The 71,652-nt window shown below is 47.9% G+C and overlaps 2 protein-coding genes and 4 pseudogenes across 10 annotated transcripts; 2 read left to right on the top strand and 4 right to left on the bottom strand.

Annotated features, from left to right (window-relative positions):
• The first annotated feature begins 17,370 nt into the window (after positions 1–17,370).
• Positions 17,371–18,101, top strand: LOC123038785 (serine/threonine-protein kinase-like protein CCR4; annotated as a pseudogene).
• A 1,295-nt stretch (positions 18,102–19,396) lies between these two features.
• LOC123043156 (probable amidase At4g34880) lies at positions 19,397–52,298 on the bottom strand (annotated as a pseudogene).
• LOC123043157 (uncharacterized) lies at positions 45,563–49,387 on the top strand. 9 transcript variants are annotated; one of them, XR_006419046.1, is made up of 7 exons: positions 45,563–45,828; positions 45,897–46,189; positions 46,302–47,464; positions 47,849–48,190; positions 48,686–48,792; positions 48,949–49,059; positions 49,149–49,387. XR_006419046.1 is itself a non-coding variant. In XM_044465514.1 (4 exons), exons 1-4 carry the CDS (start codon positions 48,002–48,004, stop codon positions 49,189–49,191), a joined length of 450 nt encoding a protein of 149 aa, XP_044321449.1. In that variant the 5' UTR covers positions 46,197–48,001; the 3' UTR covers positions 49,192–49,387. The 9 variants fall into 9 exon arrangements, 1 of the variants encoding a protein (XP_044321449.1); XR_006419043.1 differs by having other exon boundaries at positions 47,268–48,190; XR_006419040.1 differs by having other exon boundaries at positions 46,302–48,190.
• A 5,427-nt stretch (positions 52,299–57,725) lies between the features above and the next one.
• Positions 57,726–60,050, bottom strand: LOC123040032 (probable amidase At4g34880). Its single transcript, XM_044462988.1, has 4 exons — positions 59,236–60,050; positions 58,777–59,019; positions 58,476–58,665; positions 57,726–58,292 (listed from the first exon to the last, which is right to left on the bottom strand). Exons 1-4 carry the CDS (start codon positions 59,955–59,957, stop codon positions 57,936–57,938), a joined length of 1,512 nt encoding a protein of 503 aa, XP_044318923.1. The 5' UTR covers positions 59,958–60,050; the 3' UTR covers positions 57,726–57,935.
• A 248-nt stretch (positions 60,051–60,298) lies between these two features.
• On the bottom strand, positions 60,299–68,933 carry LOC123040033 (probable amidase At4g34880; annotated as a pseudogene).
• Positions 68,934–71,351: 2,418 nt separating this feature from the next.
• The window catches only part of LOC123040031 (cytochrome P450 89A2-like), a 6,644-nt pseudogene continuing 6,343 nt past the window's right edge, over positions 71,352–71,652 (bottom strand).

The raw sequence follows: 71,652 nt of genomic DNA, 5'->3' as shown, positions 1-71,652 counted from the left end.
GGATGGCGTGTGTAGGAGACGTCTACGACGTGGACACCGGCGACGATGAGGACGTCGAAGGGGCTATCATGCCGGCCAACCACGGAAACCCTGGTGCGCTCCTGCACCCGCTGACGTTGTCCATGGGGTCCGGGTCCCTGTCCAGCTGCGTCAGCGTGTTATAGGCACCCGCACATGCCCATGCCTACACCGCTGTCGGCGGCGAGTATATCCGACAGGAACAGTAGGATGCATACACCCATGCCCACGCCGCTGCCGGCGGCGAGTAGATCCGACAGAAACAGAAGGATGCATACAACTTCAATGCATTGACTGTATATAACCTCTTCTCTTCGTACACGTCTGCGCGCACGCACATGCATTGACTGTACAACCACAAGACCGCACACGCCCATGCCTACGGCGCCGCTGGTGGCGAGTACATCGGACGTGGATAGAGCATGCAGGAGATTTGGGTTTTTATTGTATACGATAATTAAGTGTCAGTGCTCTATGCATACGATGATTCATTTAAATGATATGTTGATTTGTAATTTTTTTATTGTTATTAGAATGTCTTTTCTATGGAAATTCTTATTTTTGACGGTGACCAAGGTGGGCAAAAGCTGACCTGTATTATTTTCATTAACATTTATTTTAAAAACAGAAGGTGAAACAATCCAGCATCATCGTCAACCAGAGTGGAGACCTGAGTCTGACCACCGCCTGCCTACCTCCGCCAAACCACCACTTCTAGACACACCAATGTTGCCTCACCCGCCAGACGCAGATCCAAACTGCGCGAGAAGAAGCTGGGCGCCACCAATGGGCATCCCGACCGGCACCATTGGAGCTAGGCCTGCTCGGGACTGCGCCCCCACAGACAACATAGGTGCTCCACGACCAGGACCCAAAATGCGTGCTCCATGGCTCAGATTTGACCTTCCCACACGGAGCCACACAGATCACTACCACCACCCATCATCGTCTAGGGGTGCCACTGTTGCTGAGAGGGATGCTTTCCCATGAGCAGCAAGGAGGGTTACGTGAATATAATATGGGCACCGATAGGCGCCGGTGCGCCGGCCGAATCGTTCGGCCGGTCCAGCCCCAGCCGTTGGATGTGAGCCGCGCAGCCTTTGGATCTGGTTAAAAAAAACGCCCCAACAGCTTCTTCCTCGCGTGGTCAGGCCAGATCCGCATCTCTCGCTCGGGGGAGCACGGCGCGGCGCCTCCTGCCCCCTTCTGCGGCCATCCTCGTCGCCGAGCCCCACCCCTCGCCGGCCTTCCTCATCGCCGGTCCCCCGCCCTCGCCGGCCGTCCTCGTCGCCAGTCCCCACCATCCCCGGCCGTCCTCGTCGTCGCCTCGACCCATGCAACAACTCTACCTGCGACTGCAGCTCTCGACTGCGATGGTTGTAGCTCCGCCGCCGCCCTCGCCGTGGATGCTGGCTGCAGGGGATTGCATCGACGACGGCCGCCAGTTAATCAGCGCAGTTTGAACGGATGTAGCAAAAACTTCACCGGTAGTAGCAAAAAACAACTGCGGTTGCAGCAAAAACACACCGTCGTCATCGTCGCAGGGGCGCAGCGGTTGTAGCAAAAAACTTCGATGATAGTAACAAAAACCTATTATGGTTGCAGCAAATCGCCATTGCCGCCGTCACGAGGTCGCAGCTCCGGCTTGATCGGTGTAGCACAAAACTTCGTCGGTAGTAGCAAAAATTAACTACGGTTGCAGCTTTTCCTTGTTATGCCGTGTCGTCCGCCGTCACTGATGTAGCAAAAAAGGTCGCTAGTAGTAGCAAAAACCAATAACGGTTGTAGCAAAAATCTCGTCGCCCGTCGTCTCGCCGTGACTGTTTGTAGCAAAAACCGATGCAGGTTGTAGCACCGAGGCTCGTCGGTTGTAGCAAAAAATGACCATGGTTGTAACCTCGATCCAGCAAACTTGTGCCGCGGGTGTAGTCCGGCGTGGCCGGTTGCAGCTCCGGCGTGGCCGGGTCTGACGAGGTAGGCAGAGCTCCGGTGGCGCGGAACCAAGCGGATCTGGCCGAGGACAGCCGGATCGGCTGATTCCCATGGCGGCGACGGCCTGGGAGGCCTCCGGGCGACGACGATTGACCAAGGCAGCGGGGCCTGAGAAGGAGCAGAGAAAGAGAGAGAGACGAGCGACGAGCGACGGGGAGAAGAGAAAAAGGTGGAAGAAGACCCACGTGGGCAGGGGCCCATCCTACGTGCCGTTAGCCGAGTGGCTGGGAGGAGGCGCGCGTGGATTGGACCGGCGCAACGGTTCGGCCGGTGCCCCGGCCACAAACAGTTCCCATATAATATTAGCCGAGACGTGTGTTGCACGTGCATGCTTACTATATATATATATATATATATATATATATATATATATATACTAGTATTATACTAGTAATAAAGAAAATTGGGTTTCTGTCGTCCGTCGTCGGCGTTTTTGCACAAAAACCCCTCTGTTCCTGAGAAATCAACCCGCACTCCTATTCTATCTGAGAAAACGCTTCGTTTTTTACGTGAACCCCCCTGCAATCCTTAATTAGACTGGTTCACCACCGCGCCTTATCCATTTGAGTTGTCCTCCGCCATGCACGCACCGCCCGCTTGCCGCCGGCGTCTACGCCGCAGGAGCGAAGGACGGGGTGATGCGTCCCGGCGGCCGTCCGCGCTGCCTGATACCAGGAATGGGGCGAGCCGTCGCGGCGGACGTGCGTTCGCGGCCATATCCCCAAGACCAGGAATGGGGAATGGGCCGAGGCGTTGCCACGGAGGCCGGTAAGGCGGCCGGCGTGCTCTCTAGAGGCGCCGGACCAAGAACGGCAACACCGAGAGCGTCGGCGTGGGGTTCTTCAAGATGTTCATGGTGGTGCCGATGCTCAACACTAGCACGGGCTGCAAGACGGCCTTGCCTGTGCGCCCCCGCTGCCGCAGTCTGTTGGTCGCGGTTTCTGGGGGGCTGGGCGAGGCGGGGATGGAGGAGTACGGAGTGGGGTGGATGGGGGAGGGGGGACCTGCTGGGCGAGGCCATGTGCGCCGGCGCGCGGGTGGTCGTGGTGGAGGCGGCCGCCGCCTTCGTCCTCCACCTCCTCCTAACGCGCACGCTCGCTGCGGGGTGGCGGTGGGGCCATGCTCCTTGCCCTCGCGCACCCGTACTCGCACTCGGCAGCGGGCCATCCTTGCGGAGCACGCGCCGGCGGTGACGCTCTTCGGGCACCCCCGCAGCCGACTGAGCCTGGCCATCCATGAGGACACGCGGGCGCCGACAGCGTTCCTCATCGAGATGCCCATGCTGGCGGCGGCGCTGCACAGGGGATGGCCACGGGACCTTGAAGCTGGCGCCGGAGAGCGACAGCCGCAGCGTGCGGCGACGGCTCCTGTCCAACGACGAGTGGCACGTGCTGCGGCTGCTGCGCGGCGTCTTCATGGGCGCCGGGGTGCTGCTGCCGCCGCTTGCTGACGGCTCCAACTGCCCGACGGCGTCCTACTAATCCCGCTGGCTGCAGCGTTGAAGCAATGATATCAGTGTGCGCATATGGAGCGAGAGAGGGAGTGAGATGCAGATGCATCGCTGGAGACGAATGGATAATAAACTAGCGGTGGAGGACCCGTTTTCTTTTTGAGGCAAAGCGGTGGAGGACACGTGATGGCCTGATGGGTGTACGTGCCACCCGCTCAGCCCCAACTTTGTTTTTAACGTGTACGTGCCGCTGGCTCAGCCCCAACTTTGTTTTTAACGTACACGGGAGTTATAATATTTTCTTGCGTTTGGGCCAGTGAAAAAAAACATTGGAAATGTAATATAATCTTTCAAATAAAAGAAACCTTCCATTAAAAAGCTACGTAATAAAAATCATTAGAGTTTGAATCTTTTGATAATAAACTCTCAAAGAGTATCCAACGCCAACCCTTGAAATGCTTGCAACCGTCTGGGCCGCATGGCCGAACATGTTTACCATCTAACGCCGGCATGTATTGTTCCGTCGATCGGTCCGGACTTCTTATTTCCCGCAATCTGAAAACAAACTGGGGGCTTTGCAGGCGTACGGATTGCTGCCATGCTCAATTATGACTGCCATGGCCCCACCCTTGTCAATTCCACCAGAAGTGGTCAGCGCCGCTCCAAAGCACCATGCAGGCTCAGATCAACGACTCTCACTGGCACTCTAGCATTGAAGCGGCGCCGACCGCACTGACATCCCAATAGAGGACGCAACCGATGACGAGTCGATGCCACCCTACTCGCTGGTCCATGTGGATATCATCATGGGCTAGGCCTATGCTCACTACACCGAAACGGTATTGGCCGAGTGGGAGGCGGCTAGCAGTCTGGCAGGCAGGCGGAGGTCGACGTTACGAACATCCCAATAGAGGATGCGACCGATAACGAGTCAATGCCACCCTCCTCTCCGGTCCATGTGGGTTTCACCATGGACTAGGCCCATGCCCACTTCACCGAAACGGTGTTGGCTGAGCGGGAGGCCTTGTTCCGACAGGCGCAAGCCAACTAGGAGTACAACCTCTGCCTCCTCAATGAGCACCAACGCATGCTGGAGCAACTCGCTGCCGACACGGCGATCACTCTGCACATGGACCGGGCGGAGCATGAGGCGTTGGTCGACTCCTATCGCACCGCGTGCGAAATCTGCCGTGACTGCAGGTGGCACCGCCAGCGTCAGGCGGAGTTAGAAGGGGCCTTCAAGGAGAACAACAAGGCGGCCGACGAAGTCTACGACAAGAGAGACGACAAGGACGACATTGCCAGATCTGCCACGCCCGCGCCTCGCCGCCACGACCACCAAGTCAGCACGTCCCCAAGGGCGCCGCCGACAGTGACAAAGAGTAGAGCATGGGGGTTCGCTGACACTCGGGCCCCAGTAAGGCCACCACCCTTTCGCTCACGCTGAAGCCAAGCTTGGCGGGCTCAAAATCGTCGATCGATTAGCCGCTTGTAGGATGTGGAGGCGGAGACTATGAAGGCAGAGCTGGAGCTTCAATTTCCGGGTCTACGGTCGACCAAAAACAGCCGAAGGGGCGTTGGGGCCATATAGAGTAGGTTTATAGTATGATTAGTTCAAATATGTCGAAATGTAATTAATTTGCTCCGGTCTATATGAAAAGCACCTGATTTTGTCTAAAAATCGGTTTGTTTAAACATCCATCAAATTTGTTCACTTTCATTAAATTTCTTCCGAAATGCAGATAGACATATGCGGAAAGTATTGGATGGCCGTCTCCCACACCAATGTCCGTGGACTGCCCTGTCTGCGGACGAATGTGGTGTCTATTTTGCGGTTCGGTGTTGGAGATGCCCTAAGAATCACATTGTATGTTTCTTCCCCTAAAAGACTATTCCATGCATATGTAAGAATTATATTCTATGTATCACTACTCTTTCATTTGATAGAAGTGCGAAGCGTAAGTATGCACCAGTGAAGGACGTTAGGGTGGCTTCTCACGTGAACACTTCATGATCCAAACAAGAATAATTCAACCCATGGCAACACACCTGCATATGGACCTTATAGAGATAATGGTAACCTAATTCAACATTTTCGAGATGGTAACCTAATTCAACATTTTCGAGACTTGAATATAAGTGAAGCGTACTAGCACGTAAAGCAGGTTTTGTCAATATTTTGCCCGTTGCAACGCACGGGCATATGTACTAGTAGAAAATAAACAAAGGATAAAAAGGCCCCCCTGCTGGGTCATGGCCCAGCTGGCCACCAGGCCAGGCCCAACCGGCCACCCACTCCCCCCATAACCCCCCGCTAGCCCGAACCCTAACCTAACCGCACCCCATCCCCCCCCAACGAATTCCTCTCCTCCCTCCGTTCCTCCCGATCTAGATCGGGGGAACTGCCCCCGACGCTGCCGGTTGCCACCCCGCCGCGCCTCCGTCCTCCCCCGCGGAGTCACCTCGCTGGCGCCACCCCTCCGGGCCTCCTTCCTCTTCCTCCTGCACCGCGTCGTCTCCCACGACCTCCACGCGCCCCACGCCGCAGTTCTCTCCGCCGTCCCCCGTCGTCACCGCCACCTCGTCGGATCTCCTCCACACCGCACGTCGTCCCCGTCCTCCTCCTCGACACCCGCTGCCTCGCCCCTACACCGTACGGTGAGGCCCTCGGCCTCCTCTTCTCCTCTCCGCCGCTCGCTGATGCCCGCGACCACCGCACCGAACGGATCCGGCCGCGCTCACCCTCGCCCGTGGCCGCATCTCGCGCCTCGTTCCCGACCGGCCAGTGTGTGTCCACGGCCCCGCGCTCGCCTGCTTGCTGCACTCGCTGCCCGCTCCTGCCCTGTTGCCCTACCGCTGTCCCCAGCGACTGCTGCCACCGTCCGCGGCTTGGCTCCATCGCGCCACCCCCCTAACCGCCGCCCCACCGCACTCGGCAGCCACGCCGCTGGTCTTGCCGAGGCCAGCGCCCGGGCTCGCCCCATCGGGCGCCCGTGGCTGGGCCCGATCGGCCTCCCGGCTTCGCCCCCGTTAACCCGCGCCCGATAAGGCCGCTTGGCCTATGACATGTGGGGCCGCCACCTGAGAACGTTAAATATATATATATATATATATATAATAGAAAATTAATTAATTAATTAACTTAATTAACCTGTGTTAGTTATTCTATTAACCTAATTAGTCTATTTAGTGTGTTAGGTTAGTAAAACAGTGTATGACAAGGGGGCCCCACCCCCTGCTTGACTGGTCAACAGGGACCCCTTGGACCCACATGTCAGCCCCTCTGGTACACTTATGCGTACCCAGAGCTGGGTGCACCTAGGAATTCACATTTATTTTGAATTAAATTAAATTCAAAAAATGATTAAATCTTTTAAAATTAATATAAAATAAACCGTAGCTTGGATGGAAAAACTATGTACACAAAAGTTGCTCAGAACGACGAGACGAATCCGGATACGCAGCCCATTCGTTCGCCACGCGTCCCTAGCATAGTGAACCTGCAACATTTCACCTCCGGTTCATCTGTCCGAAAACGCGAAACACCGGGGATACTTTCCCGAATGTTTCTCCCTTTCGCTGGTATCACCTACTACCGCATTAGGGCACGCCTAACACCTCTCATTTTCATGTCATGCATCGTCATGCTTATGTTTGCACTATATTTACTGTTTTTCCCCCTCTTCTCTCCGGTAGACTACGAGACCGATGCTACTGCTGCCCAGTTCGACTACAGAGTTGACGACCCCTCCTTGCCAGAGCAACCAGGCAAGCCCCCCCTGATCACCAGATATTGCCTATTCTTCTCCCTACTGCTTGCATTAGAGTAGTATAGCATGTTACTGTTTCGATTGATCTTATTCTGTTGCATAGCCTGTCATTGTTGCTACAGTTGTTGATACCTTACCTGCAATCCTAAATGCTTAGTATAGGATGCTAGTTTATCATCATTGACCCTACATTCTTGTCAGTGTGCCTTGCTATACTATCGGGCCGTGATCACTCGGGAGGTGATCACGGGTATATACAATACATACCTACATACTATACATATGGTGACTAAAGTTGGGTTGGCTCGTTGAGTACCCGCAAGTGATTCCGATGTGGGGGCTGGAAGGACAGGTGGCTCCATCCCGGTAGAGGTGGGCCTGGATTCCTGACGGCCCTCGGCCGTTACTTTGTGGCAGAGCGACAGGGCAGGTTGAGACCACCTAGGCGAGAGCTGGGCCTGGCCCTGGTCAGCGTCCGCGGTTACTTCAAAATAACACGCTTAACGAGATCTTGGTATTTGATCTGAGTCTGGCCACTGGCCTATACGAACTAACCAACTACGCGGGAAAGATATGGGCACTCGACTTCGTGGTATCAACCGAAGCCTTCGTGACGTCAGCGACTGAGCGGCACGCGCCGGATTGGACCGTAAGCCTACTCTTGTATTAAGGGGCTAGGTCTGCTTCCGGCCGCCCACGCAACGTGCAGGTGTGCAATGGGCGATGGGCCCAGACCCATGCGCGCATAGGATTTAGATCGGTGTGTTGACCTCTCTGTTGTGCCTAGGTGGGGCTGCGACGTGTTGATCTTCCGAGGCCGGGCATGACCCAGGAAAGTGTGTCCTGCCAAATGAGATCGAGCGTGTTGGGGTATGTGGTGCACCTCTGCAGGGAAGTTTATCTATTCGAATAGCCGTGTCCCTCGGTAAAAGGACGACCTGGAGTTGTACCTTGACCTTATGACAACTAGAACCGGATACTTAATAAAACACACCCAGACAAGTTCCACAGACAACACGATGATCGCTTTCCCACAGGGCGACGAGGGGAGGACAGCCGGGTTGGATTATGCTATGCAATGCTACTTGGAGGACTTTGATCTACTCTCTTCTACATGCTGCAAGACGGAGGTTGTCAGAAGCATAGTCTTCGATAGGACTAGCTATCCCACTCTTATTCTGGCATTCTATAGTTCAGTCCACCGATATTGCCCCTTTACACAGATACCCATGCATATGTAGTGTAGATCCTTGCTTGCGAGTACTTTGGATGAGTACTCATGGTTGCTTTCTCCCTCTTTTCCCCCCTTCGTTTTTACCTAGTTGTCGCAACCAGAGGTTGGAGCCCCGGAGCCAGACGCCACCGTCGATGAAGACTCCTACTACACCGGAGGTGCCTACTATTACGTCCAGGCCGCTGACGACAACTAGGAGTAGTTTAGGAGGATCCCAGGCAGGAGGCCCGCGCCTCTTTCGATCTGTATCCCAGTTTGTGCTAGCCATCTTATGGCAACTTGTTTAACTTATGTCTGTGCTCAGATATTGTTGCTTCCGCTGACTTGTTTGTATCGAGCTTATGTATTCGAGCCCTCGAGGCCCCTGGCTTGGAATATAAGCTTGTATTATTTTAATCTGTGTCTAGAGTTGTGTTGTGATATCTTCCCGTGAGTCCCTGATCTTGATCGTACACGTTTGCGTGTATGGTTAGTGTACGATTGAATCGGGGGCGTCACAGATTTCCTCTCGGAAATTGAGGCGGCCGCCCCCGGCCAAAATATGCCCTGGATGATCTGCGGAGACTTCAATCTAATGAGATATGCCTCGGACAAAAACAATGACTCCTTCCGACAAAGTGAGGCTGATCTGTTCAACCAATGGATTCATAACTTGGCCCTCATTGAGCTACCTCTCCTTGATAGGAGATACACTTGGTCCAATAAAGGGATAAGCAGACCTTAGAACTCCTAGACCGTGTCTTTGTAAATGACACTTGGGATCAGACCTTTCCCGAGTCCTCACTCTCGAGCCTCACACGCTACGTCTCCGACCACGTGCCCCTGATCATCTCGATTAGCACCTGCTGCCCCCGTCTCGCTTTCTTTAAATTTGAACTTGGATGGGCCGAAAACCCGGCATGTAGGCCGGTTATCGCTTCTTCCTGGGCATCGGCTCCACGTCGCCCATCGGCCCCCCTCACGATCGCACGGGCCCTAAAACAATGTTGCCTTGCCCTCCGGGTATGGCGTAAAAGTGTAATCCCTCTGAATACCCGCGAGAAAAATTGCAGGTTAACGATAAATCTCCTCGATTGGACGGAGGAATCCCGCTTCCTCTCGCCTTCGGAGCTTGCTCTTAGGCGAGTGGTTATTAAAGTGCTGCACCGAACGATACGTGAAAAGATGATTTACTGGAGCCTTAGAGCAAAAATCAAGAAAGCTATCAACAGGGACGAAAACTCAAGGTTTTCCCATGCCTCGGCGTCCCACCACCGCCGCCACAACAAAATTCTCTCTATCTCTCTTCATAATCAGGATTACACTGTCCATGAGGACAAGTGTCAAATCCTAACATCCTACTACACCTCCCTTTTGGGGACTCCCTTCTCCCCAACATGGAACTTCTCACTAGAATCTCTCTACCCTCAACAAACCCCTCAACTTCTCCAACTGGAGGCTCCTTTTACGGGTCAGGAAATCTACGACGCTTTCGCGGAAATGAACATGTTTGCCAGCCCCGGCCCGGACGGCTTTGGACCTGGTTTCTACCGTAAATTCTGGCCCATCCTGAAGCAAAAAATAACGGACCACCTTCACTGCTTCTATAACCAGTCCACAGACATATCTTGCTTGAACAGAGCATTCATCATCCTTCTCCCAAAAGCTCCAGGCTCCACTTCCCGGACGCGTTCCGCCCCATATCGCTCCAAAGCTGCCCTTTCAAGGCCATTGCAAAACTTCTCACCAACCGCCTTAAACCTATCATGCCGCTGCTGGTCCACCAGGATCAAACAGGGTTTCTGTCTGGTCGCACTATCTCCGAGAACTTCTTATATGCGGCCGACGTCCTACATGTGTGCGCTAGAAGAAAACCCCCCACTATGGTGATCAAACTTGACTTCTCAAAAGCTTTCGACTCCGTCTGTTGGCCCTCGCTATTCGCCATCCTTGGCGCCCGTGGCTTCCCTAACAAATGGATTAAATGGATCAAATCACTGCTTACCTCTGGCAAAACGGCCATCCTCCTAAACGGAACACCCGGCCCATGGATTCAATGAAAAAATGGGTTAAGGCAGGGGGGCCCCTATCCCCGTTTCTCTTCATAATAATTTCCGATGTGCTCCAAAGAATGATCATAAAGGCATGTGAGCAAAACCTGCTAGCACATCCCATCTCCCCAAGTCTCTCTTGCCCGGTCCTTCAGTACGCCAACGACACCCTAATCATTATTAGGGCAGACACTTCCGCAGCCACCAACCTAAAGCGTATCCTCGATGACTTCTCTAACGCAACCGGGCTGACCATAAACTACACAAAAACCACTTTTGTCCCCCTAAATATTGAGCCAGAAATGGCCACAGAGATGGCGGCCACACTTGGCACCTCTGTCGCTGCCTTCCCGCAAGAGTACCTTGGGCTTCCCCTTTCTCCCCAGAAGCTGCCCCCCTCCGTGTTCCAACCCGTCGTAGACCGTTGCGATATGTACTTGGCGGGATGGTGCGCCCGCCTGCTCTCTCGCGGAGGACGCCTCATCTTGCTCTCCGCCGTCCTCGACAGCCTCCCCACATACTTCATGATGTGCTTCTCCCTCCCTGTAAGTGTCCTAGAGGAAATCGATAAGCGTAGACGCATTTTCTTTTGGTCAAACGGTGACACCTTCTCGGGGGCAAAATGCTTAGTTGCGTGGGATCGGGTGTGTATGCCAAAGCAGGCAGGTGGTCTAGGTGTTAAAAACTTACGAGCACAAATTTTTTTCCTTATGTTGAAATTTGCTTTCAAATTCCTACACTCTCCCCCTCTGCCTTGCAAAACCTGGATTATACATCACTCTCCTTTGCATATAGGTCTAGGTAAAAATGCCTCCTTCATAGGCAGGGCTATTTTCAAACACCTCCATGCTCTACGTGAGATCTCTCAGGTTAGGATTGGAGATGGCTCCTCCATGTTCTTTTGGTTAGATAGATGGTTACTCTCAGAGCCTCTTGCCACCACCTTCCCAGCTTTATTTTCCCACCACACACAGCCAAATGCGATGGTCGCAAATATTTTGATGGATGGGATTGATCTGGGCTTGCGTAGCCGGCTCACCTTAACTGCTACCAATGAACTTGCTTCCTTGAGATTGTTGTTGTAGGATGTGCACCTTACGGGAGCTCCGGATGAAAGATCGCTGCTCAGCGGGGCTGCCTTCTCTACCAAGGGTGCATACGACGCCCTTGCCTCTCAGTTGGCTGACCCTAACCTCGTCCACATATGGGACTCGAGGGTCCCTAGACGGGTGAGGGTGTTTGGATGGTTGTTCTACCTCAACAGGCTTAACACTCGAACCAATCTACGCCATAAGTCCATCATCGAGACATCATCCTGTCCCCGTTGCGACGGTGCGCCGGAGGATCGTGCTCACCTCTTCTTCACTTTCCCCGCTGCTGTTTCCATATGGAATGCTCTCGGACTACATCCAGTCTCCTCACCGCTTACGGAGCTGTGGAGCACGCCATGTCACCCCACCCTGCCGCAGTCCGTGTGACCATTCATCCTACTGCTTCCACTCTAGAAAATATGGGATTCACGGAATGCAATGTCCTTTAGAGGGGTTAACCAAACCCCACATGATGTAATTAGAGCAGTAATCTCCGACCTCACACTCTGGTCACACCGCCTCTCCAAGGCGGACCAAAGAATCCAGGCCGGTCTGTGGCGGGATTTCTTATTCTCTCGTCTTGCCTAAACTTTGTTGATTACACTTATTGAAATATATTCAGGTGGGGAGTCTCCCCCCCCCCCAACCCCCCGCGTGACAGTTTCAAAAAAAAAAAATTCCACCATTTTGAAAAAAACTATCACTTCTTGATTCCCATCCACCTTGCACTATACTCCGACTCCGGTCATATCCTTGAACAATGCGTCGTTGGACACCAGCAGGCTTTGGTGTTTCGTCCCGTTAGAGAGCGGCTCTCCTTGCTCAAGGGACGAGTCTATACTCTTTTCCTTTTCGTATTAGTTGTTGTTGTATGGCCTGTAATGAACACTAGCTTCTGGTAAATGCAATCAGAGGGTAAACTCTCTTAAAAAAAGAGCAAGAGTAAGACCTGCCATTTACTGCACCTATATATGCATGGCTGCAAGGCGCCAAAGATTCCTTCAATTAGCCGAACTCATCTGTCTTAGATTCATTGGTTGCAATTGGCAATGACAAAGTTTTACGCTCCACGTCTTTGTTGAAGGCATAGATTTCTCGGACCTGTTCCGGACTTCAGCAACCGAACCCGACCATGGTGGCACTTGGGTGTCGTTCCCATCTTAGAGGCATTGCTTTTGTAGAACCTTGCACATGGTTTGTGTGTTGTCTAGCTATTTTGTTGCGCATCATTAGTTTTATCTCTCTCTCTCTCTCTCTCTCTCTCTCTCTCTCTCTCTCTCTCTCTTTTATCTTCTTGACTATGTGCATCCTCAACGAACAAGAGGGTGGACAAGTTAGATGGCAGCCCTTCCTGAATTTTTTCAATAGCTTTTATATCATAGAAAAGGTTTAAAAATAAAAACAAATATATTTATTTGAATTTTTCATTGCTGGCCTAACCTGACCCATTGAACTGCATCCGCCAATGTCCTCAATGTCTCAACTACTTCTAGATATTACCCCGCAAAAAAAAAAACACTTCTAGATATTGTGTCATTGCAGAGGCCAAGCGTAATTGCTATCATCTTGATATTAATGCAATACATTATGATTATTGAAAAAGCTAGACCCCTCTGTCTAACTGCTAGGTGTTGCTTAAAATGCTTTCTAGCTAGCCAAATGCCGATTATATATCACAGATTACTTATTAGTGTCAGCTCCTTGGGGCGGCGAGGTTAGGATATCTCGCCGTGTGTATGTATGCAACGGCGATATTTGGTGTCAGGTTCTTAAGATTGATTCAAGGATTCAATGACGATGACTGCAGCTCTTGGGCGTTAGTACTTGGGGGCACGTGCACGAAGACTTCTCGACTGTATCCACAAGGCCAGGCCTGCTCTGGCATGGGAGCGGCAACATCGGTGCATTAGCGGCTCGTTCTGGTTGCGGCAATAGTCGATCGGTGGTCCATGGACCTCAATGTAACTTTTATTATGTTTGAGGTGTTTTGTACTTCCGGTGAATCTGTATAATAGATCTAATCCTTTCCGCAAAAAAAAAAGAAAAGATTCAGAGTATTATTAGTCAAGCAACCTTGTTGTCTCTAGTATAGTACACCTATATGCTATATGTTGTCAGCAAGATGCATCATTACATTGTAAAGTAAACAAGTTGCAAATGGTGAAAAAGTTACGCCTAACTAATGCGGTGCGATGGGGATGGCCTGAACAATAACATTGTTTTTTTTCCTTGAAAGTCAGGACAATAATGTTTGCTCTACATTTCAACAGAAGACTTTGCTCATATAAATAGCGACCAAGTACGTCTTCTAGTATAGTATTCCAGAAAACATTTAAAACTTCAACTTGCCCTTTCGTCCTCATCTGATTGGGATCAGAATACCACTGATTCTCTTCATGACATGTGAAAACGTTCTCTAGTGGCCGGCTGCATGTGGGGTTCTAACATAATCTAGTTGCCGGCTGCAAGTGGGTGTATGATTTAACATTGCAAGTCGATCGATGTCTCTGACTCTCTATTAAGCAATATGTGTGTGCGGCAATACATATGCACACAGTACATACCATGCAAAGATACACAGTATAAGCCATATGAGAGATGCCATAAAAAATTAGGGTAAAAAAAGTTAAAAAAACATAATTTCAATTATTTATGAAGAAACAAAGAAAAATTGGCAAATCGGTTGTCAGTTTCTGGGGCCTTCTACGATTTGTACGATTTCAAATATCACATAGGAATAGGAATAGAAAAAACACTGGAATAAAATCGGATTGCATGTGCAAAACAGATTGTTGTGAAAACACAGTAATCCGCAGAATTATCTGTTTGATTTACTGGAATAATAAAAAAAAGCAGGAATCCTGAAAACCACGGTCAAACTAAGATAAAGCATATCTAAAAGTAATATGAAGTTTATGTTATACTCCCTCCGTCTCAAAATAAGTGTCTCAACTTTGTGCTAGGTTTAGTACAAAATTGTACTAAGCTTGAGACAGTTATTTTGGGACGGAGGGAGTACTACTTATGGCCTTTGCTTTGTTCATTGTGTGCGCATAGCAATGCAAAATATATTGAGTGCATTGTAGACTTATTTTGTTTTTCGGATGAAACTCAATCCAAAGAAAAGATCCGCCATCTTACCTATGGTCAATTCATTAGAATCAAATGGATGAATAGTGCACCATATAAAAAAATATACGCCTGTCGCTTCCCTCTACTTTTCATATGAATCAAGGAGCCATACATGATTTAAAGATGCACAAGTCTTTCAATGCCAGTAGAATCATGGATATACTTGACATATGTATAATTAAACCAATAGCACCACACAAGTGGGAATCCTTTTCTAAAGACATTTTCATGATTTTAGGCTTGGCCAAGTTTCTTCCTTAGAGACCTATATGACTACATTTGTCCACGCCGCTACACCAGCACCTTGGTATAGACAGAAAAGGCCAGATTTAATGGGAAATTGACGTAGACTACTCAAGTTTCGCTCAATGCCGTCCGCTCCTAGACTCGATTTTGGAATAAAAATGTATTTGCAGATGTTAATAAATTCCTCTTAAACTTGGTCAAACATAGATATTTTTTTTTACTTTAAAATAAATACACCATGAATTTGAAATGGAGAGAGTAATGCCTAAGCTTTCATTAAGAAATATTTGGTACCCTATTTTTCTCATATTAATTCATGTAAGTGGACCGTATTTATTATTTCTGTTGATTATATTCTGTAACTTAAAATTTGTGAACATATTAGTATTACTTTGTTACGAGATGGACACACAAAAAACTTTATTCATCCTTTGCCACAGTTTTGCAGCCCCACACCTACTGTTCTACACTAGTGTTTCTTTTTTGAAAAAACCAAAGGTCATATATTAACTAGTAGGAACCCTTATAAGCACCTTAAAAATTGATAAATAGATTAAATTTAAAGCCTTGGGGATGCCACAGTCTTCTTCCTCAGTGGTAGGCATGGCTCGTTCACTGGGTTCTCTCATGGTCCAATATTTGGTTTACTACAAAAGGGAAATGGATATGTCTCACACATCAGTGAATGACTACAACAATGATTGCATCCAGTTGTTGATGAAAGACAACCATGGCTGTTGCACACACCAATATTGTATACCTCATTCGTGAGTGCAGATTTATTTGAAAATGGTGGCCTTTTTGTCCACCCATCCTTAACCGGGCCATTGTCATCACCATTATCTCTCTATATAAACAGTGATACCATTTAGCCGTACCTCTCACCTCCGATCAAGAGCAAATCGGCAATTTCTAGCCATTTTAGAGTGGTGGATAGCCAATACCTATAGCTTGACCTCGTGCCGATCCCAGGCTAGTAGCTGCCATGGCTTCTACATCCGTTCACCAGACGATGGTCGCCATGTTCCTGCTGGTCCTGACCCTAGGGCACCTGATGGCTGCTGCTGATGCGTCATTGCACCACCAGGACGCTAGACGGCTGCTCGCAGAGCACAATAATCTCTCCGCGTAACTGGGTCTCTCGGAGGCTGCAAGGGTCGTCGTCGGACCACAAGAGCAACCAAGAACCACTGTCGTCCCGACAGATGCTGATAAGGAAGCCTTGTGCCCTTGCTGGCCCGCATGCTGCTAGCTAGCGGCCAAAGGATGTTCATGTTCAATTGAAGCATCAGGTGCCATGTACAATAATCTTGCAATGGCTGAGTCCCAGGCATGAGCTAGTCTATGTGTGTCGCTTGCGCCGCGCTGAGTCTGTGTCAGAGTCAGTCGTGTCACATCATTTTAAGTCGGATCAAGTTGTTGATCGAGTATAGGTTTGTTGCAGGATGTGTGCAAGACCGTTGCACACTAGTTGCCTCGTTGATTGAGTCTGGATTAGCTGGGATAGAGTCACCGATCCACACGGAGACACCGACGTCCTTGCTCCTCTTTATTTTTCTGAAGTATTGGTGCTCTATTACCTTCATGCAACAATAAATAAAAATAATATTTAAGTTGTAGCTATAATATTTATTTCAAGCAATACTGAGCTATCACCTCGGAATTATAAATATTAATGTTTGCACTGCATTCTGCTTTGAAGGATTCCACTACTTCAAAGTATAGCTATCACTTCGGAATTATAAGTATGTATCATAAATTAATAACCAAGCAATCAATGAGCTAAGTAGAGGTCATTACCAACTAGGGGTGCAAAAGCACGACATTACACCATGCCCGTATCTGAACCCATTGTTGACTGAATTATAGCTTAGCGGTGTGGTAGCCAGCTATAAACTTTAAGCGACCACAAAGTTGTGAAACAAAAGCAGAGCAGAGTCATTAAATCCGCAATGCCTTCAGATTGCTCTCTCCTGCACCGGGTAAAGAAAGCAGTTAACCAACAGGACACAGCAAGAAAGAAACACATTACAGAGAAGGCGAAAAAAATACCACCTATAGGCCACGGGGAACACCAAATTGATCGCCTAACAGAGAACCCAAACTGACATCCTTCTTGTATATGATGTTCTTACATTGGCCAGAACTCAAAGATCATTTTTTTATTTTAGAAAAGGAGGATTACCCCCGGCATTTGCATCTGGGCGATGTAAGTAGCCATTTTATTAATTATTCATAAAGACCTTACAAAGTAGTACATCAGAGTCTGAAATCATCATCTTAGCAATATTTGTCGCTACTCCTATCCACTTGATGAAGGGGTGCCAATAATCTGAGCTTAATACCAGACAGACATCGCCCAAATGCCTAACATCTAAAACTGGAGGCCACAACCAAGCCACATACTATGCTCCCCGATGTGTCACGCGCCATCGAGCACCTGCACTGTCATGGCAACCCACCGATCATCCACCGTGATACCAAGTCACGTAACATCCTTTTCGACGAGAGTTGGGTGCCGCATTTGTCAGACTTTGGATTGTCAGTCACCTGGAACATGGCGAGTGAGGAGTCGGCCTGGGGCATAGCGAGTGAGGACTTGGGGTTGGAGGTCCCCCTTGCAGGCACAATGGGGTACATCGACCTTGAGTATGCCCACACATGTCATGTGAAATCAGTGAGCGATGTGTTCGGCCTGGGTGTGTTGATGCTCGAGGTTCTAATATGGAAAAGGGTGTTTTCCCAAGCAGAGGAGGAGATGAATAGAGATCTGGCATCCTTTGCACTCCCCATCATTGAGGCCGGCAATATTGAGAGGAGATGCTAGATAGGCGACCTGTACCGGAGCCAACGCCATGGCAGCTGCACGCATTGAAGCATGTGGCACAGATTGCACGATGTTGCATGAAGTTTGCCGGGAAGGACCGGCCCACCATATCAAAAATCGTTGCCAACCTCGAGACTGCGTCCGAGTTGATCTGCAGAGATGAGCCAGTTTCAGTTGACAAGTCTGGTTTGTGTCCCTTCCTTCAAAAAGTTGACGACTCACCAGACTCTCCACATGCGAGGAACGTGCCATCAGCATGCTACTATTGTGATCTGGTACACTACAAGCTCATTGAACTTTGTTCGCATTAAACCCAATCATGTCCATACACCGATGAAAGGGGCTCATTGCTCATCTCTTCCTTAATTAGGAACCTGTGATGTTGGAGGATGGGCCTTCACACCAATCGTCCAAGGTGCATTGTACCGTGGTCGTCAATCACTTTAATCACCCAATGAGCATCATGTTACCATGCGTAGGCAATGCCCCAATTCTGGTAGACTCGCACTAGTATGTATAGTTTGCTTCTTCACCACCCATGCTTTTTTTTTCTAAGCCCAGATTCGTAGAACAATTTTCGGTGGTATTTTCATATAGTAATCAAATAAAGTACATATGTACAAATGATGCAAAATACAAGAATGGTTTATCCAATACCAGCCCTAGTTAACACAGAAATTAGAGTAAGAGATCATAATAAAGTTGGTACCTGGAAAAGAATGATGGTGCGGTTGTTGTTATAGCTGTAAGGTAGTGTCATCGCCGTTGTTTAGAAGCCTGATGTAGGATGTACTGCGTACAGATTGATATTGGTTGGGCAGTTTTGTCCTGCTTTCTGTTTGTTTGTACGTAGAAGAGTTGGAGCCTTGTATGATGAAACTCAGAAACTGTAATAAGCAGGTAGAGTTGGGTGTGGCTGAAAGCCTGGGGCAGAGTCTCCCTTGAACTGATGTTGGATCTGGTTGGCTTATCAATTTCAAGTCAAATGAAACTGGGAGCTGATCCTCCTTTCATCAAAATGAAAAAAAAATGAAGAATCAAACAGGTGCTGGTGTGAGAGGAAACATCCATGCAATATCGTTAGGTTAAGCCGGAGAAGTCTACAGCTTTAGGCCTCCTTTGGTTTGAAGGAATTATGTATGATAGGATTTTCATAGGAAAAGCCCTTTACTGTCCTTTCTTTTGTAGGATTTGAATCATATTCCTACAGAGGAATTCTTCCTATCCTCCACATTTCATAGAAAAATAAACATTAGACTAGACCCGATGAAAAAAGTTCCTATGATGTGAACCAATGAATACCTCTTTTCTATTCATAGGATTTGAGATGCTCATCTCATTTCCTACAAGTTTCCTATTCCTATGATATTTTTTCGACCCTATGACCAAAGGAGGCCTTAGTTAAATCAATTGCTTTATTGTCCCCAGTGGAGGGTGCTGCTCCCAGAGAAGAGTAAGGATGCTTCACCTTTAGTGCCATGTTGCTAGTTTACTCAGAATTACTTGCTGGACCAAGAAATAATACTTCCAGATTAATTCTTTTAGAAGAAGACATAAAAGTGTAAGTGGAACCTATTTAGGGTCGTAGATTGTTACATCGTCACTACTCAAGAAGTTATATTTAGCTAGGGCTTGAACATGGGTTGCCTCCTAACTTTGGTAGCCTGCTCGAAAGCATAGGCCATCTCGATCAGCCTCGGCTCGTACCCCTGCAGCCCACCGAAACATATCCCGAAGGGGACCCCCTTCTCGTCGTAACCAGCCGGCACAACGATGCCAGGGTGGCCACCGATGGCAAGAAGGCTAGATATAGCGTTGTTAGGCGCCACGATCGCGTCCAGCTGGTGCTCCTTCATCATCTTCTCCAGCCCATTCGCGTCCAGCTCCTTCAGACGCCGGATCGCGGCTCTCTCCACGGGGCCAATGCCATTTGTGCTTTTGGCAGCGATTAGGTCGGGCTGCCCGAAATCTTTCAGCCTCTCCTGCACCAACATGTACATAAGTTTTCTAACAGCATACATAAAGACTAAGTGTTCCATTAACTGCCGTGTGTTTCTACCTTATTTTTTTCTAGTTTTACTGCTTCATGATCACTGCAACAGGAATCTATAGAAATGTCCAACTGGTCTAGTTCTTATATTGTTTGAACCTGTATCACTAACCTCCACAGGATGCGCCTTGTTGAATGCTATGATGTCTGCAAGCGAATGGACCGGGGAGTGGACCAAGTCTGCCAAGTAGGCGTTTATGCTCAGCTTGAACTCTGCCTGCATCGCAATCGCCTCGTTGGAACCAATCTCATCCAATAGAGCTCTCAAATTGGCAGCGACGTCCAGCTTCTCCACCACCACTGCTCCGAGTTCCCTTTGGAAAAATCAAGAACCAATTCAAATTGTCAGCTGCCTGTCATATTCATCGATCGACAGTGAAATGTAACTACTCAAAACGAACCTCATTGTGGCGAGGTGCTGCTTGTACACATTCAGCTGCGTCTGCCACATCTCTGGAAGAAGCCATTGGGGACGCCGAATCACGCGTACGATGACTAGTTTATTGCGGGTACACTAGAGGGTCCATGCCAGGGTACCCACAGCCACCCAAGTGGGGGCGCGACTAGCGCTGGGGAGCCTAAGGACCTACCCAAACAAGTCCGGAAGGTTGTCGTGGCACCAATTGCCACCAACCACCTCCCGGAAGCATTCCAGAGGAACTGCGCCGTAGGACACCGGAAGAAGATGTGGTTACAGTCTTCCGGTACCAAACAAATGGGGCAGGGGCCATCCCCAGGTCCATTACGTTTTCGGACCTTCGTGCCCGAAGGGAGGCGGCCTCGGACCCATTGCCAGAGAAATATACGGATTTTCAAGGGGAGTTTGATCTCCCAAAGCACCGATACTTCCACCGGGCCAGGGGTAGGAACAATCGCCTGGTATAGGGATCTAGTCGAGAATCTACCGCTTGGCTCGAGATGCCAAGACAGCAAATTAGGCTCAAGGGAGGGTGAGTGGAGGGCAATACACTCAAGCAATTCACTCCCATTACTTGAGCTCCATCGCCCCGAAGGTATGACGGAAGTGTTGGGGAACGTTGTAGTAAATTAAAAAATTTTCTACGGTTTCACCAAGATCCATCTATGAGTTCATCTAATCAACGAGTCAAGGGAGTGAGTTTGCATCTACATACCACTTGTAGATCGCGTGCAGAAGCGTTCAAGGGAAGGGTGATGATGGAGTCGTACTCGCCGTGATTCAGATCACCGATGACCAAGTGCTGAAAGGACAGCACCTCCGCGTTCAACACACGTACGGGACGGACGACGTCTCCTCTGTCTTGATCCAGCAAGGAGGAAGGAGAGGTTGAGGAAGATTGCTCCAACCGCAGCACGACGGCGTGGTGGTGTTGGTGCAGCAGTACTCCGACAGGGCTTCGCCAAGCACGTAACGGAGGAGGAGAGGTGTTGGGGAGAGGAGGGGCTGCGCCTTGGGTTGTGTACAGCAGCCCTCCCCTCACCCCTCTATTTATAGGGGAAGGGGCAAGGGGGGCCGGCCCCTCTAGATGGGATCTAGAGGGGGGCGGCTGAAAGGATCGATATGGTTGACTAGAGGGGGGGGGGTGAATAGGCAACTAACAATTTTTAAGCTTTTCTTTACCAAATTAAACTTCGCAACAAATAGGTTGTCTAGATATGCAACTAAGTGAGCAACCTATATGATGCAATAACAACTAGCACACAAGCAAGCAAGAGATGTAACAATAAGTAAGCTTGCAAAAGTAAAGGCACGAAATAACCAAGAGTGGAGACGGTGAAGACGAGGATGTGTTACCGGAGTTCCTTCCTTTTAAGGGGAAGTACGTCTCCGTTAGAGCGGTGTGGAGGCACAATGCTCCCCAAGAAGCCACTAGGGCCACCGTATTCTCCTCACGCCCTCACACGATGCGAGATGCCGTGATTCCACTATTGGTGCCGTTGAAGGCGGCGACCGAACCTTTACAAGCAAGGTTGGGGCAATCTCCACAACAATCGGAGGCTCCCAACAACAACACCACCACGAAGCTTCACCACAATGGAGTATGGCTTCGAGGTGACCTCAACCGTCTAGGGTGCTCAACACCCAAGAGTAACAAGATCCGCAAGGGATAAGTGGGGGAATCAAATATCCTTTGGTGGAAGTGTAGATCGGGCCCTTGTCACCCAATCCCGAGCAAATCAACAAGTTTGATTGGCTAGGGAGAGAGATCGAGCGAAAATGGAGCTTGGAGCAACAATGGAGCTTAGAGGTGGAAGAGGTAGTCAACTAGAGGTAGAAGACATCCCTTATATAGTCGGGGAAAAGATCCAACCGTTATCCACTAGTTCTGCCCGCGACACACGGTACTACCGCTCTAAGGGAGCGGTACTACCGCGACGACGCGCGGTACTACCGTGGGTGATCACGGTACTATCGTGGCAGCTGCACAGGCCGGAACAAGCCTGAGCTAGAAGCAGTACTACCGCTGGTGCGGTACTACCGCTCCCCCTTGCGGTACTACCGCAAGGCAGGAGGGTCACGGCCTGGGAAGGGCGCGGACGAAATAAATTTCATCCGTGTCAACTTCCGCAGAAACTAGGGTGGTGCAAAAACCCGACGCGGTACTACCGCCTGTAAGGCGCGGTACTACCGTGGTAGGCACGGATGTAAAAAATTACATCCGCGCCTACTACCGCGACGCAACGGTACTAGGCAGAAGGGCCACGGTACTACAACTCCAAAGGAGCGGTACTACCGTGAGCGCCCGCGGTACTACCGCGCAGGACGAGCGGTACTACCGTGGGTGGCGCGGATGTAAAAAATTACATCCGCCCCTACTACCGCACCGGAGCGGCACTAGGCCAGAGTGCGGCGGTACTACCGCACCAGAGGAGCGGTACTACCGTGAGGGGCGCGGATGTAAAAAATTACATCCGCCCCTACTACCGCACTGGAGCGGCACTAGGCCAAGGTACCGCGGTACTACCGCGCCAGAGGGGCGGTACTACCGTGACCTGTCGTGGTACTACCGCGTGTACTTGCGGTACTACCGCAAGTACAGCAGTAGTCGTCAGTTTTTCGCACAACAATGATAACTATGGGTAGCTCCAAAGTGCAAGGAAAGGAGGGGCAAGTGTACGTGTGATTCCACCCTACCTTTCCGACGCGGACCCCCTCTTAATAGTACGGCTCCCCTACGACTCAACTCCACCAAAGAGAAACGTAGAACAACGACGGCTTCACTAGTCTTCGAGGGGCACCGAATCATCTTGTGCCTAATGAAGAAGTATCTGTGGGACTCAAGGCACACGATTAGTCTGCACGAGTATTGTCATCAATCACCAAAACACTTAGGGATAAATATGCCCTTACAGCGGCGGCCAGGGAGGGGGGACTTGCCCCCCAAGCAAAGGGGGCGCCCCCTCTAGGGTTCCCCCCCAACCCTAGGCGCATGGGCCCAAGGTGGGGGGCGCACCCAGCCCTCCAGGGGCTGGTTCCCTGCCCCTTGCGGCCCATGTGGCCCTCCGAGAGGGGTGTCCCCTCCCGGTGGACCCCCGAAACCTCTCCGGTGGCCCCGGTACAATACCGATATGCCCCCGAAACTTTCCGGTGTCCGCATGACAACTTCCCATATATAAATCTTCACCTCCAGACCATTCCGGAACTCCTCGTGACGTCCAGGATCTCATCCGGGACTCCGAACAACATTTGGTAATCACATACAAGTCTTCCTAATAACCCTAGCGTCACCGAACCTTAAGTGTGTAGACCCTACGGGTTCGGGAGACATGCAGACATGACCGAGACGACTCTCTGGTCAATAACCAACAGCGGGATCTGGATACCCATGTTGGCTCCCACATGTTCCACGATGATTTCATTGGTTGAACCACGATGTCGAGGATTCGATCAAACCCCGTATACAATTCCCTTTGTCAATCGGTACGTTACTTGCCCAAGACTCGATCGTCGGTATCCCAACACCTTGTTCAGTCTCGTTACCGGCAAGTCACTTTACTCGTACCGTAATGCATGATCCCGTGACCAACCACTTGTTCACTTTGAGCTCATTATGATGATGCATTACCGAGTGGGCCCAGAGATACCTCTCCGTCATACGGAGTGACAAATCCCAGTCTCGATCCATGTCAACCCAACAGACACTTTCGGAGATACCTGTAGTGCACCTTTATAGTCACCCAGTTACGTTGTGACATTTGATACACCCAAAGCACTCCTACGGTATCCGGGAGTTACACGATCTCATGGTCTAAGGAAGAGATACTTGACATTGGAAAAGCTCTAGCAAACGAACTACACGATCTTGTGCTATGCTTAGGATTGGGTCTAGTCCATCACATCATTCTCCTAATGATGTGATCCCGTTATCAACGACATCCAATATTCATAGCCAGGAAACCATGACTATCTGTTGATCAACGAGCTAGTCAACTAGAGGCTCACTAGGGACATATTGTGGTCTATGTATTCACACGTGTATTACGATTTCCGGATAATACAGTTATAGCATGAATAAAAGACAATTATCATGAACAAGGAAATATTATAATAATACTTTTATTATTGCCTCTAGGGCATATTTCCAACAGTCTCCCACTTGCACTAGAGTCAATAATCTAGTTACATTGTGATGAATCAAACACCCATAGAGTTCTGGTGTTGATCATGTTTTGCTCGCGAGAGAGGTTTAGTCAACGGATCTGCGACATTCAGATCCGTATGTACTTTGCAAATTTCTATGTCTCCATCTTGAACATTTTCACGGATGGAGTTGAAGCGACGCTTGATGTGCCTGGTCTTCTTGTGAAACCTAGGCTCCTTGGCAAGGGCAATAGCTCCAGTGTTGTCACAGAAGAGTTTGATCGGCCCCGACGCATTGGGTATGACTCCTAGGTCGGTGATGAACTCCTTCACCCAAATTGCTTCATGCGCTGCCTCCGAGGCTGCCATGTACTCTGCTTCACATGTAGATCCCGCCACGACGCTCTGCTTGCAGCTGCACCAGCTTACTGCTCCACCATTCAACATATACACGTATCCGGTTTGTGACTTAGAGTCATCCAGATCTGTGTCGAAACTAGCGTCGATGTAACCCTTTACGATGAGCTCTTCGTCACCTCCATAAACGAGAAACATGTCCTTTGTCCTTTTCAGGTACTTCAGGATATTCTTGACCGTTGTCCAGTGTTCCTTGCCGGGATTACTTTGGTACCTTCCTACCAAACTTACGGCAAGGTTTACATCAGGTCTGGTACACAACATGGCATACATAATAGATCCTATGGCTGAAGCATAGGGGATGACACTCATCTCTTCTTTATCTTTTGCCGTGGTCGGGGATTGAGCCGAGCTCAATCTCACACCTTGCAACACAGGCAAGAACCCCTTCTTGGACTGATCCATTTTGAACTTCTTCAAAATCTTATCAAGGTATGTGCTTTGTGAAAGACCTATGAGGCGTCTCAATCTATCTCTATAGATCTTGATGCCTAATATATAAGCAGCTTCTCCAAGGTCCTTCATTGAAAAACACTTATTCAAGTAGGCCTTAATGCTGTCCAAAAGTTCTATATCATTTCCCATCAAGAGTATGTCATCTACATATAATATGAGAAATGCTACAAAGCTCCCACTCACTTTCTCATGCAACCTTCTCCATAAGTCTGCATAAACCCAAACGCTTTGATCATCTCATCAAAGCGAATGTTCCAACTCCGAGATGCTTGCACCAGCCCATAAATGGATCGCTGGAGCTTGCAAACTTTGTTAGCGTTCTTAGGATCGACAAAACCTTCCGGCTGCATCATATACATCCCTTCCTTAAGATGTCCGTTAAGGAATGCCGTTTGACGTCCATCTGCCATATCTCATAATCATAGTATGCGGCAATTGCTAACATGATTCGGACGGACTTCAGCTTCGCTACGGGAGAGAATGTCTCGTCGTACTCAATCCCTTGAACTTGTCGATAACCCTTAGCGACAAGTCGAGCTTTATAGATGGTAACATTTCCATCCGCGTCCGTCTTCTTCTTAAAGATTCATTTGTTTTCTATCGCTCGCCGATCATCGGGCAAGTCTGTCAAAGTCCATACTTTGTTTTCATACATGGATTCTATCTCGGATTTCATGGCTTCAAGCCATTTGTTGGAATCTGGGCCCACCATCGCTTCTTCATAGTTCGAAGGTTCACCGTTGTCTAACAACATGATTTCCAGGACAGGGTTGCCGTACCACTCTGGTGCGGAGCGTGTCCTTGTGGACCTACGAAGTTCGATAGCAACTTGATCTGAACTACCTTGATCATCATCATTATTTTCCTCTTCAGTTGGTGTAGGCATCACAGGAACATTTTCCTGAGCTGCACTACTTGCCCGTTCGAGAGGTAGTACTTCATCGAGTTCTACTTTCCTCCCACTTACTTCTTTCGAGAGAAACTCTTTTTCCAGAAAGCATCCGTTCTTGGCAACAAAGATCTTGCCCTCGGATCTTAAGTAGAAGGTATACCCAACGGTTTCCTTAGGGTATCCTATGAAGACGCATTTTTCCGACTTGGGTTCGAGCTTTTCAGGTTGAAGTTTCTTGACATAAGCATCGCATCCCCAAACTTTTAGAAACGACAGCTTAGGTTTCTTCCCAAACCATAATTCATACGGTGTCGTCTCAACGGATTTAGACGGTGCCCTATTTAAAGTGAATGTAGCTGTCTCTAGAGCGTATCCCCAAAATGATAGTGGTAAATCGGTAAGAGACATCATAGACCGCACCATATCCAATAGAGTGCGATTACGACGTTGGAAAACACCGTTACGCTGAGGTATTCCAGGCGGCGTGAGTTGTGAAACGATTCCACATTTCCTTAAGTGTGTACCAAATTCGTGACTTAAGTATTCTCCTCCACGATCTGATCGTAGGAACTTTATCTTTCGGTCACGTTGATTCTCTACCTCATTCTGAAATTCCTTGAACTTTTCAAAGGTTTCAGACTTGTGTTTCATTAAGTAGACATATCCATATCTACTCAAGTCATCAGTGAGAGTGAGAACATAACGATATCCTCCGCGAGCCTCAACGCTCATTGGACCGCACACATCGGTATGTATGATTTCCAACAAGTTGGTTGCTTGCTCCATTGTTCCGGAGAACGGAGTCTTGGTCATTTTGCCCATGAGGCATGGTTCGCATGTGTCAAATGATTCATAATTGAGAGACTCTAGAAGTCCATCAGCATGGAGCTTCTTCATGCGCTTGACACCAATGTGACCAAGGTGGCAGTGCCACAAGTATGTGGGACTATCGTTATCAACTTTACATCTTTTGGCATTCACACTATGAATATGTGTAATATTACGCTCGAGATTCATTAAGAATAAACCATTGACCATCGGGGCATGACCATAAAACATATCTCTCATATAAATAGAACAACCATTATTCTCGGATTTAAATGAGTAGCCATCTCGTATTAAACGAGATCCAGATACAATGTTCATGCTCAAACTTGGCACCAAATAACAATTATTAAGGTTTATAACTAATCCCGTAGGTAAATGTAGAGGTAGCGTGCCGACGGCGATCAGATCGACCCTGGAACCATTCCCAACGCGCATCGTCACCTCGTCCTTCGCCAGTCTCCGCTTATTCTGCAGCTCCTGCTGTGAGTTACAAATATGAGCAACGGCACCGGTATCAAATACCCAAGAGTTACTATGAGTACTGGTAAGGTACACATCAATTACATGTATATCAAATATACCTTTGGTGTTGCCGGCCTTCTTATCCGCTAAGTATTTGGGGCAGTTCCGCTTCCAGTGACCCTTCCCCTTGCAATAAAAGCACTCAGTCTCAGGCTTGGGTCCATTCTTTGACTTCTTCCCGGTAACTGGCTTACCGGGCGCGGCAACATCCTTGTCATCCTTCTTGAAGTTCTTCTTGCCCTTGCCCTTCTTGAACTTAGTGGTCTTATTGACCATCAACACTTGATGTTCTTTCTTGATCTCAACCTCTGCTGACTTTAGCATTGAAAATACTTCAGGAATGGTCTTCACCATCCCCTGCATATTGTAGTTCATCAAAAGCTCTTGTAGCTTGGTGGGAGCGACTAAAGGAGTCCGTCAATGACCGCCTCATCTGGGAGGTTGATGTTCAGCTGGGTCATACGGTTGTGCAACCCAGACATTTTGAGTATGTGCTCACTGACAGAACTGTTTTCCTCCATCTTACAACTATAGAACTTGTCGGAGACATCATATCTCTCGACCCGGCATGAGCTTGGAAAACTAGTTTCAGCTCCTCGAACATCTCATATGCTCCGTGTTGCTCAAAACGCTTTTGGAGCCCCGGTTCTAAGATGTAAAGCATGCCGCACTGAACGAGGGAGTAATCATCAGTGCGAGACTGCCAAGCGTTCATAATGTCTTGGTTCTCTGGGACGGGAGTGTCACCTAGCGGTCCTTCTAGGACATATTGTTTCCTGGCAGCTATGAGGATGATCCTCAGGTTCCGGACCCAGTCCGTATAGTTGCTGCCATCATCTTTCAGCTTGGTTTTCTCTAGGAACGCGTTGAAGTTCATGTTGACATGAGCGTTGGCCATTTGATCCACAAGACATATTTGCAAAGGTTTTAGACTAAGTTCATGATAATTAAGTTCATCCAATCAAATTATTCAATGAACTCCCACTCAGATTAGACATCCCTCTAGTCATCTAAGTGTTACACGATCCGAGTCGACTAGGCTGTGTCCGATCATCACGTGAGATGGACTAGTCATCGTCGGTGAACATCTTCATGTTGATCGTATCTTCCATACGACTCGTGTTCGACCTTTCGGTCTCTGTGTTCCGAGGCCATGTCTATACATGCTAGGCTCGTCAAGTTAACCCTAAGTGTTTTGCATGTGTAAAACTGTCTTACACCCGTTGTATGTGAACGTAAGGATCTATCACACCCGATCATCACGTGGTGCTTCGAAACGACGAACTTTAGCAACGCTGCACAGTTAGGGGAGAACACTTCTTGAAATTGTTGTAAGGGATCATCTTATTTACTACCGTCGTTCTAAGTAAACAAGATGCATAAACATAATAAACATCACATGCAATTATATAGTAGTGACATGATATGGCCAATATCATATAGCTCCATTGATCTCCATCTTCGGAGCTCCATGATCATCTTGTCACCGGCATGACACCATGATCTCCACCATCATGATCTCCATCATCATGTCTTCATGAAGTTGTCACGCCAACGACTACTTCTACTTCTATGGCTAACGCGTTTAGCATAAAGTAAAGTAATTTACATGGCGTTCTTCAATGACACGCAGGTCATACAAAAAATAAAGACAACTCCTATGGCTCCTGCCGGTTGTCATACTCATCGACATGCAAGTTGTGATTCCTATTACAAGAACATGATCTCATACATCACAATATATCATTCATCATTCATCACAACTTCTTGCCATATCACATCACATGACAATCGCTTCAAAAACAAGTTAGACGTCCTCTAATTGTTGCTGCATCTTTTACGTGGCTGTAATTGGGTTCTAGCAAGAACGTTTTCTTACCTACGAATAACCACAACGTGATTTTGTCAGCTTCTATTTACCCTTCATAAGGACCCTTTTCATCGAATCCGCTCCAACTAAAGTGGGGGAGACAGACACCCGCCAGCCACCTTATGCAACTAGTGCATGTTTGTCGGTGGAACCGGTCTCACGTAAGCGTACGTGTAAGGTTGGTCCGGGCCGCTTCATCCCACAATACCGCTGAAGCAAGAAAAGACTAGTAGTGGCAAGCAAGTTGACAAGATCCATGCCCACAACAAAATTGTGTTCTACTCGTGCAATAGAGAACTACGCATAGACCTAGCTCATGATGCCACTGTTGGGGAACGTTGCAGAAAATTAAAAAATTTTCTACGGTTTCACCAAGATCCATCTATGAGTTCATCTAAGCAACGAGTCAAGGGAGTGAGTTTGCATCTACATACCATTTGTAGATCGCGTGCGGAAGCGTTCAAGGGAAGGGTGATGATGGAGTCGTACTCGCCATGATTCAGATCACCGATGACCAAGTGCTGAACGGATAGCACCTCCGCGTTCAACACACGTACGGTACGGACGACGTCTCCTCCGTCTTGATCTAGCAAGGAGGAAGGAGAGGTTGAGGAAGATTGCTCCAACGGCAGCACGACGGCGTGGTGGTGTTGGTGCAGCAGTACTCCGACAAGGCTTCGCCAAGCACGTAACGGAGGAGGAGAGGTGTTGGGGAGGGGAGGGGCTGCGCCTTGGGTTGTGTACAGCAGCCCTCCCCTCACCCCTCTATTTATAGGGGAAGGGCAAAGGGGGGCCGGCCCCTCTAGATGGGATCTAGAGGGGGGGCGGCGGACAGGGAGGGGGGACTTGCCCCCCAAGCAAAGGGGGCGCCCCCTCTAGGGTTTCCCCCCCAACCCTAGGCGCATGGGCCCAAGGTGGGGGGCGCACCTAGCCCTCCAAGGGCTGGTTCCCTGCCCCTTGCGGCCCATGTGGCCCTCCGAGAGGGGTGGCCCCTCCCGGTGGACCCCCGGAATCTCTTCGGTGGCCCCAGTACAATACCGATATGCCCCCAAAACTTTCCGGTGTCCTCATGACAACTTCCCATATATAAATCTTCACCTCCGGACCATTCCGGAACTCCTCGTGACATCCGGGATCTCATCCGGGACTCCGAACAACATTCGGTAATCACATACAAGTCTTCCTAATAACCCTAGCGTCACCGAACCTTAAGTGTGTAGACCCTACGGGTTCAAGAGACATGCAGACATGACCGAGACGACTCTCTGGTCAATAACCAACAACTGGATCTGGATACCCATGTTGGCTCCCACATGTTCCACGATGATTTCATCGGTTGAACCACGACGTCGAGGATTCGATCAAACCCCGTATACAATTCCCTTTGTCAATCGGTACGTTACTTGCCCGAGACTCGATCGTCGGTATCCCAATACCTTGTTTAGTCTCGTTACCGGCAAGTCACTTTACTCGTACCATAATGCATGATCTCGTGACCAACCACTTGTTCACTTTGAGCTCATTATGATGATGCATTACCAAGTGGGCCGAGAGATACCTCTCCGTCATACGGAGTGACAAATCCCAGTCTCGATCCGTGTCAACCCAACAGACACTTTTGGAGATACCTGTAGTGCACCTTTATAGTCACCCAGTTACGTTGTGGCGTTTGATACACCCAAAGCACTCCTACGGTATCCGGGAGTTACACGATCTCATGGTCTAAGGAAGAGATACTTGACATAGGAAAAGCTCTAGCAAACGAACTACACGATCTTGTGCTATGCTTAGGATTGGGTCTAGTCCATCACATCATTCTCCTAATGATGTGATCCCGTTATCAACGACATCCAATGTTCATAGCCAGGAAACCATGAATATTTGTTGATCAACGAGCTAGTCAACTAGAGGCTCACTAGGGACATATTGTGGTCTATGTATTCACACGTGTATTATGATTTCCGGATAATACAGTTATAGCATGAATAAAAGACAATTATCATGAACAAGGAAATATAGTAATAATACTTTTATTATTGCCTCTAGGGCATATTTCCAACAGGAAGGCAATAGTGCCCAAGTTAGTTGAGGACACAGCCATAGAGAGCTGTGGGCGGACACAGATCGAGAATAACGCCTAAATCGATCCGCAAAGGGATGGGTCCCGACCCATCTATCCAGCCAGAATAAGGTGCCAGATCCGGTGCCCACGTTAATGGAGGTCCCAATGTGAAGACCGGCATCATACGGATCACCGATTGCCAGAATTGGGACCCTCCAGATCTAGGGGCGAAGGCCAGCGGTTACCCGCGAAGGTACTTCGTGCGGATAATATCTAGCCACAGGCCGCCCTCATCGGTCTGAATCCGCCAAAGCCATTTGGAGAGGAGGCCAATATTCATCCGCTTGGAAGAAATAACCCCAAGGCCTCCTTGTTCCATACGCTTACAAATCCTAGACCATTTCACCATGTGGCACTTCTGTTTATTGTTCTCTCCAGCCCAGAAGAATCTGGAGAGTAGTTTGGTGACCTCATGATGAAGGGATTCATGTAGACTATAGAATCCCATGATGTACATCAGTAGGCTAATAAGGGAAGAGTTCATCAGAATCACTCGAGCGGCTTTGGAAAGCCATCTCCCCTGCCAAGGCTCCATCCTAGGTTGGAGCTTGACGATTATTGGACGGAAGTCCTTCTCCAATAGATGTGTGTCACTAATTGACATGCCAAGGTAAGTGGTCGGGAAGGACCCCAAGCGGCAATTCAAGCGATTGGCAATTCGCTGAGCTTCCGTCTGAGAATATCCAAGGACCATCACCTCACTTTTAGCGAAGTTAATCATGAGTCCTGACATCTCCTAAAAGCAGAGGAGGAGGAACTTGAGGTTCTGAATGTCCTCGTCCGATCCTTCCACCATCATAATGGAGTCATCTGCATATTGGAGGTGGGTCAGACCTCCATTGACCACAAGATGGGGGCAAATCCCCCTAATGTGGCCGGCGCGTTTGGCCAAATCTAGGATCGAAGCCAGGGCGTCGACCACAAGGTTGAAAAGAAATGGGGAGATCGGATCTCCTTGCCGTACTCCTTGCCCAGTCATGAAGTAGGGCCCGATCTCCCCATTTATGTTCACAGTCGTCCGACCACTCATCACTAACTGCATCACTGGAGCAACGCAGTGGGAGTCAAATCCACGCTTGAGCAACACCTCCCGAAGGAAGGACTAATGAACGGTGTCATATGCTTTATGGAAGTCAATTTTGAGGAACACCGCGCGAAGATGCTTGCTCTTGACCTCATGGATGACGTCGTGAAGAATGAGGATCCCATCCAGAATATACCTGCCTTTCGTGAAGGCCGACTGGTTCAGCTAATGAATCCGGGGAGCGGTTAGGGCCGCCCTAGTGGCGTACCCCTTCGCCAAAATCCAAAATATCACATTGATGACTGTGATAGGGCGGAACTGCCTAATGTCTGCAGCTCCCGGCACCTTGGGAATCAGGAAGATGATCCCGTAGTTAAGCCGTGACATGTCTAATGTTCCCCTAGAGAACTCACGGAACAGGTCAAGGATGATCTCTTTGATCATCGGCCAGAAAGCCGGGAAAAAGCGGACCGGCAACCCATCGGGGCCTGGAGCCGAGGCCGGGTTCATGGCTTTGACAAAGGCCTCCACCTCCACGGCATCAAATGGGGCGAGCAGGGCCGCATTCTCCTCCGGGGAGATTTGCTGGTCAAGAGACCAAATATGATCGGCAAGGGCGATACCACTCCGAGGGCGCCCCGCAAATAATTACTTGTAGAAGTCGTCGACCAGCAGGCGGATAGTCTGAGTGTCTTGAGACAGCTGTGACCTCCTTCCCATAAAAGGGGAATGGAGCAGCGTCGTCTACGGCCATTAGCGATGGCCTGGAAGTAAGCTGTGTTGGCGTCCTCAAACAACACAAACTTTATTTTTCGTAAAGATTTCCTCGGTTGTGTACTTTCATGCCACTCGCCTTTAGCCTTTTAGATGAGTGGTGTCTAATTTACCACTCATTTTTTTTTCTCCCGCTATCTAAGAGCATCTCCAACTAGGACTTCGCTAAGAGCTGTAGGGGCCAGGAATGGATGGGAGGGAAATGATAGGCTTGTGCCATCGAGGACGAAGCAATTTGAGATCATGGCATGGGAAATAGACCGGGTCTTAATTACACGATGTATCTCTTTGGTTACCTGTAGATGGTGCCTGTTGCTTCTCCTTTACCGCCTCATTGCTAGTTTATTCACAGTTTTTGCTGACCCGAAACCCGATAAGTAATACTTCCAGGTTTTTATTCTTTGACATGTAAAGAGAAAAGTCTAAGTGGAGCCTTTTTTTAGCCGCAGTGTTACATTGTCCCTACTCAAGAGTCAAGAGCAAGGGTGCATGTTTGTTCTGTATAGAGTAATCGTTTTATGTTGGTTGAGATGCTGGTCAGTTGTTTGTAGCTTAACATTGTACAATCCGAAAAACAATAGAAAACTCAGGCACTTGGGTGATAAACACAAAGCATACGTCCAACTCAAGCGCGTCCCCATCGCCTTCCAGGGAGTTTCCGGGAGGCCTCCATCACGCCAGCAGAACACAATCAGAAACGACTTCAAATTTCAACCCGCAAATCCGAGGCAAATCACGCGATCATTTGGAGTCTGGACCTTGGGTGCAGCTAGAGGCGCCTGCCATGGCTCTGTGGAGTGGGCTGGGTCAGGCAGCGACAGTGGCGCAGCTGGTTGGCGCGGACGTAGGCGGCCTCATCTCCATGATCGTGCAGGCTGCGCTGACGGCTCGGAAGAACAGGAATGAGTGCGAGCAACTCGCTCGTCGGGTCCTCATGATCGCGCAGCTGCTGCCACACGTACAGGAACCGGAGGCGGCGCAGCCGTTCACCGGGCTGGGGGACACGCTGTGGGACGCCCATGAGCTTGTCGTGTCATGCCAGGGCAGGAGCACAATCTACCAGTTCGTCATGGCCGCCAGGATGGCCGAGAGGTTCAAGGAGGTGCAGAGCAAGATCAACTCGTACCTCATCCTCTTCCCTGTGATCAGCCACATCGGCATAACACGGCGCCTTGAACGAATCTACAACGTCCTCGTACAAAGTGAATCCATGAGGGGTGAACCGCCGCATCCACTTCCAAAGTCGTCCCAGCTGCTGCAGGTATGTGTCAACTTTAATAGAAATTGAACGCCCGTTCCCAGAGAAAATGATGTAGAAATTGATAAGTACGTGTTCCGTGACGACTGACGAAGGGATACATGCTCACTGCTCATTTGTGGTCTCTTTCTCAGGAGTCTACGGTGATGGCTCAGGAGGTACTGCCACAGACGACCCAGGAATTCACGTTCGCTGAGATGGTGGCTGCCACCAATAACTTCGCCCTTGACACCGTGATCGGTAATGGCAACTCTGCAACCCTGTACAGGGGCAGGCTTCACGATGGGCAAGTGGTGGCCATCAAGCGCTTCAGGCAGACGCAACGGGAGTGCTTCAGGCAGACGCAACGGGAGTTCGTGCTAGAGCAATTCGGAACGGAGCTCCACATTCTACGACGGCTCCGACACAAACACATTGTCCGCCTCCTTGGAACGTGTGTGAGCAAGGAGAAGCGCCCGCAAAACGGGAGGATAACGGAGATGGAGAGGCTGATTATCTTGGAGTACTTTGAGAATCGCACCCTTTTCGAGCACCTGGACCTTCAGCAGGGCTCCTCAGCGTTGTCACCAAGCAACCAAGCAGCCTAGCCGTCGAGCTAGCTTACGCACGTAGTAGACCAGTAGTCGCTGGCTTGATTGCTCGATCTAACCAGCGAAACAACTCGACGAGAACACACGAGGACGCAGATGATTGATGGCTTAACAGGGCCTTGTCGGTCCTGTTGATCTTATTACTTTCGATCTGGTCTACTTTTTATCTTCTTCACAACCACATGTATTGTGTGAAGATTGAAAAAGTTTTGAGAATGTCATAAGTATGAAACAATTGCTTGGCTTGTCATCGGGGTTGTGCATGATTTAAATATTTTGTGTGGGGAAGATGGAGCATAGCCAGACAAGGGGATACATGAGTATTTATACCACCTAAAACTAACAGCGCCTAGCTATGTAGGATTATGACTCGTATACTACCTGGTGTCTGTCCAAGTCCGAGCCGGACCAGGCTATACAGCGTGGTTAGTTCCAACACTTAGTTCTTTAGCCCTTTTTCCGTATTTACTTTGGTTTTAGCCTGGAGTTGCGCACGGGCACAACAGGCCCACTTTATTTGTATAGCTTCTCATTCAAAGCCATTCATATGGTCTCAGCCCCGTCCAATATCTGTGTTACCTCATTTTAATTTTTAAAGGTTGGAATGTTAGATTAAAACTTGATTTAGATCTAGTAAAACGTTGGTACTAACCTGGAAAAGAAGGATTGTTATGCTGTTGACGGAGTAGTAGTGATTCATGCAGCATGGTTTCAGATGTGAAATGTACCATCGATCGAAATCGTCTTTCTTCCTCTCCGTGCAAGCAGTTTCTTCAAAAAGTCCAGCTATAAATATGGTTCCTCTTGTTTTAAAGTCTGCTGTGTGTAGGTATTGATGTTGGCATTCGGCCTGCTTTTGTCTTGTTTATTTGCTAAGTTGCAGTTTTGTATCGCAGGTCGTTCGGCAGAGTTGGCTGTGGTCGGAAACCTAGAGGAAACCGTGTTATCTTTTTAATTTTGTTCACGTAGACTAGACTACCCGGTTTAATGAAACGGCACCCCACTTCGTCATGGCCGGCTGAAAGGTTTAAAGAGGTGTAGAACAAGATCGATTTGTACCTCCTCTTTTCCATGGTGAGCCATATCCTTGAATGAATCTTACATTCTTAAAGGGTTGATCCCCACTACCAGGGCCGTCTCCAGAAATTCGGGGCCCTGGATGAAAACCAAAATGTGGCCCAAAATTTTGAACAATTCACATAAAAGAAGAATTAATATGTGTAAATAATACTCTCGCTTTATTATACAATTTCAAGTGTGCCTTATTTCTACCTTATTTAAGCATATATCAACACAAATGGTAAGAAGGTAAAGGGATTGCAAAGCAATGAACAGACCTCATGTTCTACCAAAAAGGGGCATCCGTCTAGTATTTCTTGAAATAAAATCTTCAATCATATCTTTGTACTTTATCTTCTCCAAGACATCGTTTTCAGTGCTATTGTCTCCAATCCACATTATCACCTTCATTAGCAGTATCAACATCAGCACCTCCATCGGTGCTATTACCATAACCCCCTTCATTGGCAATATTACCATCATCAATTTCTGCTTCAGCAGCCTCAACCTCTGTTGCATTATCATCACGACCATCTTTTTTTTTTATCAAAGAAGGGTTTCCCCCTTCCGATTTTCATTACTGAAAACCAAACTTACATAGTTCTCAGAGTACCAACAGCAAAAGACAGGTTCAACATCCAAACGCACAGAAACAAAGTCTCCAGACACACATACAAGGCCAACAGGGCCAGCAAAGTCTGATCGACACAAACTAAAGAAGGACATACTGATAAAGCTAGCCACTAGCAGGCCTAAACAGACTTAGAACAGTAGCAGAAAGAAGGTGTTGCAGCCATCATCCAGGGAGCCTTGCCACATTAAGTCGCCACCCCTGCCCTGCTGTGTACACCTCACTTGCTGCCCGTTCTAGTATTCTTGCCCCCAGTTCCAGCATTTTTTTGGCGGCTCCTTTGTCTGCAAAATAGACCAATCAAGCAACCATCGGACCATTAGTTTGATAATCTGCAAAGGATCATTAATCCTTTTTTTCTCAAAGACAGTTGCATTTCTGCTTTTCCAAATAGCCCAGAATAAAGAAGAGACACCAATCAGCACCATTTTCTTGTCTTCCTTATTGAATTTGTTTATCCATCCCCCAAAACAATCTTTCACATTTAAAGGATTAGTTTTCAAGCCACACACACATCTGACCAAGCTCCACAGCAAGGATGCCGCAGAACAATTGAACAGCAAGTGATCAATTGATTCATTTTGTCCACAAAAAACACATTCTTTTCCTCCTTTCCACCCCCTTTTAAGTAAAACATCCCTAGTTAAGATGCTTTTTTTATTCACTAGCCACAAGAAGACTTTTATTTTGGCAGGGACTTTGATTTTCCACAAATATTTCTGTGGAAATTTAATCCCAGACGTAATCATTTCCTTGTATAACGATTTAACAGAGAATTTCTTATCAGCAGTGAGGGTCCATTCAATTTTGTCTTTCCCCCTTCCATTTCTATCATTTCACATCTACTTTTCAAAGCATTCCACAGATCTAAAGTTTCTCCATGCAAAGTTCTCCTGAATCTGAACCCCTTCCATCCTTTTTGGATGGCTTCATATACGGTTATTTTATGATCAAAGCAAATGTCATAGAATCTAGGATAAGCATCTTTCAGGGGCTTATCATCTACCCAGGTATCCTCCCAGAACCTAATATTCTTTCCCTCCCCGGGTTTTTTTAACAAATTTGTAAAAAATCTCCTTAATATTCAGAAGACTAGTCCAGAACTGAGATTCTCCTGGCTTTTTTTCCATCAGAGCCAGGCATTCATTCTTCCCATATTTTTTTTTCAAAACATCTTGCCACATCCCCTCCTCTGTTTCCATTTTCCAGAACCACTTAGCTAATAAAGCTATATTCATGACTTCTAAATTCAAAATCCGTAGCCCCCCTATTTCCCTGGGTAAGCAACATTCTTTCCAATTGACTAAGTGATATTTTCTAACATTTTCATCCTCTTGACATACCAGTCTTGCCCTGTAAAAATCAGCTTTTTTAATGATTCCTTTTGGAACAGCATAAAAGGACATCATAAACAATGGAATATTGGTCAAGCACGCTTGTACCAGGGTAATCCTACCAGCAATAGATCCTAACAATTTCCCCTGCCAACACCCACATCTTTTCTCAATTTTATCTGTAACACAACTCCAATGAGTGTTTCTGATCCTAGAGTCAGACACAGGCATCCCCAAATATCTAATAGGTAAATCTCCCATTTTGCAAGTTAATATTTCCTGGTAAAGTAATTGTTTCTCTTTAGCTTTACCAAACAACATCAACTCACTCTTATGGAAGTTTATTTTTAGCCCAGACATCTGTTCAAAGGCCCCCAAAATGAATTTGAGGTTTCTTACACTAGTTTCATCATCTTTAAGCAAAAAAATGGTGTCATCAGCATATTGCAACATATTTACACCTTTGTTTCCATTATTCCCCAAGACTCCCTTAACAATGTCCATGTTTAGGGCATTATTCATTAGAACTGCTAAAGCATCCGCAGCCACATCAAACAGCAATGGTGACATAGCATCTCCCTGCCTTAAGCCTTTATAGGTTTTGAAGAAAGGTCCAATCTCATCATTAACTTTGATTCCTACATGCCCCCCTCTCATTGTTTCCATCACCCAATCACACCATTTATCAGGGAAACCTTTTTGTTTTAGCATCTGTATAACAAAGGGCCATTTAATTTTATCATAGGATTTTTCAAAATCAACTTCAAAAACCAAAGAATCTTCTTTATCTTTATGAAACGTGTTCAAGGCTTCATGTAAACTAACCACTCCCTCCATAATATATCTCCCATTGATAAATGCAGCTTGTGTTCTGGATATGACAGGTGCAACACATTTTGTCAGCCTGTTCATCAAAACTTTTGTAATTATTTTGAAACTCACATTTAACAAGCAAATAGGCCTGAATTTTTGTATTTGTTTGGCATCATTAGTTTTAGGCACCAAGGTAATGATGCCATAGTTAATCCTAGCAATGTTGATATCCCCCCTGGCAAACCCCTCAACTACAGCTTTCAGTTCCCACTTAACCAGATCCCAGAAATCCTGATAAAAATCTACAGGGAATCCATCAGGTCTAGGGCTTTTATTTCTTTTCATCCCCATAACCACTTGATGAATCTCATCCAAGGAAAAGGGGGACAGCAATTCCTCTTTATCTTGTGTAGATATTTTTTCCATTCCATATCTCTCAAGGATATGTTGGATTCCTCAGGATGCCCAAAAAGATTTTTATAGAAGTTAGTGATATATTCCATCAGATTATCATCACCTTCAATAGTTCCTTCATCTTGTTCTAAAGAAATTATTCTGTTTTTCCTTCTTCTCCCATTCACTTTTGCATGATAGTATCTAGTGTTTCCATCTCCATCTCTTATTTCTTTGTCTTTATATCTCTGAATCCACTTCATTTCTTCTTGTGTCATAATTCTCTTCAGCTGTAATCTAAGCTCTTTTTGCTCAGTTCTATCTGCAGCAGACATCCCCATTCTTTCTGCTCTTTTATCAATCTCATCCAATTCTTTTATGATTTCTATTTTGATTTTTTTGTACCAAGCATCCATATTTTTATTCCACCCCTTGGCTTTTTTCCTCAACTCCCTCATCCTTGACTGCCATCTATCCAACACATCCCCTTTGAAATTTTTGTTCCAGGTTTTATAAATTAGTTCTTTGAAGCCCTCTCTTAAAAACCACCCATTCTCATATCTGAAAATGTACTTGGTAATATGTGTTTCCCCTGTATCCAAGAACAGGGGAGTGTGGTCAGAGATCTCCCTGGCCCAAGCTTGCAATATAGCAAAAGGATATTTTTCCTCCCATGCAGGACACATCAGAACCCTGTCCAGCTTCTCAAAAGTAGGGTCCTCCTGGTTATTAGCCCAGGTGTATTGTCTACCATTCATAGGAAGTTCTCTTAACCCAGCTTGTTCAATAATAGCATTGAATAAAAAGGACCACTGTTCATTTATCATAGGTTTGTTTTTCTCTCTGTTGTTTCTAATAATGTTGAAATCCCCTCCAACCAAACAGGGCAGAGGATTGTCATGATAAAGTCTAGCTAATTCAGCAAGGAAACTAGCTTTCCCTTCCTTCTGAGCATCCCCATATACTGTGACTAAATTCCAGTGCATTTGAATATTCTTGTCCAAAACTAAAACTCTCAGGAAATATTGCCCTTTTTCAATGTGTTCAACATCAAACATATCTTTATTAATGCCCACTAGTATTCCCCCTGACATTCCTCTTGGGGAGTTCCAAAACCATTGGTAATTTTTTCCCCCACACAAATTATGCAATTCATTTTTGGTAAAATCTTGCTTAATAGTCTCAGAGATCCCCACAAAGTCCAGCCTATGATCCATTTCTCTAATATATCTTTTTTTGTGATCTTGCCCAATGCCTCTAACATTCCAAAACACCCCGCTCATTTTAAGTAGTTTTTAACAATAACTGTCTACCCAAAATCAATATACACTATTTTAGGATTGAAAGACTAATCAGTCCTCTTCCCTTTTTTCCTTCTCAGAACCCCAATCCCAACAGTCTGCTTCACACAGCTCAAAGCTGGTGAGCTTTTTCTAACTCCTTTTTTCCCAGAGAAAAATCCTTTAATATTTTTATATTGTAGTTCCTCAATGTCAGCATCAGAGTGTTCTAAATCAGAACATAACTCATCAACATTTACATCTCCAGTATTTATATATACTGGTGTGTCACTACCTTCTTCCATATCTTTTTTTGTTTCACCTACCTCATCTATATTTTCTCTTTTAACACTTTGGAAGTAAATCTCCCTTCTAGCTCTCTCCATTTTGTTGATAATATCAACATTCTTTTCAATCATGTCAATAGAGCATCCTAAATCAATCCCCACCATAGAACTAATTTGCAACAATGAGGGGTTAGCAAATTCAAAAGTAGGATCCTTACCATAATTGTCCCTTTCCTCAGCTCTGATCTTAGCCATCTCTTCTATTTTCTGATCTTCTTTTCCTTTGTCCCTGAGGCTCCTTTTAATTTCCACTTCTTTTCCCTCTCCCTCTCTTTCTATGACCTCCACACCATGAAGGTCTGCCATTTTCTCTCCCAAGGTGCCAATTGATTCCTGACTAGCATTATAGTCAGTTGGTTCATTGTACTTCCCAGATTCAGTTTCACTTTTCCTGTACTGGTTTTCCTTATCATAATCCTCCAAATCCATGTTAGCCAGCTCCATTTCATATTGCTCCCTGTTAACTGCTTCTTGGACTAGCTTCTGAATCTCCTCTTGTTGTTGGTTCATCTTAGTCTGCATATTGCATTGTTTTTCCTCAAGCTCCTTAATTTTTTGCTCATATTTAGCCCACAATGCTTGATGTCTAGCTTTATCTTCTTCTAAGATCTTGACTTTGTTGAACAAAATGTCATTCTCTTTTTGCCACTTTCTTTTCTCATTATACATCTCATCCTGCCACTGTTGCATATTCTCCTCCATATGCTTCTTCATCTTGTTCATTTTCCCATCCACTTCCTCACTTTGTTTGAGCGACAAGCATCCTAGTGAAATGGCCCTGTGATAATTGTCTTCTACCCTGGTTCTCTTCCTGTTGTCTGCCTCTCCTTCTCCCTCTTCTAGGTTATGCAAACTTTCATTCTTCCTCTTCTCCTCCTTATACCAGCCTACTTCCACCACCATCTCTAAATCCACACCAACCCTGAACATGAGCAGATCAGGGGCAGTGATTTCAAAATGGGGTGGGATTTTCTCCACATCTCTAATCCCATATTTGACCCTAACTTTTTCTTCATTGACTGTGTCCATGTCCACTTCCAGCATAGGCCCCACTGCAGCAGAGACTTCACATATACCCAGAAAATGTTTGAAGCAGTCAGGCACCTTACTTATCCTCACCCAGACAGCATGCATTTTTCCCACAGCTTGATGATCCAAAGACCAAGGCTGGACCTTAATGACCACCCCAGTACCAAGCAGATTGAAGTCATTGAATTTAGCTAGCTCTACCAGTTTAGCCTTATTGGGGAATCTCATCATGAAACCAGCTTGTCCAAATTCCTTAACTCTCCACTGCCACCCCCAATCAAACATCTCTCCCAAGGCCTTAGTAAGCTCAGTTTCATTAATTTTCTCTTCTCTAACTATCACCACACCCAGGGGATTGGTGTGTTCAGCAACAAGCATGTCTTTATAGCTTTGTACCAAAAGGATTCCCAGCCCTTTAGCAGCATATCCAACATATTTTGGGACTGGTTTTATTTGTTTCAGCAAGTTGCATTCACTGGTGATGTGATTCTCCCTACCACAAACCAGACAGTGCCCCCACTCTACACTCCCTGGTAGAGTGTCTTGGATCCTTGCATTTGCCACACACCTGCTTATTAAATCTCTCCCCTCCCCTTCTATTATCATCTAAATTGATCTAGCAGTTGTTTTTTCCACCCTGCTTCTTCATAAGCTAGATCCTGATCCCCTCTCCTATCATCTTTCTGCAAATTACCACTCTTCCCTTCTTCTCTCCTCAGGGTCTCCTTACCAGGCTGGCTTTCCACTGGTTTTCCAAATGATCTTTCAACAATCTCTTTTTCTCCTCCTTTCAATCCCTGAACTAACTGAGACAGCAGGGTAGCCAACAACTGTTGCTGAGCACTCTGATCTTTCTGTGACAGCCCCTCTTTCTCCTTCTCCTTTTCCACTTCTGAGCTCTCTGCCCTATCAATTTCCTTCTCACTTCTGCTGTCCATCCCCTCTTTCTTCCCTGTCTTGGCTTGCCATTTCAATGTTTCACCCCTTCCCTCTGCAGCAAATTCTTCTTCCTCTCCCTCTTCTCTGCCACTCCCATTACCTACGCCATACCTACCATTACCTCTTCCCAAGCTGCCAAATCTGTCAGTCATCGCATGTCTCCCTCCAGCCCAACCCCCTCCTCTGTTGCTGTAGTTGAATCTACCTCTGGCAAATCCTCCCTCTCCTCCACGGTTGAATCTAGGGCCTCCATACCCTCTGCCTAGGTTTCCAGCCATCTTATCAGCTGGCGGCGGCGCGGTGGGAAGGGGGGGAAACCTACCTGATGAGGTTGACTAGTCCCATCTCCCTCACCCCTTTTTATAGCAGCCCTCCCACCAACACCTTCCTGGGCTGTGGTGTCCATCAGCCCATTGGGCCCCCATCCCGCCAAGCCCAACTCCAGGTCCACATTTAAATCATTCCCTATCGAGCCCCCAAAAATAATTAGGGGTCTCCCCATGGTATTCTCCTCACCTCTCCTTTTTACTTTTCCCATTGGGATGTCATGTACTCTAACTGGATCCCCATGAATCACTATATCTCCAAAATCAACCCCAACAGAATCAAACCATGGGGGAATAGGATGTATAGCATCCTTTTTCATATGTTCACAGACTGTTTGTGCATCAATTCTAACATCTCTACCATTATTGTCAGCAAATCCCTTTTCAATCCCTTTTATGTTGATCTTATGTAACCCATCCCCACCCCTCTCTAACCACTCTTTGCAGTCATCTGCATTCTGGGATTTTAACCCTTTGCTCTCATTTTTTTTCCGGAATCTAGCATTCCCTTTGAATCTTCCCATTTTAGCATCACCCACCTCAATTGAAGCAGTAGATGCCAAGTATTTGGGATTTGGAAGCGTACCTTTATTGAAGAAGTTGGGAATCCCCTCCTCCTCCGCCTCGGAGCCCTCACCGGCCAGCAACCAGAAACGATTCCCGGCCGGCGAGAACCCTACTGGCGGCGGGAGAGGGCAAGGAGGCGAGATGAGCGCCTCGGGAAGCGAGGGGAGGGGCGAGGGAGAGATGTTGGAGTCGCCGTCGCCCTCGTGCGCCTTGGCGTTGCCGTCACCGCCATCTCTCCCTCCTCATCCTCCTCGATCTCGATAGGAAACCATCTGGACCCCGGGGATGGAATCCCCATCACCACCGCCTGCGGCTGCGCCTGCTGTTCCTCCTGCGGCTGCGGCACCGGCACCCCCTGCGGCTGCATCGGCGGCGGCGCTCTTGGCTGAATCAGGCGATGGCGGAGGGAGCGAAACACTTTCCACTTCTCCCGCTGCGCCGGATCCAGCGATTCCGCCTCCAGCATCGCCCAGAGGAGGACCCCCATCGCCGGCTGCCTGTCGTAGTTGGGGAAGCAGCGGAGGGTCTCTTCCCCCCTGAGCATATCCCTCACCATCTCGGAGGCGTCGTTGAGGGTCTTCGCCGTCGGGAACCAACGGTCGATCTCTCGAAGCCTCCCCATCAGCACCTCGTCGCCGACCGCCAGCGCCCACATCTGCTGCTGGCGTGTCGTCATCGAACCCTAACATAGTGAGCTGCGCGGCGCCGAGGCGATTTTGGATCGGATCTGCGAGGGGGGAAGCAGTGGAGGAAGTGGAGAAAAGTCGATGCGTCGGCCAGATAACCCCTCTCCCCTCCCCCTCGTCGCCATTAATCACCTCGGGAACCGCCACCAAAGCGCCCCACCCGTCAGCCGTCGCAAAACGCGCCAAGTGGCAGGGGAACTCCACCATCCGGCCCACCCTGATCTCCTCATCCTCCAGCCAGCTTCGGGCATCCACCACCACCTCTTCGCCGTCGACGAGCTCTAGCCTCTGCCCCTGCCGGCGGATCGCACCCGGTCGGAAGATCAGCAGCGCCGAGCCCAAGTTGGGCACATAGTCGCAGCGGACTCGCAGATCCCGCGAGACGCGTGCGTCACACGGGAAGCGTGCGTCGCACGGGAGCGTGTCGCTCGAAGCCATTCAGATCCTCCACGTGACGTGCCGGTACGACGTGTTGCGGAGCCTCCACGTGACGTGCCGGTACGACGTGCCCAGCAAGCACTCCATCCACGCGGTGGCGAAGAAGCTCCCTCTGCTGGAGCGGCTCGTGCTGTCGGGCGGCCTGATCGAGCGGGCCTCGTTGGCCGCTCTCGTCAAGCACTGGCCACGCCTCCGGCTGCTCCACGCCGGCGGCTGTCACACCTGGAGCCCGATTGACAAGAATTTGCGAGAGAGGCTCGAGGGTAGGATCGAGGATCTCCCTTATCATCACGACCATCATCAACAATAACATCTGTAGTTTGATTTTCAGAATTGTGTTGGGGGTCTTTCACCGAATCCAAAACAATAAGGTGTGCATCAAGAGCCATCCCTCACGATGTCCACGTCAGCATGGACGTTACTACTATTTGAGATGGCCAATTGAAGAGAGGGTTGATGTCTGGCATGTCCACGTCACCGAAAAAGATCGATGTAACGTATTGACTGGCCCGACGCTTCTCGTTTGCTTCGTCGAGAAGGGAGAGAGAAACAGTCGAAACAGAAGCCGCCTCGAGCCGCCCACCCCTTTCTCCCATGACACGCAACCTCTCCTTCCTCTTCTTCCCCCGATCTGCTCGTTCCAATTCTTGGCCATCGGGAGGAGGCAGCCAGGGGATGGGAAGGCCGGGCGGAAGAGAAGGATGAGGGGACGCGGCTGCGAGTACGCCACCGGCCGTGCGGATCGGGTGGGAAAGAGAAGTTGGCGGCGGCGGCGGTTTCAATATGTGATCTGCCACCAGCGCCGCCGGAGGGACGGAAGAAAGCATCTGAGGTCAGCCTGATCTCTCTCATCTTCCCATTCCTTCTCCGCCTTGTCTCAACGCACACAGATGGCTGCAGGGGCGGCGCAGGCCCGGGCTCGGGCAGCCACCATGGCGTCAGATGCGCCGGCGGGGGCCTCTTCCTCGTAGCAAGGCGTGGCCCTGCTCCTCCCCATGGCGTTGATGACAAGGCGGGCGGCGACGCGAGCTCTCGTCCCGAGGAAGCCGCGGGAGGACGAGTACAAGCCAGACCAGGTCGACGTGCCCCCCTGCCACACCTCCTTCTCCTGCGGGTTGGTTGCTGCTGTTGCTGGTGCCGTTCGTGTCCGATTCGACTGGCCTGCCATTTGCAGGAGGCTGCAAGATTTGTTGGTGAGCTTTTCCTTTTCTTCCTCTCTGGTCTAATAGGTGTTTAGATGTGCTCAGATTTTGGATATGCTCATATCTAAACAAATTCCTTTGGATGCATTGGTTAATTTGTAAGAACCAATTTTGAGAAGACTGAATCTACCACGTATCCAAATGGAGCGGCTGCAATCATTATATACCTGGAATGATGCTTTTATATGTCTGAATTTTCACAAGTATTGCTAAACTTGGCCCTAGCGAAGTGGCAAGTGTACTGCTGTAGTTAGCCTACTACTTCAGTTATATGAACCTACAAATGGCAAGTGAGCTCTTTTTATCTTTTGCTATTACGTTCATCCCTTCTTCCAGGACTTACTGATTTAGAGAAGAATAGATATAGTGAAGTGCACTCTATGGTGTGTTTTCTTTTGTTTTCGATTATGCTGCTGCTTGATCTATAACTAAAGGGTACACATAGTCCAACTCTGTATTCTGAGAAATGCATTTTTTACTCCGCTTCGTAGTAATATGTTTTTCACCAACATATATTGTGATAGGAAAGAGATGTTTCATGAATTGACAAATAAATTTTGGCACCTGCTGTTCTCACCTCTCGATGCTTTGCATCTCATAATTATGCCATAGGTTTTAAGGTGACACTTCTGTCATGCAAAGTGGAACTAAAGTAGCAAAAACAGAAATTGTGATTCTGTAATGCACATCTGCTAAAAAAACTTATGAGTTAAGAAAAGAAAATATGTTGTTGAAAAAATTTAGGGCAGCTTACATAAGAATCAAATCCTATATTGATTATAGGTCTTTTTACTATCATGTTTTTCCTTGCATTGTTCTTTTTTTGGCTGGAATTTTACCTTTCACTGTTACATACTATCTTTGTTTGCCTTGAGGTACATATTTCTCTTATCAACAATTCTAGCACAACATTCCAAAGAAATACTTAAATTCCTTTTGATTATAAGACCATGGAGAGTTAAAAAATAGTTAGAATTTGAGAATCAACTAGGAGTGAGGTTAAAGTACTGATCCCTCGACTTCATCCCTGTAACTTCATCTACCAAATTTCCTTTTGTTTTAATGGCAGACTGGTTAGTTGATTCTGATTCCTACGGATTGCTTCTCTAATAAGGACATGGTGACGTATACCAGAGTCCCAAAATATTTATCATTCTTTGAAGCTTTGCAAGGGGGAAGGCTAAGACATGGATCAAAATTTGGGAAACAAGCCGTCTGGACTCAAATTAAGTGCGGATGAAACCCTTTGAGGTTCTGACCATAAAGGTGATTTTTTTTTAATACACTTTAGTATTGGAAAAGGAATTAGTGAAGGAGGGATACATCATGTTTATTATCTTCTGATTGTCTTCATGATAATTTCCCTGAAGAGAATAAAGGTGTTCTAAGATTTTGGCATAAGACAATAACAGAAACTGAAATCTTGGCAACATAGGTGAGACCTGTGTGTTCGTAAGAATATTTTCTTCCCTGTACTAAATAAAGATACTGTTGTAGCTTATCATTAGATGCACATTATTTATTAAAGAAGTTGTTGTTTTCATTTGTGCATGCTCTACGCAGATGCGTTAATGATTATAGGTGAACTGTATTTGCACATAGATACTTTAGCTACACTAAATTAATTTTTTAGATAAATTCTGCTATAAGGTAGGACATATGGGAAGCAGCATTTCAGAGCGTAACGACATGGTCGTGACTGCGGCAGGATAGATGGGAAGCAGCATTTTCCATCCTCCTGCGCCAGACCAACTTTGTCATTTTCTGGTGAGATGACACCTCCTTAGTCTGCTTCATGGCTCCATGGACGTGGTCCTGACTGCGGTGGATTTTAGTCTTGTTTCCTTCTTTGCAACGACCGTGCTGCTACCCCTCTTTGCTAACATGTGTTCTGTTTTTGCAGATTGGTGTGAAGTGAGCACACATTTGTTGATCGTTAGTCTACCGCTTGTTTCCTGTTCTCTTCATTACTTCCTTCCTGCCGTACCACTGGTGAGATGTTGTGTCTCCTCATGCTTTTATCCGTTCATATGAGTGATTCAATGTTGTTGTTTGACTGGTTTATTGTGTGGATGGGGTGGCGCTCGTCAGGTGCTTGTGCTTATGCTCCACCCATGACCTGCTTTAAAAATTGTCTTGCCAGGATTTGTATTCATTGCACACCCCGCTGCAGATCCGAGCAGGCACCTTGCATCCTTCCTTTTGCACTATGAATCTTATTACTTAACCAGATCTGCGTATATCTCGTGTGTTAACCAGATCTTGATATATCTCGTGTGATGATTTGCATCATGGATGCCTGATGAGTATTCAGTGATGTCTGCTATGTTGTGCACTAAACGTTTCACCTTTTTTTATGGTGTTTTTCCTTGAGGAAACTATTGCTCTGAGAACTAAAGTGATGAGGCACTTTTAAGCCCTCAAATTTAGTTGTATGCTATTATCGCTGCACTTTATGTTGTTTTTCCAACTTCAGTTAACTTGCAGGATCGCGGCTGTTACTGGAAGATGATGAACAAGTACATAGGATCAGATGTAATGTCAGTTATTACACTTCCAATCTTCATCTTTGAGCCGTTGGGAAAATGGCAGAGGTTTGTACTAGTAAGTTCTGGTTTAGAGTTCTAAATTTTTATACATTTTACCTACCTTGCTTGGCAGATCAATTATGAAAAGTCTGAACCAGCATATTAGTCCTATGTTACTTAGTAGTTCAAGTTATGTCTAATTCTGTACTTTTGTAATTTCAGATGGACTATGCCCTTAAGTTCCCTCTATACCACGCTGGAACGTCTAGACCACAAGAGGAACATAAAACATTTTGATGTTAGAGGTTCTCACATCCTGAAGACACAATACTTGTAAGATTATCATTTCTGTAAAAAGACTCATACTTCAAATATTTTTAATTAGATATAATACTAAAATTTCAAACATTTTGCTGAACCAGGCCATATGGTGTCAACCAAGAACTTTTTTGCTTTGGCTGTTGAAGATATCACATTTTCTCAATCTATCTACCAGGATGAACTCTTGCATCTTGATAGATAATCTTGCTATTCTGATGTCTGGTCATGCAAACTTCCTTTTTTCTTTGAGATTTGAAAAATAAATTGTGGAACAGGTGGGTGAAAGAAAACATGTTGTACCAGCTACATTTTGCATGGCAAAAGTTGACATATTGTTATCTCTGCTGCTGCTACGATTCCTCCCTGAACTTTCTGATGCTTGCATATCTTGAGCCAAAAATGATATCTGCTGCTGCAGTTCTCCTCCATACATTCTTTTCTTTAACTGTTGGGTCGCATTAGTACTTTACAATCACGTTATCAGCTCCAGCAGCTAGATTAGTACGCAGATTCACGCCTCAGGTGGCGCGCCCCGGGCGCGCCCCAGCCACTAGTATATATCAAGGGAACAAGGAGCTATCAGCCATAAATGATGCGGCCGATGTTTGTGTGTGTGTGTGTGTGTGTGTGTGTGTGTGTGTGTGTGTGTGTGTGTGTGTGGACGGTGCATGGCTTTGTGGAGAAGGAAATGGGGAGATGCGAGAAGGAAGTGAGGGAACTTGTGGGCCCGGCCCAACCTGCTAAGTCGTCTAGTCTTCACACTATTAATCATCAGGCTTAACATTACGCGCTGTTCACCAGTCAGCAGAACCAACGTTCTGTGTGTCATACATAAATTTGGTGGTTAACCAAATTCTCATTTTGCTCCTTTGAGCTGCCATTTTCGGTTGGAATTTCCATATGTTACTACCGAACGTCCATGCCTAACGTTGAACCGCCCCTCTTACTTTCAAAATCACGGTATCCCTATTGTTTCCAAGAGTAAGTGGTACCATCGTCAGTTTATTCAAAGTTGCCCTTGCATACAATCCTGGATGGCCCAAGAAGTAGCATTTTCAGATTATTCTTACACCAAGAGAGGAAAAATGTAACTGAAGCCTATTTGGAGCCGTAAAGTGGTACATTGTCGTTACTCAAGATGTTTCATGTAACTCTCTTAGAATGTGGGTTCTACCTAGGGCTTGAACATGGGTGGCCTTCTCACTTTGGTAGCCTGCTCCAAACCATAGGCCATCTCGATCAGCCTCGGCTCATACCCTTTCAGCCCGCCGAAGCATATGCCAAAGGGGAAACCCTTGTCGTCGTACCCCGCGGCACAACGATGCCAGGGTGGCCACCGATGGCGAGAAGGCTAGAAATATCGCTGTTAGGAGCCACGATGGTGTCCAGTTGGTGTTCCTTCATCGGATTCTCCAGCACTTCCGTGTTCAGTTCCTTCAGCCGCCGGATCGCGGCTCTCTCCACGGGGCCAATGCCATTTGTGCTTTGGGCAGCGATGAGGTCAGGCTGGCCGAAATCTTTCAGCCTCTCCTGCACCAACATGTAAATAAAGTTTCTAAGAGCATACAAAGAGAGTAAGTTCCACTGACTGCCGTGTTGATTCTATCATATCTACTCGCTCCGTTCTAAATTACTTGTCTTGGATTTGTCTAGATACAGAAGTATCTAGCATTAAATTGAGTCTAGATACATCTGTATCTAGACAAATCCAAGACAAGTAATTCGGAACGGAGGGAGTAGACAAATCTAAGACAATTAATTTGAAATGGAGGCAATACTACGCGTACCTCCACAGGATGTGCCTTGTTGAATGCTATGATGTCTGCTAGCGAATGGACCGGGGAATGGACCAAGTCTGACAAGTACACGTTTATGCTCACCTTAAATTCTGCCTTCATCGCAATCCCCTCATTGGAACCAATCTCAACCAATAGAGCGGTCAAATTGGCAGCGACGTCTACCACCACTGCTCCAAGTTTCCTTTGGAAAAAAATTAAGCAAGAATCAGTTCATGGTTGTAAACAATTTATTTACACTAGTAACCTGTCATATTCATTGATCGTCAGTGAGATGTAAACGGTCACTACCTCATTGTGGCTAGGTGTTTCTTGTACACATTCAGCTGCGTCTTTCCATATCCTTGGAAGAAACCATTGGGGACGCCGATCCTCTTCCCCCTCAGTCCATCTTTCTTCAGGAACTGCACGTAACCTCCGTGCGGGATGTACTTGGACGCCGCTCCGGTGGCCGCGGCGTCGAGCTCGTCGTAGCCGACTATGGCGTCCAGCACATGCACCGCGTCCAACACCGTCCGACACATCGGTCTGCATTTTATTTCGATGATGAAGCATCAACCAAAGTTCATGCATATACAATTTGGGATTACCAAGGAAGAAGCAAAAGAATTACCCACCCGACGGTGTCCTTCAACGGTGTAATGGGGACGACGCCGGCCCGGCTGGTCAACTCCAACGTCGGCTTGATGCCGACGACTGAGTTGAACGACGACGGGCACAGTATGGAGCCGTCGGTCTCGGTGCCGAGCGTCACGGCCGCCATGTTCGCCGCCGCGGGCGGCCACGCGGGACCCGGAGCTCGACCCGCACGGGCTCGGACGACAGCACATACGTGTTGCGCATCTGACCGCCTCACGCGCTCCACCCGTTGTAGACTGGGCGAAAGTTAGCCCACTCGGACAGGCTGGCCTTACCGAGCACCACGGCGCCGGCTTGCCGGAGCCGGGCCGCCACGCCGGCGTCGCGCCTCACCACGGAGCCGAGGAGGGCCAAGGAGCCGGCCGTCGTGTTGAGCACGTCGCGTGTCATGATGTTGTCCTTGAGCAGGACGGGGACGCCGTGCAGCGAGGCGGTGGCATGGCCGGAGGAGCGATGCTCCGCGTCGGTTCGCTTGGCCTGCTGGAGCACGTCAGGGTTGACCTTGATGACGGCGTGCAGCGGCGGGTTGAGGCGGCCCATCTGGTCCAGGTAGAACGGGACGAGCGCCGTGGAGGTCAGTTGCTGAATCCAAGCTGGATGGCGTCGACGGTGGCCTCGTGGAACTCGAAGCCGTGTGCAACGCCGGCGCCGGCAAGCAAAGCGAGGACGGAGGCAACAGCTTGCAGCGGCAACCAAGCCATGATGCTAGCTTAGCTTATCATAGCTTAGCTAAACGGTGGCACTGGAGTGGGTGTGCCCTGGCTCGTGGCTCTGTGTCTGCGTGTTTGTGTATTTTCATGGCGCTCACCTTTAGCCTTTTTCAGACGCCCCATGAGTATGTTTGTTCCACTCACTTCTTTTCCTGGCTGCCTGTCTAATTTTACTACTTTCCAGGCGCTGCATTATCTAAAAGAAAGATTCTCCATAAGCGGGGATCCTGATTTCCAATGTGCAAAAAAGAGATAGAAACTCAAGACTCTGAAAATTGCCAACGGTGCTGAGCTCGTTTTCAAAGTACAAATTTTGACGGAACGAAACGTGCCAAAGAATATATTTATAAGCCTTACAAGTTGAGTTATCTATTCAACCACCCTTGAAGAAATAACTTACCTACAGCAATTTATTAGTAGCATAATGATACGATAGCAATCACCCCGGTAGGGCGAGGGTGGGCGCCCGCCCTACCATGATTTCCTGTCAAAACTTCTTAGGTATACGTATATGCAGCGTAGTTGTGTACAGATTGATCACTACATTTTGTTTTTGGGGCGAGGAGTGCTGTATTGTTAGGTCGTGAGCATCACAAGAAGATCGATCCAACACACAAAGCCAGCCAGCCGGAGGATCTCGAGCACGGTCGACTCAATAGCTTTGTTCCTTCGTCCACACGCACAACACCAAGTCACGACTCACGATTGCCGATAGCGGCGGCTAGCACCCAGCAGGAGCGGGCCGCGGGGTCACAGACATCAGCGGTCTATGCCCACAGCCACAGGTCACACCGGCGGCGCGTCCACCGGCTGCTCGACCTCGGCATCTGGAGCGAGATGAGCGCGGGCAGGCCAGAGCAGCAGCTAGTCGAGGTGGCCGACGCTGCAGGCCAGTGAGCCACAGGTCCAGCCGACGGTGTGGGGAGGGTGACGCGCCTCCGCGGGCTTCGGGTCCGCCAGGCAGCGGACGGCGGGCTCCGTTGCCATGGCCGCTCCAGGACCCAATTATAATCTAAATTTCATTTTGAGGGTTTTTATCAATATTTTAAATAGCGCGTTACAAAATATAGCGAGACCCTTCTCTAAATGCTACAGAAGTTATAGCGCGCTAATAGCGTGCTATATTTCAAAATAGCGTTTGCAAAAAAAATCAAATACATCTAGAAATAAAGTATTTAAGCAACTAAATTTTTCATAGGAGCAAGCAATATATGCATAAGGGCCAAATCCAGCACATAAAAATAGTAAGTATCAAACATCAACAACCATAGTTTTAAGAGTCTCTAACATCAACAGCCACCGGGGCAGCCACCTGGGCTTGCTGGTTAGGTCTCGTGGGAGAATCTAATAAAAGGAGTGAGAAAGCTGGTGGTCGTGGGTTGGTTTTGGCCTGCTGGGCCTGCTGGGCTGTGCTTATTTCAGTTTTGTATGGTCTGCACGTCGTAACGTTACAACGTTATAGCGTGTGTAGCGTGCTAATTACGCGATTAGCGGCGTAGCGTCCGATTTTGCCAAAACGTAACGTCTCCCTTTCAAATATGCTATAACCGCGTTATAACGGCGAAATAGCGTGCTATTTAAAATATTGGGTTTTATGCTACCTTTTAAGGACCCTATGGTAAATGTAACTCCTGACACGCGGGCTCCACACATGCCATACCGTAAAAATGTGTCAAAACCATTTTGCCGTATCCTCTAAATCGACTTTGCGTTACAAGGCTAGCACCATGGCACGTGACCGGAGCCAAGCAAAGGAGGTGGTCTCCGGTGAGGAAGCCTCGGCGGGTGAGGCGGCGTTTGTGCTGACTTGCCGGTGAAAATAGGCAGGAAGGGAAAGGGGTTAGTTCAGGAATATTTTTAAAAAATTTAGTGGTATTTATAGAGAATAGTTTGACAATCAACAATGGGATAGGATTTTCAGCACCCGGGTGCCCCTACACCCTCTATGAACAGTAAATTCAAAATAAATTTAAAAAAAATAAAAAAAATATGAAACTTTGGGACATCAAACATCATGAAACTTTCGATGATCTTGCAAAGTTTTAGCTAAAAATAACATTTCAAGAGCACTCAAATAAAAAAACAAAATCATTGTTCAAAGTTTGTGTACATTTTTTAGCAGTGATTTTGTTTTTCATTGTGAGGGCTCCACGAAGGTTATTTGTTGCTGAAATTTTGCAGGAACATCAAACCTTTGATAATCTTGATCCCTGAAAGTTTCAGATTTTTTTGAGTTTTTTTTCAATTCTTTATGAATTTACTGTTCCTGAGGGTGTAGGGGCATCCGGGAGTTGTTAGACATTTCTCATCTACAATACAGTGATTTTGGTGGCATTTTCATGTTAATGTGGATGGACTATGGTTTTCCATCAAAGTGCGCCCTACCTTAATTTGTTTTCGTCCTCCGCCGCTGATAGCAGTAATGGTATAGTAGCAGTAGCTGAAATAGTAACAAGTTTGCAGGGTAGTATACCATGGCGTGACAGTAGTGAATGTAACAGAAACAATAGCAGTAAAACCGTAGGCATGTTGTAAGCGATGGGTTGTTCAGATGAGATTCAATATGCAATGGTCATAACCTAGAGCGACAACAAACTAGCTCCAATTTATCAATCATATGTAGGCATCCATTCCATATATAGTCATACGTGTTTGCAATAAAAACTTGCATAATATCTTTTGTCATACCCTCCCGTGCAACGGGGTTCTAATGAGAACTAAGAGTAATTACAACGCATGTAATCCTCAAGTTAAAGTCAAGCCAGTTAATATTCAAATTGTTGTCACTTTGGGGTCTAGGGTTCAGAACGTAACAGGTGCATACAACTTGCAGATAAGATCAAGTACACAAATATATTCATCAAAACATAGAGATTTCAGATATGAAATCATGGTACTCGGGCCCTAGTGACAAATATTAAGCATAGGAGAGTCATAGCAAGATCAATCCCAAAACAAAGTGGATAATAGGCATCAAGCCGTAACAAATCTGACATCGATTACATAAAAAATCTCATCGAATAGTCATCTACCTCCTTATGGCTATAGAAGAATTATTCACACATGGATGTGAGCATCATGAAATTGTATGAAGAAGGGTTACAGATGATGATGACGAAGAATCCCCTTCTCTGGAGCCAGAAACAGACTCCAGGGGAAGAACAGGAGGTGGTGATGTCTCCATATCGCAAAAAATTTCGGTAAATATTTGCGATTTTTTGGCATATATGAGAATTTATGCCGGTGGATGTTGGAAATATGCCCTAGAGGCAATAATAAATTAGTTATTATTATATTTCCTTGTTCATGATAATCGTTTATTATCCATGCTATAATTGTATTGATAGGAAACTCAGATACATGTGTGGATACATGGACAACACCATGTCCCTAGTAAGCCTCTAGTTGACTAGCTCGTTGATCAATAGATGGTTACGGTTTCCTGACCATGGACATTGGATGTCACTGATAACGGGATCACATCATTAGGAGAATGATGTGATGGACAAGACCCAATCCTAAGCCTAGCATAGAGATCGTGTAGTTCGTATGCTAAAGCTTTTCTAATGTCAAGTATCTTTTCCTTAGACCATGAGATTGCGCAACTCCCGGATACCGTAGGAATGCTTTGGGTGTACCAAACGTCACAACGTAACCGGGTGGCTATAAAGGTGCACTACATGTATCTCCGAAAGTGTCTGTTGGCGGACGAGGTGGTGCGACGAGTAGCACTTGTGGCACAGCTTCTTGATGGGGGAAGGGAGGAAAGCGAGGATGCGCCGACGGGAAGGAGGTGAGGAAGCCGGGGAAAGGAGAGCCTCCTTATAGGAGCGGGGCGGACTGGGAGCGCCGCTAGCAAAAGTGGGTGCCGGAGAAACAGGGGATGGAGGCGCCGCGCGGCTGAGCTCATTGCTTGGCAGCCGGATTCGCGCGGCAGGGGAGGGCGGAGTGGCGGTTTTCTCAGCTCCCTGTGACAGGTCGAAGAAAGGGGGGGGGGGGCGAGGGGGGTCGGGGCGAGGCGCGAGGGGACCGGGCAGGAGAGGGAGGTATGGGCGCGCCGTTTGCGTCCCATCCGCGGGTCAGCGCGCCGCCCGGGGGGACGTGGGCCCGCGTGGGGGATGGGGCGAGGTCAGCCACGCGCGCGGGGGCTGGGGCGGGATTTGGGGCGCACAGCAGGAGGGGAGAGATCACGGGAACCGAGGCATGCATCCATGCGGGATCCGCGCAGGGAACCTGGGCATGCGGGGGAACCACGGGGGAAGCGGCGAGCATGCGCGCGCGAGCGCGCTCAGCGGCAGCACGCGCCTCGGCCCTGCTACGGTGGAGGGCAAGCTCGGTACGGCCGAGACGAAGACTCGCGGAGGCGACGATGAAGCTAGCAACGTCCGAGGATGCAGCCATGGAGCAGAAGCATCCCGGGCCGTCGGCAGCGACGGCAAAGCAGTCGGGGGCGTCCGTAAGGAGGAAATTGAGGGCGTTTTTGACGAAGAAAACGTTGATCCGGGGGGAGGGTACTACCGGGGTGATCCAAAAACGGCAAGCGGCTGCCGGGGACAGACGGGCAAGTGGAGATGCAACCATGGTGTGGAAATTGAGCATGACTGAATCGAGGAACGCCGCACCTGGTTTTTTGAAGACGACGTGGCCGGGTTTCCCCAGCCAAAGACCTCGCAGCAGTGCGTCGTAGTCGTCGTTGCGGGGGAGGAGCCTAGCAGACGCGCTCGAGGGAGGAGCCGCCACGGCCGACGCCGGGGCGGCGGCGGACGGCGCGCCGGGAACGCGCCACGGGAGGGAGAGGGTTGAGGAAGCGTCGCCGGAGAGCAGCCAGGAGAGGGACCCGAGGAGGAGAGGGGCATCAGGAGGGGCTCCGCGTGGGCGAGGCGGCGAGCAGTTGCCGGGCGGCGACGAGGGGTCGCGAGCGCCCGTCCCAGGCGAGAGGCGAGCCATCCCTTCGTTCACTGGAACAGCTCCGGTGTCGTTATGTATTGTTTGTGTTGCTTTCTTTCTTTGTATTATTTTTCCTCTCATATTCTTTGTCAGAAACAGTGTAGCTTCATCTGTTAAGAGGATGAAATCCTACTTTTTGAACAGTTTCTGGGATAATGTTATATAGAGAAATTATAATGATTAAAATAGATGATTTATGTCCATTTCGGGGTACTGTAAATGAACTCGCTTACGTAAGTCTAATTGTATGCCACTTATGTTCAACGAAATATACCAGGAAAATGTAAAATCTTACTAAATGCAGTGTCTCCAACTGTTGTGGCGATTTCATGGCAATACACTTGATTTTGGCATTGTACGGCAAGAAATGCAAGTGAAACCTCTTTGCGACATAGAGTGTTACATTGCCGCTACCCACAAAGTTATATGTAGTTCTCTTAGATTGTGCCGCCTGGCTAGCTAAGGCTTGAACATTGACGGCCTTCTCACTTTGGTAGTATGCTCGAAGGCATATGCCAGTTTGATCACCTTGGCGGATATCAATAGCCCACCGCAACATTTCAGAGTGGTACTGCAAAAGTACTCGTTTATGGAATTTTAGTTTCATAACTAACATACTATGTGTCAACAACATATACAGAACAAGATCGAAAAATACATACAAAAGAAATTCTCCACCTTTAGAACCACACATTTCAGATTTATTCTTTTACACCAAGAGAGAACAGTGCAAGTGGAGACTTTTTGGGCCATGGAGCCTCACATTGTCGCTACTCAAGAAAGTTATGCCACCTAGCTAAGGCTTGAACATGGGTGGCCTTCTCACTTTAGTAGCCTGCTCGAAAGCATAGGCTATCTCGATCAGCCTCGGCTCATATCCCTGCAGCCCGCCAAAGCATATGCCAAAAGGGACACCCTTCTCGTTGTACCCAGCCGGCACAACGATGCCAGGGTGGCCGCCAATGGCGAGATGGTTGGAAGCATAGTGCTCGGGTGCAACGATCGCGTCCAGTTGATGCTCCTTCATCAGCTTCTCCAACCCATTCACGGAGAGCTTCTTCAGCCAGCGGATCCGAGCTCTTTCCAGACGGTCAATGCCGTTTGTATTTTGGGCTAAGATAAGGTTTTGTTGCCCGAAATCTTTTAGCCTCTCCTGTACAAAATGTAAATGAAATATCTAAGAAAGTATATATAGAATAAATGCCATTAGCAACCATCTCCTTTTTAGAGTTTTATTGCCTAATGTCCTCTGCAACATGATTCCACACTGTTTGAATCTATGACAAGAAGACTTAAGAGTTGAAATCTGGAATGAGTTTTTTTTTTGTATGCTTGCCTCTATAGGATGTGCTTTGTTGAAAGCTATGATGTCCGCAAGAGAATGGACCGGAGAGTAGGACAAGTCCGCCAAGTACTCGTTTATGCTCAACTCGAACTCTGTCAGCATCGCAGTCCACTCATTGGAAACAATATCTTGACTGTCGGTGGCGATGTCAAGGTTCTCGATCACCATGGCTCCGTGTTTCCTACAACAAAATTAATTTTTCATTTGCGAGGTTACGACGTAATTTATAACCAATGCGATGCCATGTACTATAATTTACACTAGTCAGGGAGATTTGAAGTATGATGATAACCTCATTGTGGCGAGGTGCTGTTTGTACACCCTCATCTGCTTCTCTCCAAATCCTTGAAACAAAAACAATTCATTGGGGACGCCGATCCTCTTCCCTCTCAGCCCATCCTTCTTCAGGAACTGCAGATATCCGCCATGAGGGATGTACTTGGATGCTGCTCGAGTGGCCGTGGCATCGAGCTTGTCGTAGCCGACGATGGCGTCCAGCACGTGGACTGCATCCGACACTGTCCGGCACATCGGTCTGCAACATTGCAAATAGCATGCTGAACATTTCAATTTTCCAGCATTTTTTTCAAAATCTCAAAATACCCGATCAAACTAAAATTAAATGCAAACTAAATTTAAGTTGAGTAAATTTAATTGAAATTTTATACTGAGTGAGTGAGGTCCAATATTTTTGTGCTACCTAAATTTCAATGATCGTGATGGGGACAAAACGAATAAATAGGAGAAGTACCCGACACTGTCTTGTCTAGGGGTGATGGGGACGACGCCGGCGCGGCTGGTGAGCCCGACGGTGGGCTTGATGCCGACCACGGAGTTGAACGATGACGGGCAGAGTATGGAGCCATCGGTCTCGGTGCCCAGTGTCACGGCCGCCATGTTCGCTGCCGCGGCCACGCCCGACCCGGAGCTCGACCCGCACGGGTCGGACGACAACACGTATGGGTTGCGCGTCTGGCCGCCGCGCGCGCTCCACCCGTTTTTGACATTGCGGAAGTTGGCCCACTCGGAGAGGCTGGCCTTGCCGAGCACCACGGCGCCAGCGCGCCGCAGCCTAGCCGCCACGCCGGCGTCGCGCTTCACCACGGAGCCGAGGAGCGCCAGCGAGCCGGCCGTGGTGTTGAGAGCGTCGTGGGTGGCGATGTTGTCCTTGAGCAGGACGGGGACCCCATGCAACGCGCCTGTGGCCATGCCACGACGGCGCTCGGCATCGGCGCGTGCACCCTGCCAGAGCGCATCCGGGTTGACCTCGATGACGGCGTGCAGCAGCGGGTTGAGGAGGCGGATCTGGTCCAGGTAGAACCGGACGAGGGCGGCCGAGGTGAGGCTGCCGTTGCGGAAGCCGAGCTGGATGGCATCCACGGTGGTCTCATGGAACTCGAAGCTGTGCGTGACGCCGGCGGCCGTTAGCAGAGCTAGGACGACGGCAACAGCCTGCACTCGCAGCCAAGCCATGCTTGCTTAGCTGAGCCCTGGACTAGACGGTGTCGGTGTGGTTGGTGGCCTGGCGATGGCTAGTGCTCGTTGCTTTTAAATAAGTAAAGTATGACCAGCTGCACGTGATCCACTCAGTTTTTGTCTGTTTGGCGCTTTCCATATGCTGCATCATCGTTTGGAAAGATGCTTCATGAGCGGCGGGAATCCTATGAAAATTGGGGGCCGCCAGCTGCGCGTGCTCCACGACTCTGTTGGATCCACTCAGTTCTTTTTGTCTTTTTAGCACCTTTCATTCATATGCTGCATCATTGTTTCAAAAGATCCTCCATAACATAAGCGCTGGAATCCTATGAAAATTGAGGCTGGTAGTATCACTTGGTCTGGGCTTTTGGTGTGCTCATCCTCTTCTTGTGCTTTTGATGAAGGCGGAAGGCAAATACAAAGATGAAGACGGTCTATCCAACAGTAATAACGAAGTGCCAAAATGATTTACACCATAGACGTGCATAAACACTGTGGCACGAAAATAAACAAGTCCCAACACGACCTCTCCGCATTGTCAGTTCTATGGCAAGAACGTGGGCGTCTTTCTGACCATGGTAACCTGCTCGAAGGCATACGCCATCTCGATCAGCCTCGGCTCGTACCCTCTCAACCCGCCAAAGCAGAGACCAAACGGCACCCCCAGCTTGCCGTACCCAGCCGGCACGGTGATGGCCGGCATGCCATCAATGGCGAGCACTGACGATACTGCATTATTAGGTGTCACGATGGCGTCTAACTCGTGCTCCCTCATCAACTTCTTCAACCCATTGGCGGACAGCTTGTTTAACTGACTGATCGCCTCTCGCTCCGAGGCACCGATGCCCGTTGTGTTCTCAGCCACCAGGAATACGGTTTGACCATTTTCCTTCATGTTTTCCTACAACGCATGGAATTATCACAAGTTAAGTTGCACTTGTTTTGTAACTGCAAAGGAAATATGCATCATAATGAGAAACAAATACATGAAGAATAATAATTAACTCTAAATCGAGCTGACCTCAACAGGATGTGCATTGTTGAAAGCTATGATCTCTGCAAGCGACCGAACTGGGGAATATAATAAGTTTGACAGATAGGAGTTGAGGCTTAACTTGAACTCTGCTGGTAATGCGATCTGTTGGCCATTGTTTTGGGAATCCAATAGGACACTTAAATTCTCTATGTCAAGGTTCTCAATCACAACTGCTCCTTGTTTCCTTCAAACAAAACAAAAATATACAAGTTGATGTGATATGACACCTAGATGGTACATGTTTTTATTTCCCCGAAACAAACTAACCAATAACTAGGGGCATTGTGCCTCTCACAATGAAGAGGCCAAAGTATTTCACTTCCTTGAAAAATATAAACATAATAAAATTAGATAGTTTGTACTTTATTCCTATGGGGTCACAAGACTCATTTATCAAGTCATCGCTCGCAATTATTTAAGGGTGCCCTTTTAAAAAAAATGCATATATGATTTCATGCAAATACAATATGGATATATAATTCATGATAGATCTAGTCAAATCGATGTAATACTGTAAGTACTGATTTTTTTTCAATAAGTTAGACAGACATAAGATAAATAGCCTTATAAACCCAGACAGAGGAAGTACCTCATTGTGTTGAGGTGTTGCGCGTAGGCCATCTGTTGCACAGTCCCATTTGGGAAGTTGAAGAAGCCACTAGGAACACCGATCCTCTTCCCACCAAGGCCACCTTTTTTCAAGAACTGCATGTATCCACCATGAGGGATGTACTTGGAAGCTTCCATCGTTGGAGTAGCGTCCCGGGCATCATAGCCGACGATGGCGTCCAGCACGTGGACTGCATCAGCCACCGTGTGGCAAATCGGCCTGTTGTTGATAAATGTCAATTCCATTTGTTTAACATGGCGTAAATTTCTTTGACAAATCAGTGCAAATAAAACAACGGCCATGAGTTTGAGCTGCGTATCGTAAAAATAAAGCAAAAGAATGTTGTATATACAAGAATAAGAAAAAAAAATCTAAAGCAAGAAATCATTTAAGGGTAATATGTCGATAGAAAACAACATGTCCCTTATAAAAAAACAAAATATCGGTGTTTAGGTTTGCTTGTGATGTATACCAACATATACACTGCTTTATGATGATCAAGAATAATAAAGTGAATATGCGGGGAAATCAAAATAAAGAGAGATGACAATCATTTGCACGAATAAAAGAGCAACTAGTAGGGGGACGCCGGGGCAGGAGGCCCTGTCTCCTCCCTCTACACCGATGGTCAGGAGGACCACCTCGCCGATGGCTCTGTCGTCTGAGCCGGCGGCTGTGGTGGGAGGAGGGTGCAGGCAGGAGGCCCCCATTATCCCCTCTTCCCCACTACCTGGTGTGGGGCACCCGTCTAAGGGGATCGGGAGCCCGCAGACGCCCTCTCTGGTAACTTTGGCACCACCTTTCAGGGTTTCGGTGCCAGGTTTTACTAGGGAGGAGGTGGTCGCGTTTGGTGGGATCCTGGACCCTATCTCCGAGGGGAGACGGATTGAGTGCTCGCATCCTCGACATCCCTGAGGTGGACGATATGCAGCAGCGGTGCGCTATGAGGGCGGCCAAGCTTCAGGAGGCTGCTTTATCTTCTGGTATGTCCGTCAACTTATCTAATTCCTTATTGCATTTTTCTAATAAGGACATTATAAATAATGCAAACCAATTAGGAGTTTCACTAGGTGCTACGGATAGTGAGATTACCAATTCGGTGAATGATATATTAGATTTGGAGGCGGAACGTGCTTTAGAGACTATTCGTAATCTTGCAGCAGTTAAACTAATGAATGATGATGAGATTGATGCGTTAGGGGTTAGAGTGCTTGATAATCTGTGTGCGGATCTAGCACCCCCCAATCATGACGCTGAGGAAGATGATGTACCCCTAGAGAATGATGCTAGTAATATTTGTGAACCCGGTCATGAGGACCGGGTGACTGAGCTTAGTAAACCTAAGCGTAAGTGGAAACGGAAGATCTATCCCGATTCCGCAGTTCGTAGGAGTGCTAGGATTCGAACCACCAAAAAATTCCATGATGAATTATGAGAGGAATTTTTTGGAATAGCAGAGGTCTAAAGGACTTGGCTAAAAGAAGATTTCTGGCTGAGGCAGCTTTAGAGCAGAAGTTAGATTTTGTTGCTCTATCAGAGACGGGTAGAGATAACTTCGCACCACAGTTTCTCTCCTCTCTTGTGGGTGGTATTGATTTTGATTGGCATTGCCTCCCTCCACGAGGAAGATCGGGTGGTATCTTACTAGGTGTGAGATGCGATTCGCTTGAAGTCCCAAGTGTAGTGATGGGCGACTTCGAAGTGAAGTTTCGAGTTAGGTCCAGGATAGATGGTCTTAACTGGGCTTTGGTGGCGGTATATGGTGCCGCACAGCCCGAGCTTAAAGCGGAGTTTCTGGCGGACCTTGTTCGAATCTATGGGTCAGAACAACTGTCAATTTTAGTTGGAGGTGATTTCAATATCATCAGGAGGAGAGAGGAGAAGAACAATGATAACTTTGATGGCAGATGGTCCTTCATGTTCAACACCATTATTGAAAGCTTGGATCTGAGAGAGATAGAGCTTTCTGGTCGAAAGTTTACATGGGCTAATGCTCTGCCAAACCCAACCTATGAAAAACTTGATCGAGTTCTTGCGAGCGTGGAGTGGGAACAAAAGTTCCCTCTGGTTACGGTGCAAGCTCTTTCGAGGGGAATATCTGATCATACCCCATTGTTCGTGGACTCAGGGGAGCCGAACCACGTGGGTAACAAGAACACCTTCTCCTTCGAGATGTCATGGTTTGAACGTGAGGGGTTCTTGGACTTGATTGCCAGGGAATGGGTTAAAGGTGTAGGAGGCAAAACTGCTATTGAGCATTGGCAGAATAAGATTAGGCATTTGAGAAGCTTCTTACGGGGTTGGGCTAAGCACCTCAGTGGTGAGTATAAGATTGAAAAGGATAGACTCCTTACTCTTATACAGGACCTGGACATACAGGCCGAATCCAATATTTTATCACCAGCAGAGCTTCAGGTTAAAAATGAGGCGGAGAAGAGGTTAAAAGAACTACTCCGCGAAGAAGAACTGAAGTGGGCTTTTGCGTGCTAAAGTCTGCAAAGTGGTCCAGGGGGACGCGAATACTCAGTTCTTCCATTTGATAGCTAATGGCAAACACAGAAAGAAGCGTATCTTTCAGCTTGAGCAAGACGAGGGCACTATTTTAGGTCAGGATAACCTAAAAACATATATTACCGACTATTATAAGCAGTTATTTGGACCTCCAGAGGATAATAGTGTGTCCCTTGATGAGTCCAGAACTGAGGATGTACCTCAGCTATCGGCTGCCGATAATGAGATTCTGGTTGCCCCGTTCTCGGAGAAGGAGGTGTTTGATGCTATTGCACAGATGAAAAATAATAAGGCTCCCGGACCGGATGGATTCCCGGCAGAGTTCTATAAAAAGTGCTGGCACATTATTAAGGGGGATTTATTACCTATGTTCCATGATCTGTTCTCTGGACAGCTTCAATTATTCCACTTGAATTTTGGGACTATCACACTGCTTCCTAAGAAGACGAACGCGGTGAGAATTGAGCAATTCAGGCCGATCTGTCTCCTCAATGTTAGTTTCAAAATTTTCACCAAGGTCGGGACTAACAGACTCACACAGATTGTGCATTCTGTGGTGCAACAGTCCCAAACCGCTTTCATGCCAGACAGAAATATCCTTGAAGGGGTGGTAGTCCTGCATGAAATGCTCCATGAAATCCATTCCAAAAAATTAGATGGAGTGATTTTAAGGTGGATTTCGAGAAAGTGTATGATAAGGTCAACTGGCCATTTCTCCAACAGTCATTGTGTATGAAAGGTTTTGATGAAGCCTGGCGCCGACAGGAGTGAATCATTTACGCAAAAAGGTAGTGTGGGAATTAGAGTTAATGATGACATAGGTCACTATTTCCAGACAAATAAAGGCCTAAGACAAGGAGATCCGATGTCCCCTATCTTGTTTAACATTATGGTGGACATGTTAGCAATTTTGATAGGAAGGGCTAAGGAAAATGGTCAAGTAGGTGGATTGGTACCTCATCTTATTGATGGAGGTGTCTCTATCCTTCAGTACGCTGATGATACAATCATCTTTATGGAGCATGACTTGGACAAGGCGAGAAATATGAAGCTTGTGTTATGCCTATTCGAACAATTGACCGGGTTAAAGATCAACTTTTATAAGAGCGAGCTGTTCTGTTTTGGCAGGGTCAAAGATGAACAGGATGCTTATAGGCAATTGTTTGGATGTGAGTTGGGAGAGCTACCCTTCTCTTACTTGGGGATTCCTATCCACCATTGTAGGCTGACAAACAGAGAATGGAAGTGCATCAAGGACTGATTTGAGAGGAAAATGAGCTACTGGAAGGGCAAGCTCATGTCATACGGAGGCCGATTAATCCTAATTAATTCGGTGCTCACGAGTATGCCAATGTTTCTTCTATCGTTCTTTGAGGTACCAGTTGGTGTTAGGAAGAGACTGGACTTCTATCGATCGCGTTTCTTTTGGCAGGGTGATGAGCTTAAAAGAAAATATCGGCTTGCTAAATGGGATATCATCTGTAGACCGAAAGACCAAGGGGGTCTAGGTATTGAGAATCTCGAAATTAAGAATAAATGCCTTCTTAGCAAGTGGCTGTGGAAACTCTCTTCGGAGAATGATGCTATGTGGGCTCAAATCCTTCGCGGCAAGTACCTCCAGACAAAAACTTTGTCTCAGGTTACAGTACGGCCGACCGACTCGCCCTTCTGGAAAGGTCTCATGAAGGTCAAGCAGGCATTGTTTAATAGGACAAAGTTTGTTATTGGAAACGACACGAGTACACGTTTCTGGGAGGATACTTGGCTCGGTGACACACCCTTGGCCATCCAATACCCTTCTCTGTACCGCATTGTTCAACGACGTGAGGTGTCCGTTGCATCGGTCTTTCAATCTACCCCCTTAATATCCAGTTCCGACGAGCGCTAGCGGGCAATCGTTGGGAAGAATGGCTCCGTCTAGTTAGGAGACTGATGGAAGTCCAGCTTTCTCAACAACCCGATGAATTACGCTGGAAGTTGACTAAGTCTGGAGCATTCACGGTTAAATCAATGTATATTGATGTTATTAATTCGAACTCCATTCCTACGTCCAAGTATGTTTGGGATGTCAAAGTTCCTTTGAAAATAAAAGTGTTTATGTGGTTTGTCCATAAACAAGTTATTTTAACTAAGGACAACTTGATAAAGCGTAATTGGACAAGACCTACTAGGTGTAGTTTCTGCGATCGGGATGAGATATCAAACACCTCTTTTTTGATTGCCCACTGGCCAAGGTACTTTGGCAGACGGTCCACATTGCTTTTAATATCAATCCCCCGAATTCTGTTAATGAGTTATTTGGGACATGGCTTAATGGGATTGAGCCTGACTTAGCGAGACATATTCGGGTTGGAGTTTGTGCTTTGCTGTGGACTATCTGAAATTGCAGAAACGATTTGGTCTTTAACAGAATAGCATGTATACATTTTTTGCAGGTCTTATTCCGAACTACGGCACTGATCCGTTCGTGGTCGCTACTCACCCAGACAGAGGCCAGGGGGCATTTGGTTACTGGGTCTTTCCGCTGGGAGATGGTAGCTCGGGATATCTTCAACCGGTTTGGATGGCGGTCATGTAATAGGATAGGCATTTAGTATCCCTATCTAGTTTTAGCCAGCCGGTTGTGGCATCTTTTATTGGCTAGTTGATGTTTCTAGCCTTTTTTGGCTCTGTGTGAGCTTTATGTGCTTTTCTATGACTTTAGGAGACCTTTGAAACCATGTTGGTACTACTTTATTTTGATAATAAGATGGCCGTATGCATCGTTCTGATGCAGAGGCCGGGGAATCCCTCTTTTCGAAAAAAAGTACGGTATATTATATTGGCAATATGAAATCGGTGGAATAAAAGATCACAAGGCTTTGATACGATCCACAAGGTATGATACTATTTCAACCCAACGATTGTTGAACAATATATTTTCGAAAACACTAACGCCCACACGTGTGAGTGTTACCCAATTCGCCCACACGCCTGGATCATCGTTCATTGTCTTTTGCACGAATCTTGACACGAAAAGGTGGATTTGGTGTGCCACGTAGGACGGGGCTGGTGTGTGGGCGTTGGAGAGTTTGCCCACACGCACGCACTATGCTGTTTGCCAGCTGCATTGTGTGGGCGAACTGCTTTTCGCCCATACAGCCACCAACTAGGTCATGCGGGTGTGGGCGAACTGCTTTTCGCCCACACGACACTACTACCTTGTGGATGGCAACTGCAGTTACGCGAACATGGCAACTCGGTACACACACATGGCAACTGTGATTCTTTGCTACATGGCAACTGCAGTTACGCGAACGTGGCAACTCGGTACACACACATGGCAACTGTGATTCTTTGCTACATGGCAACTGCAGTTACGCGAACGTGGCAACTCGGTACACACACATGGCAACTGTGATTCTTTGCTACACGGCAACTGCAGTTGCGCGTACGTGGCAACCAGATAAACACACATGGCAACTGTGATTAACAATACATGGCAATTATGGTTGGACCACACGTGGCAACTAGGTAAACACACATGGCAACTACTGTTTTGATCATATGTGACAAGTAGTTAATCACACACGGCAACTACGGTTTGATTACACGCGGCAACTACCATAAATTAGACATGGCAACTATAGTTAACCAAAACAGATAGAGTTGCCATGCTTTTACAACTACACTTGCCATCCCGGATGACTACATCTGCCAACCAGGATGGCAACTAAATCGTCATCCCGCGGGGTACCTAACGTAGCTGCGTCAGGACGTGTGGGCATTTTTGCTTCGTGCCACACGCACGGGGTGGAGATGAGTAGTATTTGTTGGGCGTGTGGCACGAAGTAGCCGCGCCCACACGTGTGTGCAATTCTAATGTCCGCCCACACACAACCCGTGTGGGCTGCCTCCTGCTCACACCACACACGGTGTGTGGCGCATGTCGTATATGCCACACGTGTGGCAGTTATCGGCGTCCTATATTTTAATCACACTAACCCGACGGTATCTTGGCGTGGTGTGATGGGAATAACCCCAGCCCGGCTGGTCAACCCCACCGTGGGCTTGATCCCCACCACCGAGTTCAGCGACGCCGGGCAGAGTATCGAGCCGTCCGTCTCCGTCCCCAGCGTCACCGCCGCCATGCTCGTCGCTGCCGCGATCGCCGACCCCGTGCTTGACCCACACGGCGTCGCCGACAGCACGTAGGGGTTCTAAACGAAGGGAGCATTAATTACTAGAAGGATGGAGTCAAATGAGAAGAGCGCTCAGGTGTGCTTAGTTACCCTGCCCCGGCCGCCGCGGGCGCTCCAGCCGCCACCGGAGAAGCTGCGGAAGTTGGCCCACTCGTCCATGTTTGCCTTGCCGGCTTGCCCAGCACCACGGCGCCGGCGCGCCGCAGCCTGCGCACCACGCCGGCGTCCCGCCTCACCACGGAGCCGAGAAGCGCGAATGACCCAGCCGTGGTGTTGAGCGCGTCGCGCGTGGCGATGTTGTCCTTGAGCAGGACGGGCACGCCGTGCAGCGCGCCGATGGCTCGACGGTGGCGGCCGGAGCAGCGCTCCGCGTCGGCGCGGGCCGCCTGCGGGAGCGCGTCCGGGTTGACCTCGATGACGGCGTGCAGCAGCCGGTTGAGGCGGCTGATCCGGTCCAGGTAGAACCGGACGAGGTCCACCGAGGTGAGGCTCCCGTTGTTGAAGCCGAGCTGGATGCTGTCCACGCTCGCCTCCTCGATCCGGAAGCCATGAGCACCGGCGAGCGCGAGCACGAGGGCGGCGACGGCGACTGCCAGGAGCGGCCGAGGCATCCTGGAGGGCAAAGAAATGTGAAGTCAATGTGCGGGCTCAAGTGTGCTCAGCTCAGCTGAAGCTAGCTGCTCACTCAACTAATATTCTGTACGTCCTTCGATTTCTCCTTTCCCTTTGAGCTCTCACTTTGTACCGTGCGATGGACTCCAATTGGCAAATCATATATACAATTAAGCAAGCAAGCACACGGGCTGTTGGTGGAAAATACGAATGCAGCTGGTGAACACAAGTTTCCTTCCGAGAACGTCACGGGCGACGTACAACCGGCATGGTGGTGCAATAAAAATAGGTGTTTATTTACACATTATATATGTCCTATTTTTGCCCGTTGTGGCTATTTGTTTTTTATCTTGTCTTTGTTTGCCTACTTGAGATGTTTTTGGCAGTTTGGTACTTTATCCATCTTAATAAATGGATATGTGCGTCACTTGATGTCAGAGAGGCAGGGGGTAATCCTCCTTTTCGAAAAAAAGAATGTCTATAGTCCATTCAAATGGTCAAAAAATTTATGGAATGATCTACGTCATTCTAATGGTCCTGCCGCGCTTTCGTGGATGATGTGATCGGAAGTATCATACAAAAATCATATCAGAAGTGCCCTATGTGTATCATGGTTCAACAATTATTACAAAACTACTCCACATACGATATTTAGGTATGGTTTATGTACGATAGTTAATCTAATGGTCCTGCTGCGCTTTTATTTATTCATGGATGGTCTGATCAAAAATGTTGTACAAAAATCGTATCAGAAGTGTCGTATATCTACATCATCTTTTGGAGGTGGTTTTCTCGGTCTCGTTAGTTATTTTTGCATCTAGATCATCTATTGGAGATGCTCTAATGACCACACCAAACTTGACACCACACCCGACCGGAAGCCGATGATTTGTGGGACCAAAACCACATAGACTTCTCGGTGTCAACCATGTCATATCACACCAGGGCGGGGGTAGAAGCCCGAGGCACCATCTCCTACCTCGAAATGTGACACAAGACCAGAACATTAAGGGAAACAAGAGTGCATTTTCTATAGATCTGGGTTCCCTGACGAAGACGAGAGAAACCGACATAAAAGAGTGGAAGGAGAAGCTTTCTGCAGTATAGGTCTCGGCTAGGGCTGGACCAAAACTCGTAGCTTAAAGAATGCTCGATAGTTTGTCTCGTTAAGCTTGTAGCTCGCTTCATAATTAACAGAGCCAACCACTAATTTCATCTCAGTAAGTTTAACGATCTTAAGGAATAAGATAAACATTTTTGTAGCATCTAAATCGATCTATCCAATCAAATCGATCCAACCTAGTTCACAGAAGATAGGAAATTAGTGCACCTCCTCATGTAGTCACCATCTCTTGGTAAAAATCATGTACATTCTTACCCTGTAGACCGTAGCACATTGTAGTATGTTCGCGAGCATTCACGATCTTAACGAGTTTCAAATGAACAAAGCCGAGCAGGGTTTCCTACTTGTTAAGCTTAACAAGTTTAACGAGTACGTGCTTAACGAGCTGAGCAGCTCATTAATCCACCCCTACTCTTGGCTACAACAACGGTAGAAACACAACAATTTTATTCTACACAGATCATGCAGATTTTTACGAGATCTTTAGATGGATTTGGTGCGTCGTGTGACACGCGTGGAATGCGGCTTCTTCAGCACCTTGAGTGAATCCAGCTCCGTGAGGTCAACAGCGGCAGTGCCTGTCGGCGGTGCCCACTCGAACTCGTGCCAACTGCCAAGAAGCACTTCATGTTCACCATCGTCATGCCCACGCCCAGGCAGAACCTATGCCCCGCGCCAGATGGCATCATCCTGATCTGCTTGGGTCCTGGCAAAGGGCCGACGCCCTCCCCCTCTTTGCCGGACAGGAACCGCTCCGGTCAGAACTCGTTGGGATCCAACCGGTAACGGGCTAACGTGTCTGCGCCTTATTAATCTACCCCCCCCCCCCCCCCCCCAAATGAATTTCCCTGAGGCGCCCACCACTAACCAACCGTAGCTTTACAATTCAGCCTGTAACTACTTCCGCACACAAACAACCCGTAAGTGTAGCATTCTTTGTTAGTTTACACTGGTGAACCGACAATTTGTGGGACCAAAACTAGATCGAGATTGCTAAATCTCAGTCATGCTATATTCGTGGTATCTTACATGGTGATCCGTGCAAAATTTTCTTTCTGATATTTTCTTTTTTCTTTCTTATATGTTATATATCATTTGGCTTAGACTTGGTTAAGTCTTAGTCAATTGAGACCTAACCACACCAAAACTAGATAGCAATGTGTATAGATCTGGGGTTCCCCTGCCGAAGACAGTTGAAACCGGCAGAAAATGGCAGAAGTAGAAGCTTTCCGTGGCTCTAGGCTCGGCTGCAACAACGGTAGAAACACAACTATTTTATTATACACATATCGTGCAGATTGTCAAGATGTTGAGATCTTTAGACCGATTTGGTGCGTCGCGTGACACGCGCCGAAAGCGGCTTCTTCATCACCTTGAAGAAGGAATCCATCTCCGTGAGGTCAATAGTGCCGGTGCCCGTCGGCACCCCCCACTCGAACTCGCGCACGAGAGCGGCCAAGAAGCTCTTCATGTTCACCATGGCCATGCCCACGCCAGGGCAGAACCTATGCCCGGCGCCGAATGGCATCATCCTGATCTGCTTGGGCCCCGGCAATGGGCCGACGCCCTCCTCGTCGCCGCCGGTCAGGAACCGCTCTGGCAGGAACTCGTCGGGATCC

The sequence above is a fragment of the Triticum aestivum genome, chromosome 2B, assembly GCF_018294505.1.
Source record: "Triticum aestivum cultivar Chinese Spring chromosome 2B, IWGSC CS RefSeq v2.1, whole genome shotgun sequence".
NCBI classification, from domain to species: domain Eukaryota; kingdom Viridiplantae; phylum Streptophyta; class Magnoliopsida; order Poales; family Poaceae; genus Triticum; species Triticum aestivum.
This window is presented reverse-complemented; position numbering and strand designations above follow the sequence as displayed.

What these genes read in the sequence shown, in the direction of transcription:
- LOC123043157 (XM_044465514.1), top strand. Translation starts at nt 48,002, where the DNA reads ATGGACGTGGTCCTGACTGCGGTGGATTTTAGTCTTGTTTCCTTCTTT. An exon ending in TCCTTCCTGCCGTACCACTG is followed by an intron (nt 48,191 to 48,685) that starts GTGAGATGTTGT and finishes GTTAACTTGCAG; the next exon opens with GATCGCGGCTGTTACTGGAA. An exon ending in ATCCTGAAGACACAATACTT is followed by an intron (nt 49,060 to 49,148) that starts GTAAGATTATCA and finishes TTGCTGAACCAG; the next exon opens with GCCATATGGTGTCAACCAAG.
- LOC123040032 (XM_044462988.1), bottom strand. Translation starts at nt 59,957, where the DNA reads ATGGCTTGGCTGCGAGTGCAGGCTGTTGCCGTCGTCCTAGCTCTGCTA. An exon ending in CCTAGACAAGACAGTGTCGG is followed by an intron (nt 59,020 to 59,235) that starts GTACTTCTCCTA and finishes GCAATGTTGCAG; the next exon opens with ACCGATGTGCCGGACAGTGT. An exon ending in CAGCACCTCGCCACAATGAG is followed by an intron (nt 58,666 to 58,776) that starts GTTATCATCATA and finishes ATTTTGTTGTAG; the next exon opens with GAAACACGGAGCCATGGTGA.